This window comes from Ruditapes philippinarum, unplaced genomic scaffold (assembly GCF_026571515.1).
Source record: "Ruditapes philippinarum isolate M1 unplaced genomic scaffold, ASM2657151v2 ctg7521_1_1_1_1, whole genome shotgun sequence".
Lineage (NCBI taxonomy): Eukaryota > Metazoa > Mollusca > Bivalvia > Venerida > Veneridae > Ruditapes > Ruditapes philippinarum.
This window is the reverse complement of record NW_026852556.1, coordinates 7,017-79,105: the sequence shown is the minus strand read 5'-3', so window position 1 is coordinate 79,105 and position 72,089 is coordinate 7,017. Positions and strand designations below refer to the sequence as shown.

At 33.3% G+C, this 72,089-nt stretch overlaps 4 protein-coding genes across 7 annotated transcripts in view; 2 read left to right on the top strand and 2 right to left on the bottom strand.

Moving 5' to 3' along the window:
• Positions 1–18,591, top strand: part of LOC132716856 (zinc finger protein ZPR1-like) — a 20,883-nt gene extending 2,292 nt beyond the window's left edge. The window contains exons 2-14 of the mRNA XM_060700190.1: positions 2,285–2,446; positions 6,850–6,934; positions 8,033–8,103; positions 8,519–8,605; positions 9,089–9,128; positions 9,574–9,656; positions 13,240–13,293; positions 13,740–13,806; positions 14,423–14,583; positions 15,543–15,653; positions 16,119–16,208; positions 16,659–16,727; positions 18,267–18,591. Coding sequence (XP_060556173.1) covers positions 2,285–2,446; positions 6,850–6,934; positions 8,033–8,103; positions 8,519–8,605; positions 9,089–9,128; positions 9,574–9,656; positions 13,240–13,293; positions 13,740–13,806; positions 14,423–14,583; positions 15,543–15,653; positions 16,119–16,208; positions 16,659–16,727; positions 18,267–18,386 — 1,200 coding nt within the window. The 3' untranslated portion in view covers positions 18,387–18,591. The remainder of the gene's footprint in view (positions 1–2,284; positions 2,447–6,849; positions 6,935–8,032; positions 8,104–8,518; positions 8,606–9,088; positions 9,129–9,573; positions 9,657–13,239; positions 13,294–13,739; positions 13,807–14,422; positions 14,584–15,542; positions 15,654–16,118; positions 16,209–16,658; positions 16,728–18,266) is intronic.
• Positions 18,592–30,226: 11,635 nt separating this feature from the next.
• On the top strand, positions 30,227–36,795 carry LOC132716825 (uncharacterized). Of its 4 annotated transcripts, none has more exons than XM_060700168.1 (4): positions 30,227–30,613; positions 33,518–33,563; positions 34,449–34,478; positions 35,669–36,795. In XM_060700168.1, exons 2-4 carry the CDS (start codon positions 33,556–33,558, stop codon positions 36,597–36,599), a joined length of 969 nt encoding a protein of 322 aa, XP_060556151.1. In that variant the 5' UTR covers positions 30,227–30,613; positions 33,518–33,555; the 3' UTR covers positions 36,600–36,795. The 4 variants fall into 4 exon arrangements, with proteins under 4 accessions (XP_060556151.1, XP_060556166.1, XP_060556159.1 ...); XM_060700176.1 differs by lacking the exon at positions 30,227–30,613 and adding an exon at positions 33,166–33,392; XM_060700183.1 differs by lacking the exon at positions 34,449–34,478 and having other exon boundaries at positions 30,228–30,613.
• Positions 36,796–38,317: 1,522 nt separating this feature from the next.
• On the bottom strand, positions 38,318–50,248 carry LOC132716816 (tetraspanin-18-like). The gene is made up of 10 exons (XM_060700156.1): positions 49,979–50,248; positions 49,624–49,680; positions 44,700–44,930; positions 43,628–43,702; positions 43,090–43,194; positions 42,532–42,617; positions 41,753–41,861; positions 41,258–41,341; positions 40,632–40,693; positions 38,318–38,907 (listed from the first exon to the last, which is right to left on the bottom strand). Exons 2-10 carry the CDS (start codon positions 49,678–49,680, stop codon positions 38,838–38,840), a joined length of 879 nt encoding a protein of 292 aa, XP_060556139.1. The 5' UTR covers positions 49,979–50,248; the 3' UTR covers positions 38,318–38,837.
• Positions 50,249–52,237: 1,989 nt separating this feature from the next.
• LOC132716808 (tetraspanin-18-like) lies at positions 52,238–59,994 on the bottom strand. Its single transcript, XM_060700146.1, has 11 exons — positions 59,863–59,994; positions 59,144–59,200; positions 58,388–58,618; positions 56,772–56,846; positions 55,802–55,906; positions 55,336–55,430; positions 54,997–55,102; positions 54,228–54,311; positions 53,698–53,756; positions 53,337–53,375; positions 52,238–52,775 (listed from the first exon to the last, which is right to left on the bottom strand). Exons 2-11 carry the CDS (start codon positions 59,198–59,200, stop codon positions 52,748–52,750), a joined length of 879 nt encoding a protein of 292 aa, XP_060556129.1. The 5' UTR covers positions 59,863–59,994; the 3' UTR covers positions 52,238–52,747.
• Positions 59,995–72,089: the final 12,095 nt, after the last annotated feature.

The window sequence follows — 72,089 nt, the reverse complement described above, 5'->3', positions numbered from 1 at the left end:
CCCTGTGCGAATGTATTGTTTACATCCGGTCGTAGCATAGGGTAAGAGTGCAAACTTTGTTAGTGTGTCATTTGTTTATCGGCTGTGAAAGGAATTTAAATACATGAGAAGATTTAATCATGATTTTTCGGATGTGACAGTTTAATTATTTTGACAAAAGGTATTTATTTTTTAGTTTTGTTCATAAATACAGTTGACTCTCGGTAACTCGAAATCCAAGGGACTTGGCATTTTACTTCGAGAGAAACGGAATTCGAGTAAAGTGAATCTGCCGCCATTACGTTGACATTCGTACATGTATATACATGTGCCTACTGAATGTGCAAAGAAGTAGGTTTGTTATTGTTGACAGCGGCCATGCACATGTTTTAATAAGCACTCACGACAATTCATTACAATAAAAGCACAATAACACATTTACTTCAACAACAATTTATCTAATATTTGAAGTGAATTGATCATCGGACGAAAACGAAAGTATCAACTATCATAAACCGGTAGTTATTAATGTATGCAATATGACGGAAAATTAATTAAAGAAATGTCATTTACCTTGATATCTAGGCTGTTATTTGACTAAAGCCTGTCAGACTGGAACGAGTCAACATTCTAATAGAAATGTGTAAGACTAGTCTGCAGGTAAACTTAATTACACTTAAATTAATTAAATCTTAAATTAGTTATCTAACTGTTAAAACCAATTAAGCGCTGAAACCGATTAAATCCACTTTTTTAATAATACATGATGACCGGCAATTAAAATTACTATGAAACGTGTGAATCACGAGTGACAACGTCCCGCCTTGATGTCGCCGACCTTTGATCAGTCGGCTGTTTTCACACTTCGACTTATTGAAATGAAAATATGTTTGATTTTAATTGACGGGACCAAATTTTCTTTTCGACTAAACAGGAGTCTTGGTAAGTCAAAATTTGACCTAAGCGGAGTTAAAATACAAAGTTAAAGAAGGAAATTTGACGGGACTTTAGAAATTCTTCGACTAACGCGGAGTTTTGAGTAAAGCGATTTTGACTTATTGAGAGTCAACTGTAGTTGACCTACAGTATGTAAATACTTATATTACTTATGTAAATACACGCTGTCTTCATTGTTTTTCGTTCCGCCCGATTTTCTGGCGGAACATGCTATGGGTTTTTGAGCAATTTCGATATGACGTTGCTTTGCCCAGAAAAAGCGACATCATATTTATAGGACTACCCAATAAACTGATATAGTTATTAAAGATTCTAGACCAAAATGTAAACACAGATACAGGCACTTCGGGTGCAGTGGTTTTCCTTTCTAATTAACATATTTTGGGAAAATCTATCTCGTAAATTGCTATTTTAGGAAGTATAAAAACTGGTGAATGCTTTATTTTGTGTCCAAATTCACTGACTGCTCTTATTGACCTTTTCGAAAAACCTAGCTAAACACTGTTTTCCGGTACGTTACGGATTTAGCTCTGGGGAATTAAGCCAAATGAAGTACATAACACAATTACATGATATTTCTATTTTTCTATCATTATTTTACCGTTAAATGTGAAAAAAAATTGATGTATTTGAAAATTATCAATATTCCTTTAATATCTATTGCAAATTTTTCAAAAAATAAATTGTTTATAATGAAAATCAATAAAATTAAAACAGACGTAGTGGAATCTTCCATAATAAATAAGGTTATTTTCTGCGTAAACTTGTGTATTTACTTTATTTTTTGTATGGAATTATTCATACAATGATATTTAATTATTTTCTTATAAAGAAATAACTGTTTTATTTCAATTTAATTTAAAAAAAGGCCGAAAACATCGAGTTCGCTATTACACTCCATAAGGTGTTATTCCCCCAGAGCTATGTACAGAAAGTACTGAAAAACGGCGTTTAGCTAGGTTTTCGAATTTGTGAATAGGCCTTTGCTATCTGGGACTTAAAATAGGGGGACAGGCTTCTCATGCCTTCTTATCAGTCACTGTGTAAGTGTCCAAATGAAATCAAGCAATGGACTAGCACAGTGTTTATATGCTGTAATTACGGTATATGCCGGATCTAATCCGTTTATAAAATTTCCTGTGATTTATATGAAAATGATACAACATTGTTTAAAAGTAGATTAAAAGTTAAATTTACCAGTGTTTTCATATTAAAATTATTTGAAAATTGACATGGACTATTCCAAATTCAGACATGGGCAAACCCATTACACAAATTTAGCAGGTTAAGGCTCAAGTATGAAAAGGAACATCGTTTATGTAGTGTAATAGATAATGTATCATTGCAGGGTATGACACGCCTCTTTCTGACAAGAATTCCGTTCTTCCGAGAGGTGATTGTTTCCTCATTCGCATGTGATCATTGTGGGTTTAAGAATTCTGAGTTACAGCCTGCGGGACAAATACAAGAGAAAGGAGTGAAGTATACGCTGAAAGTGGTAAATGAAGCGGTAAGAGTTATTACATGGAATTTATGACATATAGATAATGATTACAAGTTTTCTCATTTACCCAAAAGAGTTGACTGTTTGAACATTTGAGTTTTAGTTTTAGCTCCAGTTACAATTTTGTTTTATAGTTCTTGTAGTACATTTTGTAACCATGTTGACTTTAACTTGGGGCTTCTGTGTCTGAGTGATTTTTTTACTTTTAACCACTTGCCTCTCACCACTGGTACGTTTGAGCTGCGCAAGTATCTTCAGATTCATTAATGTGAGTAAGCTATACAGCTAGCTTACGAATGGTTGGTGGTTCTACTCTGGCGGCTGTTCATGCCTGAAAAATTGCACAGTGGTCTACCTCCACCAGTAAAACTGGAAAGTCGTGGTATGACATATACTGTGTTGGTGCTACATATAACCCAGTTAAAAAATGAAATAAGAAATACTTAATCTTTTTGATGACAGGTATTTCTCAGACAGTTCTGTTTGAAGGAACATTGTGTAACGTTGTATACATAACTATTACCATCTATGCTTGCCTGTTAATTTCTTTATTAAGAAATTGTGTCTTTTAACCATAGATAACAAATAAAGTTAAGTTTCTCTTTAGTTTATAAAAATTTATTTTAGTTTGATTTTGTTTGAAGCTATAAGCTTATTGAAACACTCTCGAATCCATTCCTGGAACCAACTAGTACTAAGCAATGAATGTAAAGATTCTTGCTCAAGGAAACAACGGCTTGCCCCAGAAAGGGTTTGAACCCATGCGGTTTCTCTTTCACATTGAGTGTGATGGTCAATTGTCTCTCACAACTTATTAAGATCTCATGTGGGATAAGAAGTCTGTTACTTATAGACAAACAGGTTTAATAGTGATTCAGGAAAACCAGATTGGTGGACTGGCCACCAATTTGCAGGGCTTCTGTTTATTTAAGTTTCAGAGCCATTTACACCTTGATTTTGGCTTGTGACTTAAAATGCTTCCTTCTATACCTATATAATGTGACTTCCATTGTCAGAGATTTTGCGGTCTCAGATTTTCAAAATTTTGGAAGTAAACAGAAGCCCTGCTGCAGAGATATGGCCAGATATGTGTGAAAATTGCCCTTAGAAACAAAACAGACCTTGTTATACCCCCAAAAACGAAGTTTGGGGGGGTATATAGGAGTCACCCGGTGGTCGGGCGGTCGGTCGGTCCAGACGTCCGTTGCATTTTCCTTGTCCGGAGCATAACTTGAAGACTAATGGTTGGAATTCAATATAACTACATACAATGGTCAAGCACATTGAGAGGAAGTGCAGTGCACAAGAACCATAACTCTATCTTGACTAATTACAGAGTTATTGCCCTTTGTTACTTTTCCTTGTCCGGGGCATAACTTGAAAACTACTGGTTGGAATTCAAAACAACTTCATACAATTGTCAAACACAATAAGGGGAAGTGCAGTGCACAAGAACCATAACTCTTTCTAAAGTAATAACAGAGTTATTGCCCTTTGTTGCTTTTCCATTGCTTTTTTTTGTCCAGACCATAACTTGAAGACTAATAGTTTGAATTCAATATAACTACATACAATGGTCAAGCACATTGAGAGGAAGTGCAGTGCATAAGAACCATAACTCTATCTTGACTAATTATAGAGTTATTGCCCTTTGTTACTTTTCCTTGTCCGGGGCATAACTTGAAAACAACTGATTGGAATTCAAAACAACTTCATACGATTGTCAAACACAATAAGGGGAAGTGCAGTGCACAAGAACCATAACTCTATCTAAAGTAATTACAGAGTTATTGCACTTTGTTACTTTTCCATTGATTTTTTTGTCCGGACCATAACTTGAAGACTAATGGTTGGAATTCAATATAACTTCATACAATGGTCAAGCACATTGAGAGAAAGTGCAGTGCACAAGAACCATAACTCCATCTTGACTAATTACAGAGTTATTGCCCTTTGTTACTTTTCCTTGTCCAGAGCATAACTTGAAAACTACTGTTTGGAATTCAATACAACTTCATACAGTTGTCAAGGACATTAAAAGGAAGTGCAGTGCACAAGAGCCATAACTCCATTTTGACAAAATACAGAGTTACTGCCCTTTGATACTTTTCCTTGTCAGGAGCATAACTTAAAATGTACTGGTTGGAATTGAAAACAACTTCATACAATGGTCAAGCACATTAAGAGGAAGTGCATTGCACAAGAACTATAACTCTATCTTCAGTATTTATAGAGTCATTGCCCTTTGTTCCTTTTCTTTGTCTTTCTGGACTTATTACAGAGTAATTCAATTAAACTTCATCAATGGCCAACCACATGGAAAGGAAATGCAACATATAAGAACCACAACTATTTTTAATTGCCCACAACCATAACTCTATATTTCAATTCTTTTACAAGGTATTCTGTTACTAGTAACATCCTCATTTCCGAAGCAGTCTTGTGGGGGTATTAATCACATTTAGTGATAGTTCTAGTTTTGATTTGATATGAACAACTTCCATGTAATCTTGTCCTGATAGAGATTGGTCATGTCTGAAAATAGGTCACTTTGTCAAAAATAATCTATGGAGTTTAATTTTTCTGATATGGTTAAATAAGCTTTATTGAATGGACTTTCCAAGCTCTCGTACTTGTAACTGACCATTATCGACTTTGGGGATATCAAGATGAAAACATTGCACAGTCTTCGACTTAACCCACTCGACCGACGACCGAGTCGAGTAAATTTGCGGGTGGTCGAGTGAAAATTTCAAGCTGGTAGCCCGTCTGGTCGAGGGCTTTTTTCATATCCAAATTAAGAAAATGTTGGAAATATGCATAGCTCCAGATAGCAATGTTTTGGCTTTATGAAAATACAATGTATTTCTGCTGAATTGGATGGGAAACTAAAAGTACTATTGTCAACACTGCTGTAAGTTGAAAACGAAAGTAGCAGGAAGTGACATCGAGTAAAAAGGGAAGGTAACTCTTGGGAGTTTCTGAAATGAAATTATTGATAAGTTAAATTTGGTGTTATCATCGTAGGACTGAACCTAATATTCAATTTGTTTAGATAGACATATATTATAATGTTTTTGCTAAAAAATAAAGAAAAATGTCGTACTTGCCGCTTTAGTTATTGGAAAACATATTTCTCCCTTCCCATCTGCAGTTTTGTACTCAATATTTTCGTACCAAGGTTACAGTTACGGACAATTTCCTCAAAGACTAATTCTTTGTGTATAAAAGTTTTAATTTAATTCTAATTTCAATTATAAATATTCAAAACCAAAGAACGGCACTAAAATGTAGTCTCACTCTGTAGAAATAGAGTATGAATAAAGCCTCATGCTGACCATGTAGCTGATTGTAAAAGAATGTGACTCATTCAAACAACAACATGTCAGCAAAAAAAATGAGTCTTGTCATAAATTTGCTGAGTAACCTAAACAAACCCTTGTCTAGGGAAGCCTGCCTTAACAGAGCAAGTTTTGTATTGTTTCACACTGAATCAATATTTTATTATATAAGTCAGTCTGATTTATGTAAAGAAAGGAACTTTTTAGAAGGCAATGAAATTTGATAACAAAACAATGCAAATTCTTTTTATAAATTTTACCCCAGAATTTTCATTTTACTCTAGATTTTGATGGGTAAACCACCTTGGCCCTAAAAATTATTTGCAGCTTTATTGAACTTAAAACGCTTATGAAATATTATTGATTGTTAGACATGTATTTAATAGGCGTCATCTCATGCTTCACAATATGTCTTTTCTCTTGTATTTTGAAGGCACTAAGCCAAAAGGGAACACACCAAAAAAAGTAAAAGTAATACGAAAAAGAATATAAATATGTTGTCAATGCATGTATCAGCCGACATGGTTACAGTAAATGAGGAGAAGAGTAGTTTCAGTTTTTAAACAATTTTTTTCAGTGTCTGTAGACAATGCCACGGAAATATCAAAATATCTTCTTTTCATATATGTAGTTTAAACTCTTCTTATTTAAATAATGAAAGGAAGAAAAGTTGATAAGTTGATATTTTAATAATGTTAAATGGTATATAAAACATATAGAAAGTGTTGTTTTTGTACAAAATGTATGCAAAAAATACCATTTTGGTTCGGGCTAGTTAAAATGTGTTCGGGCTAGTGAAATTTGTAAGCTGCTAGCCCGACTGGGCTAGTGCTGATAAAAAATTAAGTTGAAGACTGATTGCAGATAGTCAGAAAAAGTTCAAAGCCTATACAGAATGCATGGATATGAATGTCAACCTGGGTGTATGTTGGGTTTTTTTTTTTTATTTTAGTTTCGATCATGGTAAATACTGTTCACTATTCAGTCAGTACATATTTTAACATTTTTCCTAAAAATAAATAATGATCAAGTTATAACATAATAAGTGGCTTTAATTTCTTATTTCAGGATTTGAATAGGCAAGTTGTACAGACAGAGTCTGCCACTATATCAATACCAGAACTTGAGTTTGAATCACCACCAAACAAAGGAGGTAATTGTCTGCTGTTTTAAGTCTTACTTTGTTGTTTTATTTTTCTGTTTTGATGAACTTGTTGAATTTGTTACAATTGAAACGTTTATATTTGTTTGTTTTTGTATTTTGTCCGATCTGATCGAATACTGTACGACCCTAGCGGAAAATAGTAACTCTATATTCGGATATGTATTGTAATTATTTTGAGTACACTGTACAAAAAATATGAACAAAATGGCATATCTTGTCATAAAGAAATAAAGTTAATGTTGAAAATCTAAGGATTTATTAGTATGGTCGGTTAAACATTTAACATCTTTATTAAGTAGCCGTTTAAATTGTTAGCATTTTTCTAACCGTGACACCCCTAGATTTTACACAAATTTTAACATTTTTTGGGGGGTTGGTATCTAAGCAGTCAATCCACCTGTGTGTAACTATTTTTCTTTGATAACTTACTAGTATTATCAATTTTGCCCCAAGAGACCAGATATTAATTTGACATGATTTCTGAATCAGCAATGGGAGAAATATGACTATTAACATTAATGATGGGATCAGTTGTAAAGGGGAAATGTCTTGTCTGAGGATCAAACCAGGGACCCATGGATTGCTAATCCCATACCCTCCCTATTGAGCTAAGGGGGTGGAAAGTTAACATTTGTGATACACAGAACACAAGATATTAATCATACAACAGAACAGAACAATTATTAATTTTACATTATGTACTGTAAACTTTACTTATAATGGTATTCAGGGGACTGCCAGATTTATGTTGTTATATCCGGAAATCATTATACCCGAGAGCCACCTGTTTGAAATCAAGGATCAAGGCAGAGGCAACAGCAGTGTTGTTGTTGTTTGTATTTGTTTTTAGCAGTATATTGCTAAAGGCAATATTGTAAAAAGTGGAATTTACTGTACAATGATTAAATGTCTTAAGTTTCATTGTGAGTAATATTTCCTAAAGTTATGTGTGAAGTAAATCTTGTCCTAATTTTAGACGATTTTTCATTAAAATTTATAAATAAATCTTAATGAAGAACCTCATTTCTGTAAACTTTTCACCATTAAGGTTAATAAAATGCATTTTATTTTTGATGCTTTTATTAGTATTAACTACAGTAGAAGGAATAATAGACAGAGCTGTTGAAGGGTTGAATCAAGATCAAGTTTTGAGAAAGGTAGGTGTTGTTTATTATCATTATGATATATTTGTGGTTACCACAGCTTTTCTATGAAATTAAGTTTTCTCAGATGTTGATTTTATGGTTTATAATAGGTACACTCAAACTTTTTGATGTTTCCATTTTTTTTGTATTTAATGTAAGATAAGATGATATGCAAAGTTATTGCCAGAAATCTGATTACTATAAGTGAAACATTTTTACACATATGGTTAACACAGAATTTATTTTAGTTCCATTGTGTAGGAAGCTATAAGCTTATAGACACACCTTTGAATTCGTTCCCGGAACCAACCAGTACTGAGCAATGAGTGTAAAGTTTCTTGCTTTTTACATTATCATATATGTGAAATAATTTTTGAAAACTGAATAGAGCCCATGATTTGAATACTGTATCATTGTTGTATTATAGATCCAGCATCCTGATGTTGCAGAGCAGATTGACAAGTTTGTGGAGAAGTTAAATGAATTAAAGACATTAAAATCACCTTTTCACCTGGTAAGCATAAACTAAATGGTTTTTTAATTGACTTAAAGGCACAAATGCCTCAGAAAAAAATACATTTTTACTTCTTTAGAAAGGGCAAACACAAATTTTATAATGTTTAAATAATGGTTTTAGGGAAATGTTAGATGCTTGTTGTTTGAAAAAAAGTAACAATAATTGTGAAATAATTTGTCGTAAAAATAGCAAATTGTATATAAATAATAAAGTAGTATTTTCACTTCCATACAAAATACTAATTCACACTATAAATATACTTATTGCCAAAAAGCAACAGATGGAAAAGATGGTTCCGGTAATTTGCCAATGAGTAACAAAGTAGCCGCAATATATAGAGAAGAAACTGTCCTATCACCCCTTAATACAACTGTTGAACTGGCTATCATCAGATGACACAAATGTTCACTGATAGCTCTTGTTAGTCCACTAGATATCTTATTTTTTCTTTAACTTTATTAAATATATATCTTTTTTCAGGTGCTTGATGATCCCAGTGGAAACAGCTTTATAGAAAATCAATATCCTTTGTTAAAGTACTTGAACCTATATTTGAAGCTAGTTCTTGTAAGGCCAACAAAATAAAGGAGATAACACTGAATAATGTAGCATCCATAACATACCATTTCTATAATGAAAAAGATTATGGCAATCCAGTAAACCTTTACCTTAGCAGTTCATTTATCTTCAGTATTTCAAGGATAATTCACTTTATTTCTTTATTAACATCAAGGACCATGTGAACGTCTTCTGTTGTCATTTTATTTAAATGATGTTTCATACATATATTTTTTGTCAAAATCTACTTCCCTACTTTTTACACTAGTATAATTACCAGTAATAACATGAAATTCAAATAAAATAAATTCAAATTACAATTTAGCAGCCTTTAAGGATAAATTAATTGCTTGCATAGTATTTAAATATACATATGATGTAATTTATGATTTTCCTTAACAAAATTACTTTTGCACCCAAATCAGATCCGGAGACTAAAGTTATACATTATAAACGTACAAAGGAACAAAATGAGGTGCTTGGTTTGCAGGTAATTTACTTTTGTTAATAACAGTAATTTAGATATAATGGCATGTATGTATACATGTGTATTACCAGTGTCACATATATGGAAATGTGTTACTAAGATTCTAAAACACTTTGTATGGGTTCCTCGCTAGGATGAGAGGGCTTTACACTTGATACCATAAAAATAATGAAATATTAAAAAAGTGATACCTGGTCCAGTCCATCTGTTGTATTGGTTTTCTGTCCTTTGTAGAATGGAATAAGGATACGTTAAGATTAAATCTACTAATCTATACACAGGATAAACTTGTTAATCATATAAAAAACAAGTGTTAATTTGTTTTAAAAGTTGTGCTGCTAAAAGTCAAGAGATTTAGAGAGGCGAGCTTTGGGGAAACTGACTGGATGGAGAATTATGTCAGTGAGTAATCTCCATGATTTATAGTCACCTTAGTGCAGTAATAGATTATAAGAATCTTACACTGGCTGCCGGTACAGACCGGAATATCTAGCTCGAGGGTAACTGTTTACGGCGGTAACGAGGCTCTGCCGAGTTTCCGCTAAACAGTTACCCGAGAGCTAGATATTCCCGTCTGTACCGACAGCAGGTGTTTGATTCTTTTTCTTGCATATTACATGTCAATTATTTTCGGAACAGAAATTATGAAAACTAATATTTTCATTACGCACTTTTTTCTTATACAGTCCGACCCCGGTTATTCGACAACCCTTTATTCGAATACCCGGCATTATCCGAAGTAGATCGGCGGTCCTGTTTTTATCTCTATATAAATCAATATAAATACTAGCGTATTATTCGAAATGCATTATCCGAATACCTCCTATTTTTCGAAGTAAAATTTCGGTCCCGATTATATAATTATGAAAGAATTTCACACCTATTATTCGAAGCCAGCCTAATTATTATTCGAAGCCAGACTAATTGGCGCAGATCCACTCCCTGACCGGTCGACTTGTGAAAAATATCAACAGTCATGCATGTATTTAGACAAGCATGATAATAACTCTTGTAAGTTCTTTAATCAACTTTAATTACCGAAAATGAAAAGCAATGCACCTTGTCCGATTTTGTGGCTGTTATTGCTTGAAGATGACAGCAATAATTTTCGTACATACCGTATATGTAAATTTGTCAAAACATCCAAAACATTTTTTTCATTAATTGTTACGCTACATGAGAGCCTTTTTCCTAATCTAAAATACCATAGTTTAGCTGTAAATACCGTAGTGACAACACGGACATTATCAAGGCTTTTCCTCGAAATGAAACGATACATAATGTAGAATAAAATGAAAGTATTTATGTGTTCAATGTCAATAAAATAATTTTTACGCATCTTTTCTTTAATATTTATTTTTCTCAATTGATTACAGGAAGTAAGTGTGTTGTAAACTGTAGTTTTGCTACGATTGGTCAAAGTGGAGTAGTTTTCGTCTTTCACAATATTCCGAATTCGATTATTCGAACCCATCGATTATTCGAAGTAAATGTTCAGTCCCAGACACTTCGAATAAACGGGGTTGGACTGTAGTAGCGTATGAACTTACAACTTCATTCATAACGGACAAATGACGTCATCCTAAGAACGCGATTCATTCATAAAAGGCGCGCGTCAATGACGTCATTTAAACCACGCGACTTGTCTTACATGGGGGGTGTAAGACGGAGTTTTCTAGCACCGGTGTAAACGGTAGATAATCCTGTCTGAGATGCAAGAATACCTATTACTGCACTAAAGTGACTCTATCGTAATCAAGGAGAAGCACTGATTATTTAAGTGTTTGCTATATAATTAGACATGGTAGAATACTAGTAATTATTGCAGTGTTTGTATTATTTTTTTTAGGATTTACAGTAAAATTCCAATAAAATGCCCCTCCCCTAATAAGGCCCTCTTTCTGGTTTTTATGCTTCCCGAATTTGTGTGACTAAAAATGGCCAAAAAGATCAAAGGAAAAGTCACATAAGTACCATTTTTTAGGTACGTCCATACATCCCAAATTTGTGTCCGTCCCATAACCTTGTTATTTAAAGTTGGATTTAATTAATAACTATTTCACAAAAATGATCACCATATTGAGATGACATGTCACGCATAACATTTGGGTCGCTACCTTGAAGGTCAAGGTCACAGCATGACCTTGCAGCAAAATCGTGTCCGGCCCATTACTTCGTTATTTGAAGTCGGATTTTACAACTATTACACAAAAATGATCACCATATTGAGATGACATGTCATGGGCAACATTTGGGAAATGTTGCTACCTTAAAGGTCAAGGTCACAGCATGACCTTGCAGCAAAATCGTGTCCGGCCCATAACTTTGTTATTTGAAGTCAAATTTTACAACTATTTCACAGAACTGATCACCATATTGAGAGGACGTGTTGCTGGCAACATTTGGATGGCTACCTTGAAGGTCAAGTTCACAGCATGACCTTGCAGCAAAATCGTGTCCGGTCCATAACTTAGTTATTTGAAGTCGGATTTTACAACTATTTCACAGAACTGATCACCATATTGGGACAATGTGCCACGCGCACCATTTTGGTCGCTACCTTGAAGGTCAAGTTCACAGCATGACCTTGCAGCAAAATCGTGTCCGGTCCATAACTTAGTTATTTGAAGTCGGATTTTACAACTATTTCACAGAACTGATCACCATATTGGGACAATGTGCCACGCGCACCATTTTGGTCGCTACCTTGAAGGTCAAGGTTACAGCATGACCTTGCAGCAAAATCGTGTCTGGCCCATAACTTCATTATTTGAAGTCGGCTTTTACAACTATTTCACAGAAATGATCACCATATTGAGACAATGTGTCAGGCGCAACCATTTTGGTCGCTACCTTGAAGGTCAAGTTCACAGCATGACCTTGCAGCAAAATTGTGTCTGGCCCATAACTTCATTATTTGAAGTCTGATTTTACAACTATTTCACAGAAATGATCACCAAATTGAGACAATGTGTCACGCTCACCATTTTTGTCGCTACCTTGAAGGTCAAGGACACAGCATGACCTTGCAGCAAAATCATGTCTTGCCCTTAACTTCGTTATTTGAAGTCAGATATAACAACTATTTCACAGAAATGATCACCATATTGAGACTGTGTTGCAGGCAACATTTGGGTCGCTACCTTGAAGGTCAAGGTCACAGCATGACCTTGCGGCAAAATTGTGTCCGGCCCTTAACTTCGTTATTTGAAGTCGGATTTTACAACTAGTTCACAGAAATGATCACCATATTGAGACAACTTGTCATGGCAAGTCGGTAGATAAATCTAATTGAGTAGAAGTGCAGCGCAAAGAACAGTAACTCTGCCTTGCCTAGGTTTCGAATTATCACACTTTGAACTTTGTCTGGGACATAACTCTGAAACTTCAAAAGATATACTTTTCTGTGTCCAAAACCTAGTCGGGGAGCATCACCCGGTCCAACCGGCTCTTGGTTTGATAAGGAAAAAACCTACTCGCCAGTGCTGAACTCAAGAATTAATCAGTAATTTTGAGGAGAATGCCATCTTAAAGCTGTGACTTCTTGAGCCCTTCATTATATTTATAATTATTGTATATATTTCAGGAAGAGGAAGAAACTGTGGAAAAGCCAGAAGAAAAGTTTAATGCCAAGGATGAGGTACATGTAGATTTAACATGTTTCATAAGTTAAATTTCCCACGTCCTGGAAATTATATAACTTTTACAAATTTAGTCACCAAATTGTCTCAATGAGTCTGTGATTGTTTAGGATTTATTTCTCCTATACTTAAAAATGAAAGAAAAATCAAGAAGAGGAAAAATTTAATGGAGAGAAAAAACAAGCAAACAAAAAACGTAAATGTCTAACTAAAATAGCAATTTATTTATTGATATCTATTCAGTACTGTTGCTTAATTTAGTCTAATTTGTGTAGTGAATATTTCTTTAGCAGATTGCTAAAATTCTGTTTAAATGGAGCTTATTAAAAGATTCTAGTTAAAATATTCAAATATGTGATCTATTTTTTCTCTGTAGTCTGACTATTTTGTTTATCTCGTATGACTATTTTGTTTATCTCATATGTATATATATTTGTTTCTATAGGTGTTACAGTTTATGAGTAATTGTCCAGGTTGTACGGCTCCTTGTCAATGTAACATGAAGCTTGTTGGTATCCTTTTCTGTAAACAGGTTCAATCCCCATCAGGGGCAAGCCGTTTTTTACTCAGCAAGAAACTTTACACTAATTGCTAAGAACTGGGACATACGATATCGTATGTCCCAGCTAAGAATTGGTTAGTTCCAGGAACGGATTTGAGAGTCTTACAATAAGCATATAGCTTCCAACACAATCAAACTTAAATAAATTCGTATAAACTATGCTAAACAATTACATGTATTATATTTCGTAAAATTGCCAATTAGGCAAAAGGGTTCTTTTGTGGCATCACTTGTGCCATACTGCCCTGAGTACAAATCCTGTGAGGGCTTTTGAATTCTGTCATGTTAAAAAATGATTTAGCAAGTTGTCTGAACATTTGTGGTTGTATTTGGCAGTCCACTTGTGCCTGAAGTGATGGATGAAAAGGGCCTTATACAAAAATTTTTCCAAATGTTTTGATTAGAGAATCTAGTATAAAAATTGAAGAAAGTAGTCCTGATGTAGCCAAAAGTTAAGTATGTTTAATGTTTGAGTCATCTTTAACAATTTGATATTTGTAAAGGTTATTTCTTGAAAATGATGAAAGTTTAATGTTGTTGATAATGACCCCTTAACCTAGATGTAGACATACCACATTTTAAAGAGGTGGTGTTGATGGCCATTACATGTGATGCATGTGGACTCCGTGACAGTGAGGTGAAGGGTGGGGCAGGTATTGAACCCCAGGGCCGTAGAATTACCCTCAAGCTGACTGACCCTAGTGACTTAACTAGAGATGTCCTTAAGGTAAACCTGGTTTAATTATTAGGACAGAACAGTTTTATTTACAATATGGAAATGAACTTAGGGTTCTTTCCATATATTCATACATGTAATATAATTTGATAAAGGTCAGTATCTTAACATACACATATAGTTACAGTTGTAAGGATAATGCAAATTTCAAAGTTGTTGTGAAAACATCAATAGGAGAAATATTTGTTTATTTACTAGAATAAATATAAACAGGTTGAAAGGAGCAAGTATTCTATGGATAGAGTGGAGAAAACATAATCACATGTCAGCCATCTTTTCTGTTCTTCCATTATTCTTATTATTCCTCATTGGGTTTTCATTTCTAGCATGATTTGTAAGATATTTGCCATATACATAATAGTTTCATTAACTTTCACCCTTGTGGGTCTTCTGAGTTTGATAAGATTAATGAAGCTCCACTGAGGTACAAAAGCCTAAAAACATGAAATTTTATTTTTTTACATAGATCAGCCAGGGCACTTAAACAGAATGATAGACAAAAAATATTTAAGAAATATACACATACTGAGAAATAAATTTCAAATTGTATTTTTGTACTATTTTAAGCCGGAATTGGGTGAAAAGTGTTGCAACACTTTAACAATTTGGGTATTTCATAAAATAAGAATACTTACCCTGATAAAAACGGAGTGAGCGAATGATTTGAAACTTTGCACACAAAATAGTTGTCTAGACCTATACCAAATGGAACATTCATCTCCAAATTTTATTTCAAGTCCCATCATGTCAAAAAAACTCAGTAAAGGCTCTTTTTAAAGTCCTCAATGTATTTGATTACATGTGTCTGTTTGCAAGTGGACCACACTTTATAATGTTAGCTTATTTTAGCATTTTCATATCAGAACCCCTCACATTAACAATAGGACTGAGAGCTACAATATTTCATGGTAGTCCTCTCCTTTACACAAACATGAATGATTGTTTTACAGAGTGATATGTGCCGAGTGGAGATACCAGAGTTAGATTTTAGTACAAGTATGACCTCAACTACCGGCAAGTTTACAACTGTAGAAGGCCTTGTTGATGATATTATAAATGAGGTAAAACTATTATAAAATATCTTTTAGAATGATGAAGTTATGTTTTACTGCATTATTTACAGTCAATGAATTTAAGATTTTGAATTTACTAGCCCGAATTCCAGTTTTAAATTTCTTCTACTATATATCTTCTACTAAATTTGCTTTGTATTTATAGTCTTGTTTCCATAACCTGTAGAGTATTTTTATTGATTTGATGTGAAGAAGGTCTTATTGACTTACTTTTCAATGTTTGAACTTAAGAAGGGATGTAACATACTCTTTTCTTAATGTTCGCATAACAAAATGAAATGGAGTATTTTTTATTATAAATAAAGTCTTTTAATAAGGGATATAACTGCCGTTCTATGTTATAATTTATCTATTAAATCAAAACACAATTACAGAGCTGTGCACTGCCTTTTGTCTCTTACCAAAAACAAATTAAAGTCAGTGTAACATTCACATTGCTTTTATTTTTTTCAGTTAAGGAAGACTAATCCATTCTTTATGGGAGATAGTACACAAGGGGATAAATTGTCCAAAATATCAGAATTTTGTGATAAACTGGAAAAGGTAATTGGATATAGAATAAATGTATTAAGTCTATAAATAGAATTTCTGCTTCACTGCATGTTTTATCTAATATATTGATAATTTAACAACACTGCTTGCATTGACAATCTGAGGAAGTTAAAATTTTTGGTGGCAATGATTTCAGACTTATGGAAACAATATAAAGCAAGGCCAGTCTGCACATCAGGACAGACCAGACTGTTTTAACACTGAAACCCCTTAAAGTAACATGGACTTTTCCAGTTCCTAGAATTCATCTTAGATATACTTTCAATATCAAGAATATGACTTTTTGTTTTGTTTAAGAGAATTTTCTACAAAAAAGATATAATTTCAATTTTTTTTGTTAGTTTGAACAGTGCTTTATTCGTAATGTTTCATTAACATGATAATTACAAACAATTGTGAAAAATCTGTTTAAAATTAATATATGATTAATATAAATTTCAGATAAAATCTGGTGAAAATTTGGATGTACATATAATACTAGATGATCCTACTGGGAACAGCTATCTACAGGTATAAACTTATCAATATTAATTCAGGGGTTCTGCTAGCCATAGAATCCTGAGTCATTTGGACCAGTACAGACTAAGTTTTGCCAGTTACAAGGCCAACTTCCCATGATTTAACAAAATTTGACCCTCGACCCTCTAATTACAATCCTGAGGGTCAAATCAGGCTTTCATGAAAGTTGAAGTGTCAAAGAGTCATTTCAAGGGTCAAATGGACACACTTTCATAATAAAAAACTTTAATACACAGATAAAAAAAATAATTTAAATTTGTATTTTGATGGAATAAGAACTTATGAGTTAAGGTAGACCATGGGTAATGGGCACTATAAGGAACTGTAAAATTGACAACATTGGACAGTTGTATGTCTTAAAGGTCACCTGTATGCAAAATTTAAATAAAATTACCATGTGGTTTATGAGTTATGGAGATATTTCTGAACTAAAACTTTGCATATATATTAAGAGGGCTTTTTTTTCAAAAATGAGGAAACTCTAAATAATCTATAATATCATCATTACCAAAAATGTTTTCCTATTGCTCATTTAAAAAAACAAATAATAACATTCAGGTAACAAATTCACAAGCAAAATGACTGTTTCTAAACAAAATGTTTTTCATATGTTTAAAAATGTTACCCTACCCCACCCACTTTAAACACTTATTTGACCATTTCCGAATATGAAAAGCCTTATTCAAAATATTCCTAAAATTTACCACAAAAAGGGGCTGTTATATATATATAACTGGCTTATGTAACTGAATATCTGGCTTCCTAATTGCTATTAAATTCGGCATTGTTTAGCAAATAAATACCTACAATAATTATATAATTAAAATCAAACACTTTTTTCTTCCGCAAGTGATCTGAAAGATACATAAATGATATTAAAAAGAAAAAAAAAAACAAAGCAAAATAAGTTGCCCCTTCTGGGGTTTGAATCCACAACCCTCAATTTCAATGTAGTTGACAAGTGATTCTAGCCTATTTGAGTACACTTTAAAGTTGAAGTAATGCATTACCCATGGCCTACCTTAAGAAAGATAAATAACAACATAATAGAGTTTATTAATTAAGAGTTAGTTAATTATGAATAGAATATTTTATGAAATTGATCTATATATTTCAACATTAAAAACAAGACAGACTGCCTTTATTACCATTAACCATTTAACAACCACTTTAGTCTGCTTTCCTGCAGCCTGACCAGGCTCTGTATTGGTAATTGCCAAATTTAAGAATAATGTACTTTGGTATTAAAATCCCTTGGAATCCAAAATGTCATCAGAATTTTCATAGCGGAATTTCTAAAATAAAGGCGTATTTCTTTAATATTTATGAACAAGCTGTCAGAAATAGATCAAGTGTTATTTTGAATTTTATGTAATACCAAAATGATACCCACTATATAGTTCTGGCTTCCATAACTTTATATGTCGCTTTTATTTTGACGTTGTGCGACAGGTCTAGCAGTACTATAAAACCTGTTCACTGAAGTCTCTTTAGGTACCCACTATAGTATGATGATGAATTTATTTACAGAATGTATACGCACCAGATGATGACCCGAACATGGACGTTGTTAATTATGACAGGACAGTGGAACAAAATGAAGATCTTGGACTGAACGACATGAAGACAGAAAATTATGAAGAGTCTTAGCATATAGCCATCGGAAAAAAACTTTAGCAATAGAAAAAACAATAAGATTATCGTTAAAATAAACGGATACCGTGCTTTGTTAAGTGAATTCAAACTTGTGATATTAATTATATCTTTCGTTATTTTGATGTCTGAAAATTAGACCAACTTTTTACATTGTTTTATTTATATGATCTCTGATTAATTAAAGAAAGTCTTGAAATGGAATGCAATGATTTTTTTGGTTTTTTTTTAATGTTTAAGCATTTCTTTTCACTATGAAGAAAGGACTTGTGAATGAGCTTGATGATATTGTGAATTTTTAAGGCAAAGTAATATGGTTGAGATACTTGTTTTCCAAATATACAGTTCATTTTTTGTCAGTTTCAATTAAGATATTAAAATTCAACAGAAAAAAAGCTGTATTTTATTTGATTTTTCATATTCTTTTTTATATACTTTGAACTCAACAACTTACAGGTTAGACCATTTTCAATAATTATATACACTTTTTAAGTGATATATTAAGAGGTAAACTGCTGAAATACATTGTGTCTGATCGCTACAAACATCTTAACAAATAAATATTGTTGAAACTATACAGTAAAACCCAGACAAACCTTGGCAATAGCCCTATCTAATACATATGTAGTTCTTATCTCAAATAAAGCACAGTGATGTCCTCAAGGAATACATTCAAGCTCATCTAATAGGTCTATTTTCAAAGCACAGTGATAGCCTTGAGGAATAGGTGAAGCTCACACAACCCAGGGCGATAGCCTTATCTAATAGGTCTAATCTCAAAGCACAGTGATAGCCTTGAGGAATAAGTGAAGCTCACACAACCCAGGGCGATAGCCTTATCTAATAGGTCTAATCTCAAAGCACAGTGATAGCCTTGAGGAATAAGTGAAGCTCACACAACCCAGGGCAATAGCCTTATCTAATAGGTCTAATCTCAAAGCACAGTGATAGCCTTGAGGAATAAGTGAAGCTCACACAACCCAGGGCGATAGCCTTATCTAATAGGTCTAATCTCAAAGCACAGTGATAGCCTTGAGAATAAGTGAAGCTCACACAACCCAGGGCCGATAGCCTTATCTAATAGGTCTAATCTCAAAAGCACAGTGATAGCCTTGAGGAATAAGTGAAGCTCACACAACCCAGGGCGATAGCCTTATCTAATAGGTCTAATCTCAAAGCACAGTGATAGCCTTGAGGAATAAGTGAAGCTCACACAACCCAGGGCGATAGCCTTATCTAATAGGTCTAATCTCAAAGCACCAGTGATAGTCTTGAGGAATAAGTGAAGCTCACACAACCCAGGGCAATTAGCCTTATGTAATAGGTCTAATCTCAAAGCACTAAGTTAGCCTTGAGGAATAAGTAAAGCTCACACAACCCAGGATGATAGCCTTATCTAATAGGTCTAATCTCAAAGCACAGTGATAGCCTTGAGGAATAAGTAAAGCTCACACAACCCAGGGTTGATAGCCTTATCTAATAGGTCTAATCTCGAAGCACAGTGATAGCCTTGAGGAATAAGTAAAGCTCACACAACCAGGACGATAGCCTTATATCTAATAGGTCTAATCTCAAAGCACAGGGATAGCCTTGAGGAATAAGTAAAGCTCACACAACCCAGGCGATAGCCTAATCTAATAGGTCTAATCTTAAAGCACAGTGATAGCCTTGAGGAATAAATAAAGCTCACACAACCCAGGGCGATAGCCTTATGTAATAGGTCTAGTCTCAAAGCACAGTGATAGCCTTGAGGAATAAGTAAAGCTCACACAACCCAGGGCGATAGCCTTATCTAATAGGTCTAATCTCAAAGCACAGTGATAGCCTTGAGGAATAAGTAAAGCTCACACAACCCAAGATGATAGACTTATCTAATAGGTCAATCTCAAAGGCTGTTGGTTGTGTGTGCTTCAATGCATTCCGTGAGACAATCCCTGCTAGTGAACTTGTGAACTGAACCCATTAAAATGCCTATCACGGCGGGTAGTGTGATGTTTACTTTTATCAGCATGCTTTCTGTCCGATAAAAGCCCTCTAAAGGGTATGTCACCGTGGGTTGTGTGAGTTTACTGTATTCCCTTGGCTCTACCACCGTGTTTTATATCATATAAGAATCACAAGAAAGGCCTATCACCGTGGGTTGTGTGAGCTTTACAGTCTTCCCTTGGCTATATCACCGTGATTTACACCAGATAAGAATCACTAAAAAGGCCTATCACCGTGGGTTGCGGGAGCTTTACTGTGTTCCCTTGGCTATGCTTCCGTGTTGAATAATTAGAAAGGTCTATCAAAGTGGGTTGTGTGAGCTGAACTGTATTCCTTTGGCAAAACCACCGTGTTTTATATCAGATAAGAATCACTAGAAAAGCATATCATCGTGGGTTGTGTGAGCTCCACTGTGTTCCCTTGGCTCTACCACCGTGTTTTATATCATATATCAATCACAAGAGAGGCCTATCACCGTGCGTTGTGTGAGCTTTAAAATGACCACTAAAATGGCCGCCAAATTTCATTATCAAAAAGGGATGATATATCAAATAGAACTTTTAAGGAATGGAAAAGCCTGAAATTTGTCACAAGCATGTTCAGGTAAAAACAAATTAGACACCAAAACAGAATTAAAAAAACAATCCAATATTGCCGAAAAATCCAAGATGGCGGACATTTTTACAGGCTGATATAGTAGTAATATAGAATTAATATTAAAGATAGTACTGAAAATTTTAAGGCATTTAAACATAATAGACCTATATTAAGGGTTTACGAACACTACACTCTTCCCTGCCCTATCTGCTAGATAGCTTTCATGTATTTTATCTGGCACTCTATGTATATAGCGTGGCTATACTCAGATTCCTATTAAAGGCACCTTTCTTGAGTGTTGGTGTTCGTTTTCCTGTTATCTGCCGTCGTCTTCGTTCTTCTGTTATCGGTCCTCGTTGCAATTCTCATGTTTTGAGTTCTTCTGTTGTTGGTCGTGATCATCGTCCTTCTGTAATCGGTCCTGGACTCAGTTCTTTTGTTGTAAGATGGTCTGATATCAGTTCCAATCTGTGTTATCGGACCTCTTCTCTATTTTTCTGATACAAATCCTTGTCTCCGTTGTCTTGTTGTCAGTTCTTCTGTTAGTGATCCCTGTCTCTGTTCATTTGTTGTCAGTTCTTCTGTTATCGGTTCCTGTCTCTGTGCGCTTGTTGTCAGTTCTTCTGTTATCGGTCCCTGTCCTGTTCTTCTGTTAGCGGTCCCCGTCTCTGTTTACTTATAGTCAGGTCTTCTGTTATCGGTCCCTGTATCTGTTCTTCTGTTATCAATCCTCGTCTTCGTTGTCTTGTTGTCATTTTTCTGTCACTGAACCGTGTCTCTGTTCGCTTATAGTCAGTTCTTCTGTTATCTCATCGGTCCCTGTCACTGTTATCAATCCTCGTCTCCGATGTCTTGGTGTCAGTTCTTCTGTTACTGATCCCTGTCTCTGTTCGCTTGTTGTAATGTTCTTCTGTTATCGGTCCCTGTCCTGTTCTTCTGTTAGCGGTCCTCGTCTCTGTTCGCTTATATAGTCAGTTTTTCTGTTATCGGTCCATGTCTTTGTTATTCTGTTATCCGTCCTTGTCTCTTGTCTCCTGTTATCGATTGACGTCTCTGTTCGTTTGTTGTCAGTTCTTAACTCCGTTCTTCCTTCTGTTATCGGTCGTCGTCTTCTGTCTTGTACTTTCGGTATTTGTTTCCTGTTCCGTTAAGATCTTCTCTTGTATCTATCGTTGACGCCATTATGTGTCGATGCCCTGGTTTTGTCAGTCTTGTAGTCATTCATTCATTCAGTGGAGTAGCGGGGGATCGAACTCACGACCCCTTGATTTGTAGGCAGACAGTGTTACCACTGCACCATAGCGCCCGCTCTGAATAATAGCCATTTTTGAAAGTTCTTTATACATTAAATACTATTTCAATGGCCAACAAAGGGTGTATTACAATTATATTTTAACACCTCTACTATGTAGCCAACCCACGTGACTTTTATATATGGTCAAAGAAAATATTACTCGATTTATTACAAGTAATATTTTATAGATAACTTTGCTGAAACTTTAAGATATCCTGGAAAATTATTGGAGGGTACCCGGAATTCTAATGTATATCAAATGATGTGATAATCTTCTTGTAGAATTTTCTCAAAACTGTGACTGAATTCCAAAATTTTCGAGAGCTGCCATGGTATAGCAAGCACACGTAGCAATCTCCCGGTTTCAGACATTTTATGACTCGATGAAAATATGGTGTTGTTATTGTTGTTGTTGTTGTTTTTGACTTTAACTTTAAAATTCAAATTAAATCGCCACTTATTTTTAAACAAGATGGTAAACATTTGTTGTTTTCTGCATTTTTGTTAAGAATGTGATAAAGTATACACTTCTAAGTTTAAGATGACATTTTAGTATTATTGGTTATCCATCGTATACCTTAATGCAGTTATAATTGAATCTAAAAAATAAATTATGCAGATATTATTTTCGGCAGAAAACAACAACTACAAAAAAAAAACAACACACAAAAAATTTACATGCAGTATACATGTGTAATGTTCACAATGTGCTGAAAAACGGCTCTTTATAAATTTCAACATTTCAGCAAGTGACACATTTTATAAAAGAATGGGACCGAAATGTTGTTGTAACCATTTAAAAAGTAGGATTTGTCAATTTGTAAGTTGGATATTTTTTACCTAGTTTGCTCAACACTCGATTAATACATTTTTATATATAAACCTGAGGTACAGAAAATAGAAAACAACTTTCATAGATTGAGATAGAGCCATAATGTCGTAGATACAAATGTATTTGGGTAACAAAATGAGTTTTTGATCCTGATAATGTTTTAAGTAGGATAAACATAATACAAGCTTATATTCTTTCATATTCTTAAAATTTTGTATTGCCTGAATTCATTTTTTTTAAAAACGTGCAATTATGTAATTATTATGTTTTTAGTTAGTTTCTGGAAAAAAGGCTTCACAAAGGTGCTATCCTTTATTTTATAAAATTTAAAAAGATTTTGTGGTGATTTTGCGCATACTTAATCCCGCTTTTGCATGTTGGAATAACAATATTTTATTTGTTTGTATACAACGCCTAATTGCTTATTTTGTATAGTACTATTTTATTGACCTGTCAACTATGAATACATTACAGCACTCATTGAAATATTAAATTCCACTTCGATTTCGTTAGTAAAGTTTACGCGAATCAATACGGAGTATATAGAGGATATTTGTTTGTTTGTATGTAAGATGAAATTTTATTTCATCGCGTGGGCTTTAAAAACAGTATATGTGAGAGGTCTATGGTTCAATTCCTGCTGTTGCCTTTTTTTAAGACCTACTGTTTTTTTTGTTTTTTTTCTTGGGGGGGGAGGGGGTGCAGTATATATTTTAAAACACTTTTTGTCTCGGTTTGTGTTGTGTTTATGGCATTGAAATGACATTTTTTGACATTTCAAAAAAAATAATTTAATATTAATTTTAAACCATAAATAAGTGCAAAATATATGAAAACAAAATGAACAACTTAAAAAAATCATAGCTACATATAATGTTGAAAATTACGAAACATCTGAAGTGACATTTTCCAGACTTTCTCCCGGCACTGAATTCGTTTTTGCGAGATAATAATTCCCAATTAGAAATATTATTTCGTTTTAACGAAATATAAAATTTAAATTACGAAATAATGATTCGTTTTTATGAAATATTACTTCGTAATCGCGTAATATTAGTTTGACATTCCGAAATATTTATTCTTTGGTAATATTTATAAAGAAGGACTTGAAACCAAGTTTATTGTTAAATATAAGTCAAGTAAACAAAACATAAAAAGTGATTTTTTTTTCAAGGTAAGTCTTATACATGTACCTTAACGCGCTAGTAAAACAGTACTGTATATAACTGTTATTTGAGCCATTAGACTTATAATCGCTATATTTGGTGGCCAATCTCATTAAAATCCGATCATATTGAATAATCATTTGATTTTGACAAGAATCAACGTGGGTTGTGTGAGGTTTCTCTGTTCCCTTGGCTATCCCACCGTGTTTTATATCAGATTAGAATCCCTAGAAAGGTCTATCACCGTGGATTTGGTGAGCTTTACTGTTTTTCCTTGGCTACACCACGTGTTTAATACTTGATAAAAATCAATAGAAAGGCCTATCACCGTCGGTTGTGTGAGCATAACTCTAATCCCTTGCTATAACACCGTGTTTTATATCAGATAAGAATCTCTAGAAAGTCCTTTCACCGTGGGTTGTGTGAGCTTTATAGTGTTCCCTTCGCTATACCACCGTGTATTATATCAGATGAGAATCACTATAAAGGCCTATCACCGTGGGTTGTGTGGGCATTACAGTGTTCCCTTGACTATACCACCGTGTTTAATAACAGATGAGAATCACTTGAAAGGCCTATCACCGTGGGTTGTTTGAGCTTTACTGTGTTCCCTTCGCTGTGCCACCGTGATTTATATAAAAGAAGAATCACTAGAAAGGCCTATTACCGTGGGTTGTTTGAGCTTTACTGTGTTCCCTTCGCTATGCCACCGTGTTTTATATAAAAGAAGAATCTTTAGAAAGGCCTATCACCGTGGGTTGTTTGAGCTTTATTGTGTTCCCTTCGCTATGCCACCGTGTTTTATATAAAAGAAGAATCACTAGAAAGGCCTATCACCGTGGGTTGTGTGAGCTTTACTGTGTTCCCTTCGCTATGCCACCGTGTTTTATATAAAAGAAGAATCACTAGACTGGCCTATCACCGTGGGTTGTGTTGGCTTTACTGTTTCCCTTGGCTATAGCACCGTGTTTTATATTTGATAATAATCAATAGAAAGGCCTATCACCGTGAGTTGTGTGAGCTTAATTGTGTTCCCTTGGCTATACCACCGTGTTTTATATCAGATGATAATTACTAGAAAGGTCTATCACCGTGGGTTGTGTTGGCTTTACTGTTTACCCTTGGCTATTCCACCGTGTTATATATCAGATAAGAAACACTAGAAAGGTCTATTACCGTGGGTTGTGTTGGCCTTGGCTATACAACCGTCCATGATAGTCGCTTGGATTGCATTGGGTTCACCACCCCACGGTGACAGGCATTTATAAGGGCTCTTTTTGCAAGTTCATCCAAGGTGAAAGCCTCGGGGAATGCAGTGAAGCTCACACAACTAACGGTTACAGGCCTTTTAGAGAGTCCGTATCGCAAGGTCGCCCGCAGTGAAATCCTCAGGGAATGCAATGAAGCTCACATAACCCACGTTTAGAGTCCTTTTGGAGGGTTGTGAATGCAAGTTCAGCCACGATGCTAGCCTCGGGGAATGCAGTGAATGTCACACAACACACGATGATTGGCTTTTTAGAGAATTCTTATCGCAAGTTCACCCGCGGTGATAGCCTCGGGGAATGTTATGAAGCTCACACAACCCACAGTGAAATGCCTTTCCTTGGGCATTACAGTGTTCCCTTCGCTATACCACCGTGTATTATATCAGATAAGAATCACTAGAAAGGCCTATCACCGTGGGTTGTGTGGGCATTACAGTGTTCCCTTCGCTATACCATCGTGTATTATATCAGATGAGAATCACTATAAAGGCCTATCACCGTGGGTTGTGTGGGCATTACAGTGTTCCCTTGACTATACCACCGTGTTTAATAACAGATGAGAATCACTAGAAAGGCCTATCACCGTGGGTTGTGTGAGCTTTACTGTGTTCCCTTGGCTATACCACCGTGTTTTATATCAGATAAGAATCACTAGAAAGGCCTATCACCGTGGGTTGTGTGAGCTTTACTGTGTTCCCTTGGCTATACCACCGTGTTTTATATCAGATAAGAATCACTAGAAAGGCCTATCACCGTGGGTTGTGTGAGCTTTACTGTGTTCCCTTGGCTATACCACCGTGTTTTATATCAGATAAGAATCACTAGAAAGGCCTATCACCGTGGGTTGTGTGAGCTTTACTGTGTTCCCTTGGCTATACCACCGTGTTTTATATCAGATAAGAATCACTAGAAAGGCCTATCACCGTGGGTTGTGTGAGCTTTACTGTTTCCCTTGGCTATAGCACCGTGTTTTATATTTGATAATAATCAATAGAAAGGCCTATCACCGTGAGTTGTGTGAGCTTAATTGTGTTCCCATGGCTATACCACCGTGTTTTATATCAGATGATAATTACTAGAAAGGTCTATCACCGTGGGTTGTGTTGGCTTTACTGTTTACCCTTGGCTATTGCCACCGTGTTATATATCAGATAAGAAACACTAGAAAAGGTCTATTACCGTGGGTTGTGTTGGCCTTGGCTATACAACCGTCCATGATAGTCGCTTGGATTTGCATTGGGTTCACCCACCCCACGGTGACAGGCATTTATTAAGGGCTCTTTTGCAAAGTTCATCCAAGGTGAAAGCCTCGGGAATGCAGTGAAGCTCACACAAATAAGTTACGGGCCCTTTTAGAGATGTACCCAAGGGTCCCCCAATGAAATCCTCGGGGAAATGAAATAAGCCACATAACCAGTTTAAGCCCTTTTGGAGGTTTAATAAGTTCCCAAATGTGTGGGGAATGAGTGAATTCACAAACACACGATTTTGGTTTTTAGAGATTTTATCGAAATTCCCCCGGTGATACCCTGGGGGAATTTTGAGCTCCCAACCCACATGAAATCCCTTTTAAAAGGTTTAAATCGAAAAGTTCACCACGCTGAACAGGGTGGTATTCAGTAATCACAAGGTATGGGGCCTTTTAACGTTTCTTATAAAATTTACCCGGTGATCCCTGGGGTGCGCAAAAGTCAATACCCCGTATAGGCCTTTAGACTTTCTTATCCAAGTTACCCACGTATCCCTCGGGGGAATGCAGAAAAGCTCAACACCACGGTAAAAGGCTTTAAGGATTTGATGAACTTAATTTTGGGTTTTTTTACTGTATTCCTTGTGGCTTCAAAATGCTTTTTTTAAAAGATAGGAAAAAATTAGAAAGCCTTACCTTGGTTTCGGGGGTTTTTCTGTATTTATTCAGACTGTAACCCTGCTTATTAAAAGTATCACCTGGGTTTCTTTTTTAGTGTTCTTGAGTATATCACTGTGTTTTATTTGAAAAAAAATTAAAGGGTATTTCGGTTTTTGTCTTTTTTTACTGTTTTTTTTGGGAAATGCCCAGTTTTATTTTAATAAGAAAAATAAAAAGGGAAAACGCGTGGGGTTGTTTGCTTTACTTTTTCCTTAGGACCCCCGGTTTTTTTGAAGATTAAAATTAGAGTTGTACCCGGGGATTGTCTGGTTTATTTAAATTATTTAGGGTTTACGTCTTTATTTGAGTTAACTTTTTATTTTGGTCTTCAACTTGGTTTTTGGGGCTTTATGTTTTCCCTGGGGTATCGCGGGGTTATTTTAGATAAGAAAAACTTGACCTTTTTCCCCGGGGGGAAATTGGGTTAATTTTTCCCTTGATTTTCATCGTGTTTTTTTTTTCGAGAAAAGAATTTAAAGGGGTATAAGGGGGTTTTTGTTTTTTTTTTCCCTATGTCAAAAACCCTGCTTTATTTAAATAAGAATATAACTGGCTGCATTTGGGGGTTTGTCTAGCTTCACTGTTTTTCTTGAACTATCCAATTTTATTTGTAAAAATTTTAGATAGGCTATCACTGGGTTATCGGGATTTAAATATTCTTTAATAATTTTTCATTTTTCTCCAATCGTTTTTTGTACTATCGCGCCCTTTATTTTGAAAATAAAACCCTCATAAAAGGAGATCGTATTATGACCGGAAAAAGGCCGAAAAATTCATGCCTTTCACAAAATCTTTTCTTATTTCGATGCAGGCAACCCCATGAAAGAGTAACTATATACATTTGTACTTTTTTACCGTTCAGACGTTAATGCAAATAGGCAGTTAGTGTGAGGCAAAATATCAGAATCGTTTGGTTTTTTTAAGTCCATATATATGTTAAAGGTCATCGTAATTTGAAGACTGAAATTTTGAAAAAAAATGTCATTGATGGCAATGGTTAAACTTGACAGCAGCTGCTAACTTCATTTAATGACGTTATAGGAAAACTCATCACTTTCATATTTTGTACGTAAATAGTCCTAAAGTAATCTTCCTGAACAGATACATGTATGTTATTACATTTACAGTAGTTTTATCTGAAAGCATTAGACTCCGATTTCAAATAAGCTACTATTATTTGTTTTAAACAATTTAAAGCTTCAGAATAACTTTGAACTACTTGCCACCATTGCTGTGGGTTCGAGCACATGCGGCAGTATCAGTGTTTGGACACCCACCCCTATCTGCCCCTGGACCCCTACTACAACCCTGAAAACAATTCAACAATCTAAGGCTTACTATAAGGTACCAAATACAAAACCACCGATGAAATTATATATAAAAAAAAATTTTTCCACTATCAAAATTATAGTTATAGAAAGGTGTAAAGCCTACTATATGGCCATTTGCCAAACAATGTGGAACACGGGAAATCGTCGTTCCGGCGACTGAGGCGCATTCCGGCGGGATTTCGCTGCATCATTCATTAACATTAATAAAAAGAACTAGAATTCCTCAGTTTATGTCATTCAAGTTCAACGAATATCACTATCATTCCGATTGTTTCTGTTTCACGGTATTTTTAGAATTGTCGTAGCCATTTTGCAGTCTGATACCTGGGTTGAAATACGCGATCTGATTGGACGAGCCAAATTAGACGTCCAATCAGATCGCGTATAGCACACAGGTATCAGAATGAAGCCAAAATGGCAACGACAAGTCAAAAATTACCGTGAAATAGAAAAACTCGATAGAATATTGATATTCATTGGACTTGAATTAAGTAAGTTGTGGAATTCAAGTTCTTTTTATTGATGTAAATGAATGATGCAGCGAAATCCCGCCGGAATGCGCCTCAGTCGCCGGAACGACGATTTCCCGTGTTCCACATTGTTTGGCAAATGGACATATAGCAGGCTTTACACCTTTCTATAACTATAATTCTGATAGTGGAAAAAAATTTTTTTATATAATTTCATCGGTGGTTTTGTATTTGGTACCTTATAGTAAGCCTTAGAGTGTTGAATTTTTTTTCAGGGTTGTAGTAGGGGTCCAGGGGCAGACAGGGGTGGGGTGTCCAAACACTGATACTGCCGCCTGTGGGTTCGAATCCTTCCGGAATGTACGCACTTTCTCAAGCGAGAAATATACCCAACTAACGTACGGACGGTTGGTGAGTCTACTCTGGTGCCCGTATTTGCCTGCAGTAATGTACAGAGGGGCACCTGAGATCTGGACATTCATAAAATTGCCACGTGCCAAAGGTTAATAGAATATACTTCATTAAACATTAGTTTCTATCATGTAGAACAATTGCATAGCTATTCGATTTTTATTTCCTCTCAAACACCGTAAATTTAAAAGTAGCCTTATCAAAGGATAGAAAAGCGGACGGTCCAAGCCCGAAATGTACAATAAAGCATGGCATTACAAATATTATTGGAAAGACGAGTCTTAGTACAGTAGCTTGACAGACCTGTATAAAACCCAACACGCATCTAGTATCATCAAGTTACATAGTGTATTTAAACTTCTGTTAACTTAATAAAACAAACATGACATCGGATTAGTTTTTCTCACGATTTTCGACCTTTTTTCAATCATCGTGTTTGTATACTCCCTAAACAAATCTTTAAACAAGCATTAAACATATCATGTCAAATATTTGCATGAGCAGGAACGCGGGAATATTTGATTTCCAATTGCAAATAATTCCGATCAATATGATATTAAAGCGCGCGTTAATATGGCAGAATGAATACAACTATAAAAGTATTATCTTTACATTCAGATCGATCGATCCCGACCTTTGATGCGAAGATTTCTAGGTGTAAATAGATAGAAAAGTTTATTGAAACAGTTTGAAACTTTCTTAATGGTATTTTCGTGTACAGTAACACCAGTGCAGAACAGTAAAGATGTGATTCTTTTGTGATATATCGTTAAACACGGTTATGTTATATGACCGATGTATAAAAATATTCATTTATATTGAGTGGCGGCCGAAGTCTTTACGTTGGGCGTTAAGATTTATTATTGACGGGACGGTCTGCGAAGCTTAGTGCAAGACATTATGAAGTTATGAAAGGAAATCAAAAGTGAAGTGGCAGGGTTTTTAATCTTAGAGTATTAGGTAAGATTATGTGTTTTGTATGAATACTGAAGTGCAATTTTGTGACGGATTATATTGACTAAATGTTAACCTTTTTAAATAACAGTCTGCCCTCACCGAATTTTAATGTGTCAAAATGCTTATAAGTGGAGTACATATATATGTGGTTAGATTTCTCATATTTCTCCCTCAGCAAATTTTTATTTTATTTTAAAAATCGAAGGAACTTGAGCTTAATAGTTTGTGATATCGATATCAGCATAAGGTTTGTGCTTAATGAAATTTAAATATTACTGTAGAACGTCTTTGGAATCATGTAAATTTTCACTAATTTTTTTTTTTTAAATTGCTGTAATAATTAAAGGTTTGTCAAGCGGACCAATTTTGAGTAAAGACTCTTAAAATACTACGGTACAAAAGACCTGTATATTATGTCTTAATATAATATAATATTATGTCTGTAAAATTAGTAAATACAATCATAAATATGTATAATGCATACTATAAAAAAGGTGTTACTTTTACATGAATTTATGTCATTTGCACGTTTTGAAAATTCTTTTTGTTATTTAAAAACTTTAACACTTTGAAAAGAGATTTACGTCCCTTGGAGCTTGCAGCTTTAAGGTTGGGGTGTGGTGAACAGAGAATTGTATAGGGACCAGCTTAAAGAGCTCGGGACCCTTTGAAGATGGAAACTTGCTCCGTTAAATTTTTATATCTTACAAATATATATAACAAAAGTTATCAAGTATAACAATTTCACATATTTTTGATTAAAGTTAGGAAGACCGCTTCACTGTTGCTATGTGTAGTGCACTTGTTCAGTTCGGTTTATTTGAAAGATTATTTTAAATCTACATTTAGTGGTTAAATGAATACTGAAGTTACAGTGAAGATTTATTATCTCTAGTGAAGCCCACTTAAATATGCGTTCACAAAATACTCGAGGATCTTGAATTTATATTAAATATTGATTCGGTTTCTTTAAAACTTTAAATTCTAAAAGGATACACTTTCATTATCAATAACAATAAATGCGCACTGAAAATTGTGCATTTACAAACAATGATTAAGTGTTTTTGTGTAAATATTTAAACATTGAAAATGACAAGATTACAATAACTCGACATGTGAAATAAAATATACGAAAGCATAGCAAAATAATAAACTTCAATATACGTGGGGGTTCATTTTTTGTTTGCAATAACAAGCAGCCGTAAAATGTATGTTCGAAGTTATAATAATCGTTATCAAACTCTCTTCATTTGTTTCTTTGTTCATATCAAACTAAGACCTTAAGGCTCGAACCCAGGTCCACAGAGCATGGAAGACAAGTCCTACACCTGCATTACTCTATTAAAATGTTTGGCAAAATCCTGAAATCTGCGTTTGATAGTTTATATTTTTATGTTATTAATCCGTCTTTATTTTCTCAGATTCGTGCATTGCATGATCAAATTTAATTAGCCATATTATTTTCAAAATTTATATCTGTAAAAACAAAAGCAATCTTTATGCATTATACTTTTTTTAAAATGGCATTTTACTGTACAATGACCATGTTTTGAAATAAACACCGATACCGTTTCCAAATTTAGTGGATCACTTGGTTTATATTATTACGCATTTCAACGTTTGCCCTTGATAATTTTGTATAGACAGTTCAACAATTTAAATCGGTTAAACAATATTTAAAATACAATTACCTTATTCAAAACTACTGTTAGCGCACGAGATTCATATCAGCGATAGGCCACGCAAGTATACTAAAGTATGAGAAATAATAATGCTTTGAAAATACTAACACTTTTTGTATGATAAAAGTATTCAAAAAAGGAAAACACATTTTATTTCGTGAAGACAGATACGAAAAAAGTGTTACTTATTAAGAAAAAGTATAGGTCCTTATGACATGTATACAATTTTATAGCCGGTAGACTATTATAAATTTCAACATAAATACCGAAAATTGTTCTTACAAGAGTCCCAACAAATATATTTCTTTTCTCCAAAAAACTGTTTAAATGAAAACGACATCTTGAGACAAATTGTAAAGCTGAAGAAACATCTCCTTTTCAATTCTCTGTCCCTCGTTATGCATTGACAAGGGCAAGAATGAGGTTTCTAAGTGGTAAGCATATCTCTTAACCCTACAAACAAGGTTCGATCCTTTCTTCCTATTGTTACACTTCCGGCTAGTTTCGGGGAGCGGACTTGTGGGTGGCTCAGGAATTTATCACAGTCGATCTAAAATAAGTGAGCTTAGAAAAAAGAGCATAATGAAATCTGATATGTTTTTTTTTTAAATTTCAAAATACCTCCCAGTGATTTAGGAGTCTATATGTTAGGTTGATTTCTAAAGCTTTAAGTAAGAACTATCAATCAATCAATAAATCAATCAATCAATCGCAATTGATCTTTATAGTTTTTTAGTTAGAACGCCCTAAATTTTGCACTTTGCCTTCACGGTCATCCAAAAAAAATCTGATTTTTCCTTCACAATTCATTCTAAAAATATATATAATCAAATAAACAAATATTAGCAATAGCCATTGCCTAATGACAAAAAATTAAAATCATACATATACTAAATTCGAGACCTTTTTATATTACAAGGCTGTGTCAATGTACTATTATATCAATATTTGTTTAAAAACGTTTTCCTAACCGTATGTTAGATACTTAGACCATTAAAATTATCCAATCTGAGCGAAACAGTTTTAATATTTTCATGGGAATAACTTTTTGAACGATATAGAAATTTTTTCAAAGCACTGTTATAATTAGCCAGTGAAAGGTAATACCCTGTTACAAAATGTAATTAAACATTTATAATTTTTTAAAGTTTGTATCAGTTAACAGTATAGATCTATACGTTAACGGTTTCAAAGTACTAAATTGGATTTCATTGTATACTTTCAGTAATTATATTTCCCAAAAGGATACTTTAACAGACGAAAATGTCGAGGTAAAGTAGATTTATTTTGTTAGATTTGTAGCCAATGTTGTAGGGTTTTATTTCATTTTAATGTTAGTTTCATTTATTTAAGGTATTTAATAAAGTTTGACGGCCTTTTTTCATTTGTTTGTTTGTTCTTTCTATTTTTTGTCATCTTTCCTTTCGAATCTTTCATTTCTTATTCGATTACTTTTTTGTAACAACTTACAACTCTTAAAATGGTAACCATTTTGTTGGCGTGTATCTTACTTCTTATCAATAATTATTTTCCACATTGATTTACAAAATGTATAGCAGCGACCTATGTATAGAGACCTGACTTTTTTAATTAGTTCCTTTTTAGATCATGTAGAGGTTTTCCTTTCCTTGTAGATCATGTCTTAACAAAACAATTTTCAAAATAATATAAACAAATTCAAGTGCTTTTTAATTTAGAAAACTTAATTAGCTGCACAAAACTTCATAATTAGCATATTTTATTGCATGAATATTATACTTACAATAGCTTGTACACCGAAACAGATGAAATAATATAAATACATTTCATTTAGAATCACTTATACATGTAGTTATTGTGTATTTTGTATATCTGGTGTATATTGTTAAAATTAAGGTTTTACATCCAGCATTGATATATCTCGTGAAAGCTCGGTACATTTCGTCACTTTCCATAACTTATTAAAATCATAAAGCGTCGTTATTAAATAAAGCAAGCATAATGCAATGCTAAGAAACAATCTCCACGTAGCATCTCCCCTTAATTCTTCGGGTGCTGATCAAGGGAAGTAACCGCTGTGGGGAATTTGGCAAAGAAAGTGATGAAAGTCAACCGATTTTTCACGAATTACTGCTGGATGGAATGCATTAAATAATTGATATAATTATTGTCACTAGGCCAGAAGATAAGGGGACAAACCCACAGAGGTAACTTTTATTTCGTGTGCTGTGTTTCGGACATTTTGGTACAGTGTGATTTATATGGTTGAAAGTTTACATTTTGCAACTTTTCCTATAGCAAACACTTCTTGAAAGGCTTTTATATCAGCTGATCATAAACTTGTTCTTTTACACAAAAACTTTGAATTATCTTTGCCCATAAAATATTTTAAGATTTTTTATGCTTTATTAATTCGTATAAATGCTGCCTAGTTCGTATTAGTTGTTGCTCAAATTTAATTGCAACGCTTTTAAAATGTATGTTGCTTGTCGTTTTATCAATATAGTACTAACTTTAAGGTTATTACTGCGTGTACATGGAAATGGCGGAAATTTAGGAACGAGCTGCTTGTACATGGCAGTTTTAGGTTGTTTTTGTATTTTTTACAAGGTGGCGGAATTGACATTTCCGCCATTTTGTTTTATCCATAAATATAACAGTCAAAAGCACTTCATGAAAGTTGTTTGCTCGGGGATTGTAATTACATTTGTATTAGTGGTTTAACTTTTAAACAGTGCTGTGTAAAGGTTAATGAACTTGTTGACCCTGTAAGATGTGACGATGACAAGAAAATCATTCAAGGTCCACGATTTTTTGTATTCAGATTTCTTTTTTATCCATTTTTTAAAAATATTTTGTATACTCAGATAAATTGCTAATTAGTTGTTTCAAAACTTCTAGCATGACAACGTCAGAGTGCTAATGGTTAGTCAAGAATTAATAATGTAGATAGAATATTGTTATGTTTAAGTTGGATAACGAAAGATTTTTCTTAGCTAATGTAGTTTTATTTAAAAATTAATAAATGTTTGTTCCTTTGTACAAGGTTTAGCATTCCAAGTTATATGTTTGGCAACCCTATCACCTCTTTCCATGAAAGATAAAAGATACTTGGAAATTCGACAGGGTGATGCTGTTTCATTTTATTCAAAATTATGGACACGCCAAGGTGACATTAGACATATATTTCCCGAGATATTACATAAATTATGAATGATTTTTGTTGGTGAATTAAACATGCAATAACAAATCAAAGTTAGAAACTTTTACTTATATAATAAACATATTTTCAATGTACACTTTTTTTCTGAAATCTAGAATTAGATTAGATATTTGTAAACCAGAATAGCTTATTTATTCTTAATTTTCAAATATAATATTTCAAATCTGTTTCTAGGAAATTAGAGCGAGAGATGCGGCTAGGGACTATAACATCACGTCGGTCTTTGATGGAACGAGAAAAGGCAATGGAGGCAGCACGTAATCCGGGCGTTAGTAAATTTGGAGATTGCCTAGTCAATATCAATTTGAAAGACGACAAGACGTTGAACTCTAACTTAAGAAAGATAAATTCCGAAATAAGGCGAATGCAGTTACAATTTAACCATAAAATGAAATACTTTGTTAAGAGAAGTAACGTTCTGAATCATGATCCAATCATTCTTGTTGAGCGCCCGCCATCACCGGAAGTTAAAAAGCGCGCGCATTTGATGGAAGAGTACACCGGTGAAGACGATGTTCCGGGTGACGAAAACAAACCGGGTTACATGAAACAAATACGCTCTAAAGCTAGGACCCCGTCAACGTTAACCACTATTGACGCATTCACTGTCAAGCAAAGAAAGAAGAAAAATGTATGGGAAGACGCTGTTGAAGAAAAGTCGCGACCGGAATTCGAAAGTACTGTGCGACCTTTCGCAAAATTAACGAGTCGCGAGAGGTCGGACTTACAGAAAGGTTATGAATTCCATAAACCAAAATTAGAAAATTCTGGCAATTCAGAGCCAGGATCGAGAGAAGCATCGCCACATAGGAAGAAAATATCGACTGTTAGTGACGATAGTGACTTTGAAGATGAAATTACACCCTTTATTACTCAAATGGCTGAAGTACGGAACAAAGGACGGGATAGGAAAGAAAAAACAGTAGCGGAAATAAGCTTAAGAGCAAAGACTCCATTATTTGAAAAGAGAGCAGCAGGTAGTCAAAGTAATAAAACTTTAACTGTTGAACGTATGGTGAGGTTCAAGTCTCCTGTCATGTCCGCCCCTAAGGCAAGAAATGCTAATCGAAAGCTCAAAACTAAAGCAACAGAAATAGTGTATTGAAATAAACGCTCAGTGAAGTGCCAGCAACCTATCGTTTCGTTGGTCAGGTTAAATTTACAGAATTGAGTGTCTGATAAAAACTTTATGTCGGTGGAAGTGCCAACATATCCTGATCACTGCCATGACTTTCTTCTTTGCTCACGTATTCCTTCATCTCCGTATACCGGAAGTTGTGACGCAATGAATAAGTGCCGCTTGATGTCAGTTCAAGCGAAAAAAAATCGGAACGTGTGTAATTTCCTTTTGTTCATAAAAGAGTCGGATCTAGAAGCAAATTTTAATAGTTATATCATTGTCTGAATTGTTTAATATCTACTTCAAGTTGGCGCATGTATTTGGTCTTCTTTTTTCTGATTATTTCAATTAACATCCGACTGTTTAATTGCTAAACTTTCTGAATACGTTAGTTTCCCTTTGGTATCTGTTATAACTCTTTATGACTTATATATATTGTCATGCAACAGCTTCTACGTTCGTTGTTGTAAATGTTTTGATATAATATATATACATAGCTATTGTTAAAATAACTCATTATTAATTAGAATTGATTATTAAACCATTGTTACATCATAATGATTATGCTCATCTGTCACATTTTACCCTGATGATAACGTTTCAGAGACATCCCTTGTTGAATATTGATTATATTACAAACTTGTCCTAACCAAATAGAAACAAGAGCGGTGTGAAATCTCGTCTGTTAATTCTATGTTCAAAAGGGACATAATTCCAAAATAAAATGCTTCATTGTCTAACCACTTCACATTGTCGTGATAAGCAAGTATTCTAAGTTTTATGTTGATAACTTTTAAAATGTTTGAATAATGGGCTACATTTAAGTTTTGCATGGCGACAACGACGGATTACCAACGAAGTAGCGATTATAATAGCCCGAACAGACGAGCTAAAAACGGACAACACATGTATTTTACGGATATAGTGATGAATACAGTTTATAATGCGAAGACACAGGTGTAAAAAACAGATCCTTAATTAATTCAATCATACGAGTACATGTTGTGTGTAATGTGTACAATTCCGCCATTTACATTTTACTGTATATCCGAATGATTTTTTTTCCACTCTAGTAGCTGGGTACTGAACATATTTCCAATATCTTAGTCCGCAAAATGTGCAAATATATTGAAATAATATAACTTTGTTTCGACGGTTTTGTATTTCAGTCAAAACGTTAACATCTTACGCCTCATTTAAAGGAACTCAAACATAGGTTTTGAAAAAAAAATTATATCGACACTGAAAACAAAAAGATATGTAAAAGATAATAAAATAATATACTCGGAATTAAATTGATTTCAAGTCGTAATTTTGTATGATTCTTAGCCCGATTAGAGTCAGGCAATGATCTTTTATTTTGCACAAGTTATTATCTAAAATGACACTTCATGGTTACATGCGCAGAGCGAGAGAGGGAATTCTCAAAAGCTTATTATAAATGTTGAATGCTTACAATAAAGATATTGTCACATATTCAATTAAACTCAATAACGATTCCGGAAGGCTTATCGTTTCGGATTGGGATCATCAATAAATATAGTCCCAGCTAGACAAGTAATTAATATTGATGATACGTTGGCGATTGGTAATTTCCGTTATGGTCGAAGCACAGCTCCGTTGCCGTAGACAAAAAATGAACTAACAGTTATGAACGCGAAGCAATATTGTGTTTCTCTCATAAAACATAAAATGATAACAAAAACATTATTGAAATAAATGTTTTATATAAAAAAGAGATGAATAATAACAAAAGTAAAAACAATTCCTAGAATAACATTGCTCATAGAACTCTAACAAGAATTATCCTCACTCATACTAATGAATGTCTTTTTGCTCGTCATAAAAACTTCAAATGAAAAGAAATCATATAAGAGATAAAACTTAAAATGTGGTCTGTAGAAAATGATAACTTATGCAGATATTTGGCATTTGATGGCCATTATAATCATGATTGATTCAAGGGACGTAACACATGTAAAGAACTCTAAATTTGCAATTTAAGTTACCTCCCCGGATTACGTATTTTTGTTGTAAAATCGGAAAATAGATGAGGGTAACATAATTGCGCAGTTCATTTATTGGACATACATGTAAGAGATATTGTAATCTCAATGATTTTAGGAAACCATTCTCCTCTTCTTTTTAAGTAAATTTAGACACGATATTTGCTATCGTGAGAGAAGGAGAGTGGTTTTCGTAATTTAACATCAAAGTCAGGTGTCAGTATCTAGGTGTCCTTCCAACAGTGGCTTGATCCTTAGGTTTTGGCTTTAAACGCCGGTCATGTCCGCTGAAAAGTGAAAACAATTTGGGTAAATCTCACCAATATGAATTCCTGTTGAGGTTTTTAGCGTAATAAAAATTTAATTCCAAGTTAATTTATCAATATCGTTATTTCAATATGAAAAAGGAACCATATTCGGTTATAGACGTTTACTATAACAAGACCTGTCCCTTGACAGTGCGCTCCATTTTCTTATTGCTGGTTAGTATTGTATGAAAACGCTTTTTGCATGCTTATATATCCATGTAAGGGAACAAGTATTTCAGGGTTAATTGGTGACACCAACGCTGACAAGAGGGTCATGACAATAGCTCCAAATTTTTCTTCGAAAAGTGGATCTCAAAATGAAGACATTTTTATCTTTGAAAATTATTACAATTTTATTCTTTTTACAAAAGCATTTAAGTGTATTGCAATTAACACAAAAATACAACAACAGAGCAAAGCAAGTGCGCAACCATGCTGTCTTTATAAGACAACGAGAATATGAAATATTAGGCATTAGTGTTAAAAATTTACCAAAACGCTTTTTAAAAATCAATCATCAGCCGGAACGTCCATGAGCAGTGTATCAGAGATAAAGAAGTTAACAGTAACTTCGAAAATAACAGCCATTCTTTGTACAAAGCCGCAAATATTTTATTAAACCTTAACATATTCTAATAAAGAGTGATTAGCCTTTGCCGCCAGTATATAGAGCCAGACCAGCGTGCACACCAGTGCTGTCTTGCAAGGTCCTATACCCTTCCTTGGATTCAGGCGTTGATATTTTTTCTTATTCATACTTGTTCGTAAGCACGTCATAGTTTTGTGTCGATTTATCGAACAGAAACACAGAAAGAAATCGACAGACTGGAACACAGACTACAGGTTCTATACTGTTGGCAACTCAATGTTTTAACTTTGATATAGAAACCCCTTAAACCTTGAATGGATTGTTTCAAATTCAAAGCAAGGGCAAATCCATTTTACAAATTCAGCAGGTTATTGAGGTTAAGGATTAAATAAATATGGTTTACATAAATGAGTTGAACAGATTAGTTTATTTTTTACTCACATTGCTACATAAGGTGGTGGTTTGGAAGTTCCATTGCTGAAGCTTGAAAAGTAAATAAGACAAAGAAATAATTAAGTAAGCGAATTGTTAAATGTCTGTAAAAACAAATCCGTTATAGGTCACAGGCTATTGATGATTTTAAGACATCATAAAATATTACACGGCAGTGCATTTATCACTTTTTTATGTGTTTTAATATAGTAATTCCCTGAAAGCCTGACTTCATTCGTGTTGATTATTTCATTTTGTTCGATAACTTTATTATTTTTTTATTTAACGAGTTAAGTAGAATCCTATTTGGAATGCATTGTACTTTTTATTCAAAGAGAAAAGTAAATTTAGTAATGAAGCTTTTTCATTGGCGCTCATACTGCAGCACCTTCATAGAGTATCCCTTTACGGAATATATATTATGCATTGAGGGTCATATATACAATACAATATATTTAAACTAAAAACATATGCTGCAGTGCATTTTTAGTGTAAGAATGAGCAGGCTCTACAATTTATCCCATTAAAAATTATGAAATGTTAAAGAAAATTATGAAAGAAAATCTTGATTGTACTTTTGTATTGGTAATCTTCCCCACGCAGATTAGTAAATGTTATATGGTAAAAGCACGGGGGTTTGTGATATACAAATCAAAAATATGTTAAAAAAAAGGTAACATACTCTCCAACTTTAGATGATCTAGCCTTGTCGATGAGAACACAAGCCGCAGTGATTCCCATAATCTGAAAGAGGAAAAAAAATATTTTTCACTAATGAGAAAAAAAGACCTAGGACACTTATGCCCTGTCACATGTCAGTGGCATATTAACATACATGTACTTCATATGTATATTTTATAAAGGTCAAGTTTTATATCAATAAGTAATAAACATATATTATACATAAACAGTATTATTATAACTAATAAGAAGAAGCCGTCCGGTTAGCTTAATAGGTATAGCGTTGGGCTGTGATTCGGGCGGCTTGACCAGGAACAATACGGTGGCTAAACTGTGCTCTGATAAATTTAATGTGGCGCCCTATCGTGATCCGGAGCGTAAACTACCAACACCAACACCATAACTAATAAGTTTTACTAACCTTAATCTAAGGAAGCTCTAATTATTGACCAGGAAATGTTTGTAAACTATTTGTTTTGTTTACATTGCTCTAGAGGTATCTTCCCTACAGACTTCTATTTGGTTTTCACTAAAACCCTGCTATATCTGTGACATTACCTGATTGTCTTACATTCATTTAATTTTCTGGTCTTTCAATATAAAATAAAAACTAACATTATACTTTACCTCGCCCAAAATGCAGACACCACAAGCCACAATGCTAATTAGACTGTAAATATTTATGTACGATACGACCCGGTCATAGCAACCCTGAAAATAACAACGAAATTGATACAACATAACACGGATGAGTGGCTCGCAGTTTTTCTTGCAAATTTGTGACTGGCTTATACGGATATTAAGGATATTAAATAATAGAGTAGAAATTATTTATTCAGAATCTTTTGACGCTTTTGGACAGAGTATATAATTTTAATGAGTAAAAAGAAAGTTTTTGATGTCGTCTGTCGAATAACAGACAATTTAAAAGGTGTTTTCGCAGCAAAATGGCAAACTCGGTATCATTTCCCTTGAATGAATTCATTCAATGCATACCTTTGATGAAAGGGAAATGAGCTTCAAAATTAATGTCCCGCTTAAATATAGCTATGCTACAATGATATAAAACTCCTTACGATATAGTTTACTGTAAAATTAAGTAAAATAAAATGATTGTTTTACCTCTGTATAAAAGTTTGACGGAGTATTAGTACAAGCAGCTGAATTGACATAATCGGACACCGTGTCTGAATCGACGCCTTGACAACACGTGGCAGGTACTTTATCCGTGCTGAAATATTACAATCATGTTAAATTATTTCATTAGTAAAGAAGGTTCATCATTAGTATTTATTCTAAAGAGACATGAAATCTCTGTGATATTTAGTAGAAAAACGTCCTTATTACAACTACCATAGCTAGCTTTAACCTATTAAAAGGTTGTATGTACTAAGAGTAAGTAATAAATCCAATGTAATTGTATGTAACATAGTAATTTTAATATGCCCAAGTAATGCATTTTTCGCATATAGCTTTATGTACATAGCGTTTGCTTGACATCAAAATCATGGCTGGTGAACTTATTCAATTTCCAGTTAAGAACCATATTACTTTGCAGAAACGAATAAATTATTCTTTCTTTAGATAATGGTTTTAGAGAAATTAATATAGAAAGAAAAAAATAGAACTGAACGTCTAAATATTTGTCATAAAGGGTAGCAAAATGTACACAAAGTACATGTATAGTATTTTGACTTCTTTACAATTACGATTCACGATTTCTACATATACTAATTGCCGAAAAGCCATAGAAGTAATAGATGGTTATGGTAATTGCGTATCTTATGAATACACCAAAAATAAACAAGTTATGAAAAATTAAAGTGAAAGTATTTCTGAGGCATAATTGGGTTTTAAATGTGTAATTCAATATTGATATTATAAGATATAAGATATATTACCCAGAGGTCCACGTTGTAGGAAGTTCGGTGAAATCACTGTTAGTACCGCCATCTTTAAACTGGTCATTAACGCCGCAACATCGTGCCTGAAAATAAGAGAACGGTTGATTTCAACGGAAGCATTTTCATTGTACATTTTCTAGGATAAATAACGTAAACATTTAAAAAGCCGACAAAAGAACATCCCTTTGATAGAATAATTCCAATGATTCTATTACACTACTTATATATACACACACAATTGCTATTGATTATTAACTATTTTGTCACTGAATAGAGTACACCCAGTGATTTGAATAACCAATATACATGAATATAAAAAATGCTTAAATTGTAATATGAAACATCGGCTTTGACAAGCATTCCCTATCATTAATAAATAGTTAAGCAATGAACAATGAATAATTTCTTATCTTGTTGAAAATGTATTGGGTATCATTCTAACTTAAACCAAAATATGATGTAATTGGCAAAAGAAATACATGTATTCCATTCAAAATTGATATTTTGACAGACGGGTGAAATTGGATGTATGAATGTATAGTCAAAACTGAATACCTCAATAAAGAGTTTGTTCCATCCTTTGGAAGTTTTGTCTGTTTGATCTGGACCGGCATAATCTTTCAGTAGATCCAACATTTGACCCTTAAGCCATTGGTCAGTCTGGAAAAAGAAGAAAAAGGCGGGCATGACTTTACTAAACTTTTGAGTGCTGATAGCTAAAGAAAAAAATCATTTTGTTGCCTTTTTTCACTTTTCTAAGTAAAATACAACAAGCATAAAATTGCTGCATGAAGGAAATAGCAAATAGATAAAACTCAAAAGTTGTATCGAACAAATGTTCACTGTAAAATCCTGTTTGTTTGTCTTTGCCTGTTTTTAGTTAGTGCCTCTTTAGTAACACCTTTAGGTGAAAGCTACTTCCTCTTAATTAATTATTAATAACTTCTCTTAATTAATTAACTTAAATAAAGTTTATAAAAAGTAAACCCGAAATAAATCGAGAATTTCTAATATAACAATACTTCTTCAGATCACTTGACTGTTATTTTAAATAGCGTTATGTAACATTCAAGGAGAAACGGCCCGTACTTACCCTTCCTCTCATACTCATCCATAGACCAATCAATACACCTTCTACCAGCAGAAAAAATACAACTAACACGATAAACTGAAAGTAAAATAACAATTTAATAATTGAATTTAATATACATTGTAATAATTTATGCCAGTCTACGCCTAATAGATTGCACCAAACATAATATGTAAAATTTACTAATGTCTTGAAAAATATTCCAGTAACATCAAATTATACAAAGGGACTCCACCGAGGTTTGTTAACTGACATGACGGAACTGGAAATATTTTTTCCAAGATTTATGTACCATTTGACCAGTAACTTTTATGGAGAGTATCAGATCCTTCGCTCGAATCCATTTTTTTCGAATAATCATTTTTATTACGCAAAATGGACTAAGTTTAGTCATATTTTATTATTGTTTTCTCATTCTTTACAAAAACAGAAACGATGTCACATGCAAACATAACGCATGTATTTACAGTGTTCATAAAAAGGCAATGGGTCGGACAACAAAATGAACAAAAAAAAATTAAATCGTTTTAAAGCTTTTAAATCAAATCGCACAAAAAAAAATTTTTTTATTTAATCCTTAGTATATTTCTCTATCCTTTTTTGCATACATTTCGTTTTAAGTGACTTAAAAGTTTAAAGTCAAATGTATCAAAGCACATAATTAAACTAAAACAATCACTGGTGGAATGTATGCGAGAACGGTGGGGACATTTCAACTTCATAAATTTACGATTTCAACTTCGTGAATTCACAAATTCAATTTCGTGTTTTCATGATTTCAAATTCACGAATGACATTGAAATCGTGAATTCGTGAAGTTGAAATTGTGAATTCACGAAGTTGAATTCTGAAAGTTGCAATTGTGAATTCATGAAGTTTGTTGAAATCGTGAATTCATGAAGTTGAAATATCCCCACCGGTCTTTCGTAGGAATGTCATTACAATTATGTACTTTGTCACATATCTAATGATAGAAGTAACATGTATAATATGGTGATCACAAGATTGCATCAAATTTAACAAACAGCGCTTTATGATCATTAAAATGTTTGACAATATTGTATGAAACACTTACAACCCAAAGACAAGATTTCGAAGTCTTCCAAGCTCCACACATACCAAGTACAGCCACACATAGTATAAGACCTCCAAATACCATCATTAAATACGCGAAAAAATCGCTCATGAACCCGATTGGTATATTACTGTACTGTATTTCATTGAACAAATTAATGACGTCATTTTCCAGGAACCCACTGTCCAGCTTGAACATCAGTCCGGCAGCAAAACACGCGCCACCCGCCAACTATAATAATTTAAAATGATAATCATTGGTGTTCAGAGTTTTCGTACTTTCTATACGCTTAATCAGGTTTGAAGAAAAAGCTTTAAATAATACTGAGAAAAAAGAAACTTATCTATCTTAATAACATCAACATAAACAACATAGAAAACATAATAAATTTCCATATGTACAAAATTGCAGAGAAAGAACCCAAAATATTTGGTATTTATAAGCCAGGCAAGGGGCCGTGATAGGGGGACTCAGAAACAATTGTACGTACTCTTTTCGTGTAATGAAAGAATGATTCTAATAAATATTGATTCAAATAAAGTGATCTTTTATAATGATACAATACAATGGCAATCTCGTTTAATGTAACATGGATACGTTTGTGACGTTCCTTACTGATGCCTCGTTTTCAATGTAACATAGTAACATTTGTAACATTTTCTTCATAAAATTACATGGTTACTTTTGTGACGTTTCTATACTGTAGCCTCGTTTTCATTGTTACATGGTTACGTTTGTGACGTTTCTATACTGTAGCCTCGTTTTCATTGTTACATGGTTACGTTTGTGACGTTTCTATACTTTAGCCTCGTTGTTATTGTATCATGGTTACGTTTGTGACGTTTCTCTACTGTAGCCTCGTTTTCATTGTTACATGGTCACGTTTGTGACGCTTCTATACTGTAGCCTCGTTTTCATTGTTACATGGTTACGTTTGTGACGTTTCTATACTGTATCCTCGTTTTCATTGTTACATGGTAACGTTTGTGACGTTTCTATACTGTAGCCTCGTTTTCATTGTTGCATGGTTACGTTTGTGACGTTTCTATACTGTAGCCTCGTTACTTTCTTACATGGTTACGTTTGTGACGTTTCTATACTGTAGCCTCGTTTTCATTGTTACATGGTTACGTTTGTGACGTTTTCTTACTGTAGCCTCGTTTTCATTGTTACGTTTGTGACGTTTCTATACTGTAGCCTCATTTTCATTGTTACATGGTAACGTTTGTGACGTTTCCTTACTTTAGCCTCATTTTCATTGTTACATGGTAACGTTTGTGACGTTTCCTTACTGTAGTAACGTTGTAACGTTTATGATGTTTTCTTCTTGTAAACCACGTTTTCACTATTACATGGATACGTTTGTGAGGTTTCTTTACTGTAGCCTCGTAATCATCGTAAAATAGTTACGTTTGTGGCGTTTCTTTACTGTAGCCTCGTTTTTCATTGTTGCATGGTGACGTTTGTGACGTTTCTTTACTGTGGCCTCGTTTTCATTGCTACGTGGTTATGTTAATGACGTTTCTATACTGTACCCTCGTTTTCATTGTTACATGGTTACGTTTGTGACGTTTCTTTACTGTAGCCTCGTTTTCATTGTTGCATGGTTACGTTTGTGACGTTTCTTTACTGAAGTCTCGTTTTCATTTTTACATGGTTACGTTTGTGACGTTTCTTTACTGTAGCCTCGTTTTCATTGTTGCATAGTTACGTTTGTGACGTTTCTTTACTGTAGCCTCGTTTTCATTGTTGCATGGTTACGTTTTGTGACGTTTCTTTACTGTAGCCTCGTTTTCATTTTTACATGGTTACGTTTGTGACGTTTCTTTACTTTAGCCTCGTTGTTATTGTTACATGGTTACGTTTGTGACGTTTCTCTACTGTAGCCTCGTTTTCATTGTTACATGGTTACGTTTGTGACGTTTCGTTATTGTAGTCTCGTTCTCGTCGTAACATGGTAACGTTTATGACGTTTTCTTCCTGTAGCCTCATTTTCACAATTACATGCATACGTTTGTGTAGCCTCATTTTCATCGCAATATAGTTAACTTACGTTTGTGACGTTTCATTTAAGTGGCCTCGTTTTTATTGCTTTATGGTTACGTTTTGGAGGTTTCCTATTTATATCCTCGTTTTGATCGAAACAAGGATACTTTGGTGAATTGTTACTCTATTTCCTGATTTACATGTTTTACCCTCGTTTTCCCTATAACACTGATACGTTTGTTAACTTGATATATCGTAGTCTCATTTTAACTCCATCATGGTTTCATTTTTGACGTTTCTAAATCATTTCGAGGCAGAGTTGTTCGTTCCTTACATATCAAACATCTGCAATGGGCTTAATGACAAAAATCTTGTCGAAACGTTATAATTTTTTAACACTTTGACTTTCAGAATAAGACCATAGATAAAATGCACAAATAGAAGCACGTTATAAAGATACGTATGATAAATTTATCATCATTGTTATTGGAACTATTGTCAAGCCTGGGTATGAAGATGATATCATTACGCAGATGTAAAAAAAAACTTGAAAGTGATTTCAACGTGAAACATTCTGTTTGCACCTCTGTTAGTTTGGAGGCAGTGGCCTTATTCTGGCGACATCAATCGCAAAATTATTCATTTCCAAAATGTTAACATATGTCAGTGCGGTTACTTTGAATGAGAGTTGGGACTACTTTCAGAGCCAACTATACTAAAGCGAATTGAATAGATTATATTTTTCTTATAAGTTTCGTTTTCATCGTTACATAGATATGTTACGCGTCTTGTTAAACTTTAATAGATTCTAGTACGTTTGTTACGTTTTGTCATTGTAGCCTCGTTTGCATTGTAACATGCGTTTGTGAAGTTTTCTTGTTGTTTTCTTGTTATTATCGTAACATAGTTACGTTTGTAACATCTTCCTCCTGTAGGTTCATTTTCAATGTTATATATATACGGTTTTTTTTACGATTTCTTATTGTAGCCTCGTTTTTATTATAATTGAAACATAAGCACGTTTTTACGTTTTAATATTGTAGCTTCGTTTTAAAACTGACACGGTTACGTTTGTGACGTTTTCTTATTGTTACCACGATTTCACTGTTACATGGATACGTTTGTGACGTTTCCTTACTGAAGCCTCGTTTTCATCATAACATGGTAACGTTTATGACGTTTCCTTACTTTAGCCTCGTTTTCATCTTAACATGGTAACGTTTGTGACGTTTCCTTACTGTAGCCTCGTTTTCATCGTTACATGGTAACGTTTGTGACGTTTCCTTACTGTAGCCTCGTTTTCATCGTTACATGGTTACGTTTGTGACATTTCCTTTCTTTAGCCTCGTTTTCATTGTTACATGGTAACGTTTGTGACGTTTCCTTACTGTAGTCTCGTTTTCATCTTAACATGGTAACGTTTGTGACGTTTCCTTACTGTAGCCTCGTTTTCATCGTAACATGGTAACGTTTGTGACGTTTCCTTACTTTAGCCTCGTTTTCATCGTTACGTGGTAACGTCTGTGACGTTTCCTTTCTTTAGCCTCGTTTTCGTCGTAATATGGTAAGGTTTTTTGACGTTTACTTCCTGTTGCCACGTTTTCAATGTTACATAATATTATATTCGTTTTATACGATTTCTTATTGTAGCCTCGGTTTTATTATTATTGAAACATGCTCGAGTTTACGTTTTGATATTGTAGCCTCGTTTTAAAACTGACATGGTTACGTTTGTGACGTTTTTACTTTATCCTCATTTTCACTGTTACATGGATACGTTTGTGACGTTTTCTAACTGTCGCCTCGTTTTCATCTCTAAGTTTGCGTAGCCTCGCTTTCGTCGAAACAGGGTTTGTTTTAGTCACAACACGAATGTGTTTTTGAATGGTAATATTATTTTCGCATTTACATGCATTAAATTGTTGACTCATTATCACTCTTTGGTGATTTATCTAACGACAAATTGGATGTGTAATTTAATCGATATTAGGATTATTCTTAATATGTCGCACACACACAAAGAATTAAAGAATATACATGTGACAAATGACTGTTTTCATTGAAAAATCTCAGGTTACAAGTTCAAATTGCTATGAAACTATAAAAACTGCTTCAATACTAATCAAACTTGGCACAAATGTTGACAGGACCATTGCCTTTGTAACAACATGCTCAGTCTTAAATTTCATGTTACCATGGCAACGAGGGGACATCTCAAAATTGCCAAAAATCACTATTTTGCGTTGATTTTTTTCTATCAAAATTGATTTCAAAGTGCTGCAACTTCTCAATGGATTGAGATAGAGTCAAAGGGTTTTCAGCATTGGTTACACGTAACATTATGATCAACTTGGGGTCATTTTTAGCCTCTCAAAAGTCCAAAATTTTCTTGGCACATCCCCCTTCCGGCAACCCCCTGATGTATCTTTTGGATGTGGGCGGCGCCAAAAAAGTGGTTACTTTTTTAAGCAACATTTCTCAAACAAAAACAAGTGTTGGGGCCTAAATAAGGCATTTTTCACCATTTGAGACAACAAATAAGGGGGGGTGAAAAAGGCGTTACAATGCGTATATATCCGGTAATGGGTTAAAATATATGTATTGGCTGAATTAAGAAGCAAGACATCAGTGATAATATGGAAAAAAATGTTTACGGTGAAATTACCGAAAATAAAAATATGCATTTTTATTTCATCAGTATTTCTTTTTCAATATTTCATTCATAAGTAAATAATAAAACAAATTCTTTTTGGCTTTATTTTTAGTTTCTCTATTTTTTCATGGGCAGCCTTTACCCTATTACCTCTTTATGTAAATGGGTAAAATAATGCCTCTATTTTTAACTTATCTTTGGGGGGGGGTGAGGTTGCTGTTGTTGTTTTCTTGTGGAGGATATTTATCTGCATCAGATATCAGTATGAAAGAATAAAATACTTACAAAGATGAAAACGTTTACTAATACAAGGAAATATTTGGAACATTTCTGTCCTTCCATCTGAAAATAAAAATTTAATAATCATTATATATAATTACTATCAGGAACGCCGCTTCAACTTCCTTCTAAGAATCACTTAAAAATGTTTCTTTTCTTTCTTAATTATAAACATTTTTTCAGCTTTTAAAGATTTATTATATATTCTAACTATACTTATATCTACATGGCATTGTATTTATCTATTATCTATAGCATTGTAGCTAGTACTTGAAATGTATGTATTTCTCGTCTGTTTATTTTCTTACGATTTCTCATACATACATAAAATAAACTTAATAATAAAATGATAAACATCTACCTTTTGAAAAGTCCAATGTACGATGTCACTAATTTTTTTTAAATCCTCCGGTTTTTTGTTGTTGTTTTTTTTTTTTTAATCGTTCGCAAAATCACCGTTTATAAACAAACTATGTTTAAATCCCGTATGATATATTTTAAAACATCTTTTTAATAGTCATAAAAAATATCGCTAAACATGACTTGCGATTGAGCGTCCGTGGATTCATTTATTTATTTTTTAAATATTTTAATATCTTTCAAAGACTGTCCTGATCTCTTTCAGAAGGACTTCACGGGTATTCAGTTTCTTTTTACAGCTATTGACGTATCGCAAAGATGAAAAGGACATTTTAAATGTAATTGAAAACTGTGAATTTGTGATATACATTTATTGATGAAATATTGATTTTAATAAAATCATTTGTTGAGACGTATAGATGTGCGATGTAAAGAAATGTAAAGAAACATAAACATCAATTATGAAATTGAACTCTTATTCTATTTGTATTTGACGTAGACGACGATGTTTACAAGAGTACTTTTATTCGAATGATGTCAAAACATTTGAATTTGATTTATTTTTCATTTCATGATAAAATAAAATTGTACAGTGTAAACATGACAATTGCGATAGGAATGTATTGTATTTTGACAATAATTTATAAGTGCATTTAGCGATGTATTAATCATTCAAGATTGGCATACGTATATGCGCTCTTCATTTGAATAACTCGTGCTTTATAACGCACAATTCTTTTCTAATAGATACGTACATAAATCAGATGCACAAAATACTACAATTCTAAAGTGTAAAACAATACAAGAAATAAACACAATATACTAAGCTTGTAAATTTATTTTTCAAATTTATTTAACAAACAGAAGTAGATAAAACATATAGATAATTAAAATTCGAGTTTAAAATGTGAGATGTATTTAAAATTCTTTGGGATCATTGTCGAACAAGTTGAATATCGACACTAAAAGTATTTGAATCAATGATCTTAAAGGGCAAAAAATATACAACAAGACTGGGGTGAAGTACGCGACATCTTTTTACAAGTCTATCTAAACTTTGATAGAGTAAATAAATAATGAAAGGTTATAAACTTTAGCGTGCCGTAATTTTAAAATTTCAAATATAATTTGAATTATACTTCTTTACAATTAACGGTGTATGTAACAATTAAACAATTCACGCAATATATAAAAATTATTTTACATTCATCTTATTCACAGAGAGACCTTTTTCAAAGTAATTATCCACAGAGTAGATGGAAGTTGATTATAATGTTAACAATTAAAAAATGTTAAAACGTACAGTGTAACAACAAAAAAACTTAACAATTAATTGGATAACGTCATAACGAGTAATAGAGGGTATTGAATGAGTGTATAGGTTACAGATTTGAACTTATTGAACTGTTTGAATTAGGGAGACGCTCAAAATCCCCTTGATCATAATCCCCTTGGTTGATAAACGACATAGTGATCGAAATCCCCTCAACAGAAATGACAGGGTTATCATAATCCCCTTGGCAAAAATAAAGGGGTGGTCATAATCCCCTCAGTGGGTAGTCAAAATCCCCTCAAATAATGTGAAATGGTTGGGAAATTTCTTTTCTTATTTTTCTTTTTAGTTCAATGAATTTAAGAACCAACTGCTTCAAGAATTGCTGAAAAAAAAGAGAAAAGCATACAAACAATTAAAAAGTGTATGTTTGTCACAGCCAGTTAATAATGACACCCTTTATTGATGTTATTATTGCTGAGAAAATTGTAAAATACAAACAAATAAATGATAGTTGATTATAATTAATCATTGCAATTATAGTATATATTCTGTGAATGTGCTAACATATGTAAAATGTGCTGTCAGAAAATAAATAAGAGTGAAATATTATGTCTGGTTTTATATTTTATATTAACATGAAAATGACAACATTGGAGTATTTAAAAATAACCTGTATTATATTGCTAAAGTATACTCCATACTCTTTCCTCTACTCAATGTAACTGCTGTTTGCAACATTTCTTTATGTAACACAATAGTTTAGCTGGAGTGACAAAAGATCAAAGGAAAAAGAATATTGAGTAAAGGGGGTTGTTTTTCACAAGTTGAGGGGATTTTGACCACCCCATCATTTTTGCCAAGGGGATTTTGACTATCCATCAAGGGGATTATGAACACCCGGTCATTTCTGTTGAGGGGATTTCGATCACTATGTCATTTTTCAACCAAGGGGATTATGATCAAGGGGATTTTGATATACATTCTTTGAATTTAATTATATAATATTTATTTCATTCAACGAGTTCAATAAATTTAGTTTTGAAGCTTTATAATTTTTTCCTGCTTATCACATACTAAAAATGAGTACAATTTACAGTTTTAAAAATACGAGTGTGTATAACGCATATGACGTCATGTCATAATATTAGTCTGGTTCCATGCCAAGTACTATTCTGCGATTACCAATAACATAGAAACAGGGGCAGGTAACCAGCCTAGTCATAACATATGCATATGGGTCAAATGAAATAGTTATATAATCAGTACACAAATTGTTGAATTATGAAATATCATATTTTACGAATAACGCTTTTAAAATTAACAATAATGACTAATTTGTCATTCGACAACTTTGTTTGCCTTTTGATGTACATTATCATAGTTGATCTAGTATGAATGTTTTCAAGTGGATGTATCCATCAAATACAAACAAAAGACGAGAAAAATCCGTGGTGGAATGTTTGATGTTTATGCATATATTTCAATCTCGCGACTTTAAAACTTTGTTTTCATGATCCGGTCCCTGTGAACAAAAAGAGAATATGTATACAGATATTTTCACTTTTTCAGATTCAAAGTTACAAAACTGTTTCATAAATTCGTTCACTTAAAACAATATTTTCGGGAAGTCGACATGACTGTGTTACTTTCTTTTTCCCCATCGATATTTGGTCCCGCCATGACATGACAAACATGCGAAGAATGGTTGGTTAAAAAACGACATCTAAAATGTATTATTTATTTATTTATTTATTTGGCCATAAATTTGCTGTGTTTTGGCATTTCTTCTGCTACCGAAGCTAAAGGTTGGGTGCTCGACAAAGCCACTGTCTCTTGTGTTTTTCAAAATTTCTCCTTTCACATCGCCACACGAAAAAATGAACATGGCATTAATCAGTCACCATACTAATCATGGTCCACTTTCTTATCATAATAATGTAAACACAAATTTTAAAATAAGCTTAAAATAATGAATTAATCATTAATTAATTAACAAGCCGATAAAAATTTCATATTGTTACATTTATAAAAAAAAAACATGTACATCTATATGCAAACAGGGGACAAAGCTAAAATATCTTACATGGCAACGTATGGTGTCGGCGGTCGATCAACTCTGGCCCTGAAACAATATGACTTATTTTATTACTGTGTCTACTCGACACATTACAAAGTGTTTTTTTTTTCGTTTTCATTTTAATTCCCGTATAATAGTTGTACTAAACAAATTATTTATTCAACATGAATTACATTGTAATTACAGAAAAGAAAACAGCAAAATGTTTTAGTTTTAATATGGAACGTTTCAAGGGGCACATACAATACAGTAGTAAGAACGTTGTTGCATGCACACATTTTCATATTTAGAAATTGTTAATTAACTTTGAATCGCAATGATGTTCTAATATTAATTCAATAGTAATAAATGACACCCAAAAACTCACATCGGGGAAACTTTGGTGCCTCTGTCAAGCAACAAACATGCACCTAGAATAGCTAACAACTGAAATTAAAAACAAATAAAAGAAAGTGTTGCTAATAGAACGTTTGTTTCCTAAACTAAATCCCGTAGAAAAGAGTTTTTCTTAGACCGGCAAACATTAAATTCTCCTTGCGGAGAAAAGAAACAATACATTAGCCCATTGATCATCGAATATCTAATGCTTCTTAGACTGAATTTACAAATAGGAAACTCACTTGCGAAAAAAAAATGAAAATAAGCTGGATCGTCAATTTTTCAATGCTTTGTCGTCACAAGCATTTAAAATTAGTTTTATATCATGAACTTTACATCGGTTGGTTTCAGGAACAGATTTATAGCTTCTTACTTAATCGAACTACATTCTGTATAAACTATGTACGGTGCACGTTTCATCTTTTCATAAAATCTGCTAGTCAAATATATCGTTGTCCACCGTATTTTAGTTCGAGTACCCAAATCCCTTTCAAATAATTTATAAATCTATACAAATACCTCAAGGATCAATAGGGCTCCGGCAGCACAAAAGAAGATGATACTGTTGAGTTTTGTAAGATCAACGAGTTGTGTGTAACAACCCTGTAACGAATGAAAATGACAATAAGAAACTGATGTCTTATTTATAAAATCTTCATCAATTTCGATGAAAATAAAGTTCTGCAATTACAAAAGTACCATTTAAGTTCTCGAGTGTAGTTAAACGCATTCGGTTACAAACATGTTCAGATTTTCTTTAACATCAATCGCATCTTCTCGGCCCTTTCTGTCAAGTTTCTTAGGACCTCAAACATTCGGAACTGCCTCGGCTATTATCTATAATAACCTTATCCGAAGACTGACGGAAAGGGGGGCCGAGTTGTTGCGATTGGACCTCAAACACAAATCGCAACTTTTCGGTCCTTTCCGTCAGTCGAATAATGGGTCTAACTGAACTTGTAAACAAATAGTAATTTATTTCTCGGAGTTGTTGACTAAGTTTATTCCAATATATCGAGTAAAAGTCCAACTAAATTAAGTAAATTCATAAATATTAAAGTAAACAGTAATTAATTTTTATATGTCGGCTTTGATGAGCATTTTTTAGATTGATTATGATTGTCAGACATATTTTCAGTAATAATTGTGCCGGAATAGTCTGTATTTTCCTTTGTATGTGAAAAATATGCATGCGTTATGCGTTATGCATTATCAAAAGCTACACTGTCTGTATTTGTTTAGAACTAAAACCACGGGGTAGAACTAAAAGCATTTTCACACAATTTACCTTTGTGTAGTAATCTTTCGGGGTGGTCGTGCATGCCGTATTTATGGTGCTAGAAATATCGTCATCATCTACCCCCTGACAGCACGTTGCCGGAACTTTCTCACTACTGCAAAAATTTACAGAACATATGAGAAAAGGTACGTTGACGATGACATATTTGATTCCAAAAGTTCAAAGTTTAGTAGTCCAATTATTTAAACAAAATGAACAACGTACTGCTTCATTCGGAAAGTAGTTTATCTTCATCATTTTAAGTGTTTAATGACGAAGCCTTCCGGTCATGTAAGACTATCTGGAAGTTTTTGTTTTATAAACAGCTGATAAATAAAAAAGACTTACTTTGCATTTGTGTTGAACCAGACCGACTGTGTATCCTCGAAATCCCCCGTGGTATCACCGTTTGCAAACTGGTCTATCACTCCGCAGCATCGTGCCTAGATAAAAAAGAATTGGAAACCTCAAAGTATCAAAGCATTTCTTTAAAAGAAAATTGGTTTATTTTGAACTAATTTGTAATAAACAATTGCTGTACCGTAGGCGAATAGTTTTAACTTGAACATTCGACAAATTCATGCAAAAACTCGAGGACTCCATTGCCTTTAGATGGCAACAGACTATTGATATACGGTACTTATTCTATATATATGTACATGTATATGTATATATCTCATTTGTTAGCACTGTTAGGGAGACCGGGGTAAAGCGTTAAGAACACCGTTTTTGTAAGCATGTAATAAATTTGATTGTAACGTAATAACTTCGTATACATGTGTTTTTATACCAAAATAAACAACACAATACATACCTGCATAAACATTTCATTCCAACCTTTTGATGTTTCATCAGTGTCCTGGGGACCTTTGTAATCTCCGAGAAGGTCCAGCATCTCTCCTCTCAACCATTCGTCAGACTAAAACAACAAGTTTGTAAATAAAAATACATCATTTGTTTACCGAAATTTATTCATTTACTTACCTTCTTACCAAAGTTCAAAGAGCTGAATGTGACATTATGCTCATTTTTTCGCTGTCGGATTGAGTTGGAATTAATAATATATTTCAAAAGATTGACTACTAAAATGATGATTGACCAATCATTGAAAATAAAAGATGTGTAGGATACATGTACAATATAAAAAGGACCTCCACCGTTCTTTTTAAGAATTGAGCGTTACCGATACATTTTGAATGATATTTATAGAAATTTCTGTTGGTCACATGAATAATGGACTATTTTTTCATAGCAAAACACAAGGATGACAACATGTCATATTATTTTGATCTGGTTTACCTGTTCACTGACTATTTACACTTGGATAGTCATAATGTCTCTTTAAAGCTTCAACCGAAATCAAAACGACATATTTTACTTCTAAGAGAACGCCTTTTTTAATAAAAGAAAACAACATTTAAATTGCAAACCCCTGTGTTTGTGAAGTTTCGTCCTTTTGGCGATTGGGGTTCGAAATCCATAATATAAAATGGCAAGGTATATGCCAAATTAGTGAGACAAATCTAACACACGACATTATGTTATGAAATGGATTCATAAGTTGATAAGTTTGAAACCAAGAGCGCGAGTTAACTTTTCATTTTAACCTCAATATTAATTAATCATATGAAGAACACTTTACATGGGCACTGGAACTACTTTAACTTTACTGATAAAATCGAAGACATCACTACAAAAAAAGAAAAGCTGAATAAGTTTGCCATAAACATTTATTTTTAGCCATAAAGATTAAAGAAAAATAAAGAAAGAAAAAAGAGGCTTACTCTTCCCCTCACGTAGACCCAGAATCCAACACACACAGCTTCTGCCAATATCAACAATACAGCCATTGCAACAAACTGTAATATATAAAACTTAATTCACATATAACAACTACTAGTATAGACCTTTTTACGACGCGGTCCGTTGCTATGAAAAATTGACCGGAATAAGAATTTTCTCGCGCATGCGCAAACTGCGTAGGGCAAGAAATCCTTCGCCTTACATAGAAATATAGTAAAAGTTCATAGACAATTCCGAGTTAGTTTAAAGTAAACGGTAGAAAATTATATAAAATAGCTTTCAACAGTTATAGAAAAGATGACTTTATAGCTTTGTGGCGAAAAATGCCATAAAAAGGCATGCAAAAGATACTTGTTTAAGAATTTACGATCACGGAACTGACACTGAGATCATTTTTTTAAAGACGATGTTGAAATATATCTATAAGCAAATGAAACGTCAACTTATTTGCTGTTGAAATAGTTCATTTAAAAACAAAAGAAATTATATAACATGAAATGGAGATTATCATTCAGAAAAATATCAGAACAGGCAGAGACATAGATGTTATCTATGTCTCTGGAACAGGTGATAATGCATTTTTAGTGTTCAATATACCTGATTTTATGCTTTATCCGATTTTCCTGTGATGCAAACAGAAAAATTTAAGTCACATAAATAGATTTTAAATAATTGATTATTTTTTTACCAAAATCTTTAGATGTTAAGATGGGTAGTTTGGAAAATATATCACACACATTTTATCCGCTTCTTCGTAATAAATGATGTTATTTTTAATAATGCACGTGACACAATTTTTCTCTTCTCAAAATCCATAAACATTGATCGGTATATTTAAAAGTTACATAAATTACCATTTTAATAAGCGTAATTACTGATTAACTATATCATGATATTTAAACGTTCCGGTTCAATGAACAAACGTTATGGTGCCAATCTATTTGACACTTGCCGCCTGACCAATCCAGTTATTTAAAGGAAGTGTACAATACGAATTGTGTAATACAGGGGTAATAAAATTTTATCTTTAACACCCTGCTGTTTCAATTTAAATTACCGATGTAAAAGTCGTCTAATGATACCTTAAACAAAGATATGTGTGTGCCCGTTTTGACCATTGAATTATTACTCCCGCACATTTTCGCAGATCTCTTAAAAATAAATTCACGTTTTCTGTACTTACCGCCTTAAATCATCCCAAAATTAATATTTTTTGGGTGACATAACATGAAACAACATCTATTAAAGCCTTAAAGTATGATAAACTGTAGACATCGTTATTGCTTTCTGCCCTACGCAGAATGCGCATGCGCGAAATGCAACATTCGTTGCTATGGAAAATCGTATTGTAAAAAGGTCTATATAATCATTTTGTTGTTGTTGTTTTGTTGTTTTTTCATCATCATCATCATCATTATTATACAAGTAATGGGTCAAATTGCTGAATGAAAAGGAAAGGAAATAGATGGATGTTACTTTTAATATGTTTATGAAAGCAAATCTTTCCTGTGATGTTTTCGGTATAAAATAATGAATACCAAAGAGCTGAAATAATTTGAAAACAAATTAAATTAATTGAAAGACATGTAAATTATACCGCTTTAAGGCCACATTTGTCCCGTTTCACAGCAGCAAAAAGGCCGAATACAGTTTGGAACATGACAATTCCACCATGTACAATGAGAGCGTACACAAGTGCGGACAGAAGAAATCCGAATTTGACGTTATTGTACTCAACTCTGTTGAAGAGTGTCACTACTTCATGACCAAAATAGCCGCTGGACATTCTTAATAGCATTCCATTAATGAACACTGTTGCCCCAATGAGCTGGAAAGAAAAAAAGATAAGCATTCACATATTATTATTGTTATTTGCTTTCTAAGTATCAACTTGGTTAGAACGAGTGTACTTATTGTCCACCTTAAACAACATTAAATTCATACCCTTTGCAACATCTCATATTTGAATACAACATAAGAAAGCGTTGTAGCCTTTAGTTTATTCAATACCCCTGTAATAATGACTGTCATGAACAAAATACCTATAGTTTGCGTCAATGTACCCTTAACATTATCTTTAATTCTATCTTCGTGGGGTTGTTTCTTTTACTTGAACAAATATTCTGACAGTTTATGTTGTTAGCATATAAATAGCAAACAGCCAATAATACACAACGATATATGTGTCTTTATCACGGTTGCTCTATCTTATTAAAACAATTATCCATAAATTTACAGCAGCCGTGTATTACATGATATTATAAAAGTCTTGATTATCCAATGAAAATCGAGGTTACAAACGTAAAGCATTTTCAAAAATATACAATGTACTTATTATTAAAACGATACTTACAAACATAATACAGCATAGAAACCCAACGACACTCTTGCTACATTTATACCTCGCCATCTGAAAAACACGAGTTTAAATTGAAAATTAAAAGTAATCTAAACCTTCTTTTCATTAAAAATCAAATATTGAGCAGTTGATAACTTTAGAGTTTTATAATTTTAGTAATTATTGTCACACGCCTATGTACAACTCCGTTGAATATTGTTCCAGAAAAAGATGTTTAATTAAATAAAAAAACAAGTTCCAAGAGTAGATTCAGCATGTACAACTGACCTGGCTACATAATTATGTACGAATAATATTAAATAAAAATAAGATATAGTCGTTTTCAAGCGCTCCGTGATAATATTAGGCAAGATATAGTCGTTTTCAAGCGCTCCGTGATAATATTAGGCAAGATATAGTCGTTTCAAGCGCTCATGATAATATAAGACAAGATTAAGTCGTTTTAGGCGTTCCATGATAATAGACAAGAAATAGTCATTTCAAGCGCTCCATGGTGATATTAGACAACATATAGCCGTTCCGAGCGCTCTTTGATAATAATAGACAAGATATAGTCTTTTGAAGAGCTCTTTGATAATATTAGACAAGATATAGTCGTTTCAAGCGCTCCAAACTTATTATCACGATTTCAGTTAGGAACCAATATCATTAATTATATTATTACTTTCAATAACAAGAAAGTTTAACAAAGTTTATAATTTTCTAAAAATTACCTTCTTGTTTTTTATTTACTTTCTTGTTTCTATCCACTTCCATTGACCATACACGGTTTCCTGTTCGTTTCGACAGATTTAATAAATTGTAGTACTGCCAATTCCATGCTATAAACACATGTAGTAGCAATAATCATATAGCGTAATGCTAAATATTATAGCTTTTGTTTGCCATAACAAAAGTCAATTATGAAAAATCAGAGCAGAACGCATTAGATTTCACTTGTATTATTTTTATGTTTCATTTTTTTTCAGATATTTCACAACTGAGTATTTATTGAGATAATAATATAAGAATACATTTTAATGTTCTTACTGTTAAAAACCGTACTGGTTTGGTTATATAGATCTTTAATGTACTGTAGCACCAATTCTGCTTGAACTTCGTCGCCGTAAAAACGCAGAAGATCTAATATTTATATAATAGAAATAGAATGTACTTCCATTCATTAAAGGGACTCCAATAAGGTTTTTTGACATGGCGGGACTGGAAACAATATACAAAGATTAATATATTCCATTTGATGTAGGTAAAGACCAATAGCTAGAATTTAAAGTTTCTGATCATTCGCTCACTCCGCTCAGTTGGTTATACCACTGACTGTCACTCCTGAAGTTCCGGGTTCGATCCTGGGTAACACCCTTGGGATTTTTCAGAAACACTTTCAGTGTTTCAATCTAACTAGAGGTTTACTGGTACGAAACCCAGGTTATACTCGCATGTATCAGTGGTATACACTGGGCATGTAAAATAACCAAGGAATCTATTCAATAAGAGCACCCGCGCAGTCTGATCAGGAGCCATGCTGTTCGCTATCAGTTTCTCTACTTGTAATAGGGTTGGTAAGCGAACAGCATGGATCCTGATCAGACTGCGCGGAGGCGCAGGCTGGTCTGGATCCATGCTGGTCTCAAACGCACTATGTTGGTTTTGTTGTGACGCGGCTCAATTATCATTTTCAATAACCAATGATACCTTTCTTGAACTTCAGTATTTCACGGGTTAAAAACTGACAACATCTTGTATACAGTTTACTGGTATTTAAGATGAAATCACCAAGTACTGAATCGATGGAAGGGCTTATGTATTTTTTCAATCAATTCTTGCTACACAAAGTAAAGAGCCCAGATGTTATATAATTTTGTAGACTCTTACAATCAACAAACAATCACATAAGCTAAAAACAAATGTTATGTCCACACATGTTGTTTTGAATTTCATCCGCTAAGAAAGTATGTATACCGCTAAATGATCTAAATGATTGTTTCGTAGAATGAGTAATTGGATTTCCTCGTGAGCCATTTTATAAAGGGCAGATACGCAACTTACTTCCAGAAAGTTAACTTCCTAGATGTTTACTGGTACGAAACCCAGGTAATACTCGCATGTGTCAGTGCTATACACTGGGCATGTAAAAGAACCAAGGAATCTATTCAATAAGAGCTGGGAACTGGTTCCCGGATTCCCTTGTATCTCTAGCTGTCTCTAGAGTCTGCTTAGGTAAGGTCACTACTGGAAATAAGTGCTTGCACTTTCGTAGGTTATCCTTGACCGTCCGCTCTAAAGAAAATCAATCAATCAATCAATCAAAGTAAGTGGCCTTTACAGGATACTCGTCAATACCTTAAATATAGGTGGGGCACATACTCCAAGGCTATCTCCATGCTCCAATAAAACTGTGGAGTCCCTACATTACATTTGGCAGTGCCAATGTGAATCGAAACCGATCCAATTATTTTTATGTTTTGGATTGGACAAGGTTTCTCAGATACTCTGAACAGTTCTGATAACACATCATACGCATATATGAATGCAAAATAGGAAATAAAACACTTTGTTTTCTTCAGATGTTTATTAATAAAACTACAAATAACTAACAAATAAACATTACAACAATTTGTAGAAAAGAATCACAGACAATAAATGTAATTTGACACATGGGTGATATTTGCTTTGATTTGATGTGGGTTATTTCATACTTATTATTTCTATTTTGATAATACAAAATGTTTTAATTATTACGTTTACATTAGAGAGTGATTTTATAACATAATTTTCGGGGATATTAGGGAATGCTGTAAAAGTTATATTTTACACTTTCACATATTCCCCGAGTTCATTTTTCTACTCACAAAAAATATACATCATCATTAGTAGCTAAAGTTTGAGAAACGTAGAATGTAGTTAATTAACTAATACACTTTTATTGTCATCTTAAAGTTAAAGGTTCTCTAATAGTGAGAAATTAACCCTTTTAATGCCCTTCTTTAATCGTTCAGTTTTTTTATATTGATAACTTCACCAGGTAATATAAATTACATTTTGAGACGAGGCTAGAGCTTAAGTTTTGGTATGGTGAATTTTATGAGTATACGTATATTATCAAGAAATCAACGAACGAAAAACCTCATTTTTTGTCCGGAAACTGGTTCTCAACCAGTACAGACTTTATAACGATTTTACATAAGATTTTAAACATAATTACTGGATTACTAGATATATCTTAAACTTACAGGAATGGGAAATATTATAGTATAGTCATTTTCAATTTTTAATTAATAACAACTTCTCCTCTTAGATTCTCAGCTCCTTAACACTGGCTACGTTATCTTGGAAATAATTTCAAAACGTATACAAAATAACAAGGACGTCAATAATTGAATATTTCAATATTTCACATGAAAGACAAGCATGTCTTAACATTTTCTTTGAAAAAAATATGTACATGTAGATATATATTTAGATAAAAGAATCATTCAACAACAACAACAACAATAATAATAACAAAAGGTTCTGTACAGTACCTTATTTGATTTATAGATATCAGTTTGAAAAACAAAAACAGTCCATTGAATGTTAAAATATGTGTCAATACACTGACATTTGAATGCAGCAGTACTTTTTTGATAATCAAACTTTATTTTGTTTTGAACTTGTTGCATGCTACTTTCGCGTCAGAGTAAACAAAGTGATTGAAGCATGAAGTCAAAGTGTTTTTTTTTCTATCTAAAACAAAGTCATGATAATGTGTAAATGTGTACGAAGTAGGTAGAACAAGTATTTACAAAATGTCTGTGCTATTTGTACTGTTGAAATAAATAATAAATTATTCTTTTTTGGTTTAAAGTTAGTTTTACATTCAAACGGTTGAATTGGCATTTAAGGTTGTAACTCGGCCGTCAGCAGAGTTGGTCACTTGTTTGCATGGTTTGGTGAATTGTCTTTTAATATTTAAACATTGATTTCCACAGAAAATTTAGAGTTACAGGAGAAAATTTTACTTTAATAACGTTTTTTTTTTTTCCCCTTTTGTTTTTTCCCGACAGCGCCCGAAAAAAAAACAATCACAAATAATGTAATTTTTGGTATGGTTACCCCTCAAAATTTTTGGAAACATTCGTTACAAAACTTTTGGCCCATGGTGGTTTACGAAATTTTAAAATTTTTTGCTTTTTTTAGGTAGACCCTTTTAAAAAATATAGACAACATGTTTTTTTGGCATTAGAAATTTCCACCAAATAAACAATAAAATTTCCAAATTGAATAAAAGGCGGGGGCGGGGGGGAAATAAGAGATTTTGGCCCCTTTCAAATTTTTCTTTTAGTTTTCATTTAAACCAAAGGCTGAAATTTTTTAACGGGGTTTTTTTTGTTAAACCCCAAAAGTTCCAAATAAACCCCCCCCCACTTTCTTTAAATTATTAAAGGAATTTTTGGGCCCTAAACTTTAAAAATTGAAAATTTTGTGTTGAAATAAAAGAAAAAGACTACAGGCACTGATTTTTAAAACCCACCTAAGGAAAAGGTTTTAGTAATCACATATCTAATCTCCAGTAATTCATGGCAAAATGAAAAAAATTGTCATTAAAACTATGAACACTTACATGCCGATGTAAGGTGGTGGTTGTGCATGTTTTTCACCAGCATTGCTGTAAATATACATATAGGTCAGTTAATGTTTGTATCTTATGACAATCTATTAAGCATTTACCTTCCAGAATATATTCAGGTTTTGTACTCATTTTTCAATGTTCTTTCGCATTTTTTTATTTTTTTTTATTTTCTTACTTTTATTTAATTATCATTTATTATTTATTTATCTTTTCATTTATTTATTTTCATTTTTATTGTAATTTGATTTGTTATTTGTTTTACTAGTATACATTGATTAATTAGATTAAAGCCAATCAGTCCTATACTTTCCAAACGAAAACTTGCCTCGCCCAATTAGTCATGTATATAGTGGGAGCAATGGGTCCCGGGACGTCGGGTTTGTATTGCAGCAACGTTTTTTCATTGATTTATGATTAACGTTTCATTATACTATGTCGTTTTTAAAGAAAAAGAGTAGAGTTTGAAATGATTTTGATCGCTGTGTGACAGGTGCAATTCACGGTAACAAGTATATTCTTTTAAGTACTAATGCTATCAAATGATGATATAAATATTGATAATAGGGATAAATGCAAATAATGAAATAATTCACCAGAAACTCACGCATGTCTGATCCTGTTCTTAGTCTGATCTAACAACATACACGACATAACAATCGCAGCAACCTAACATAGGGAAAAATATAGAAATATTTAATATCAAACTTATACTTTCAATCATGTTAACAAGAGCTGAAACATAATTAAATCGATTCCACAAAAGAGATAAATGTTTTCAGTGTTTATCAAAACAAATGGTCGGATGAGAAATTTAGCCGGCTAAAATACAAATGCTTTAAACTTATTTATTTAAGCTCGATTGCGGAACAAGTTCTTGCAACTTATATTAACCAATTTCGAGTTCGCTTCCTGGAACCAGCCGGTACTGGTGTCATATGAAGAAACTTGGTCGTGACCAATGATCCACGGGTTGAGAGGCAGACACATTAACCACTAGGCAGCTGCTCCCCTTGATAAACAACATAAAGACATACAAGAGCCAAGTTCGAACCGGATGATTCTCCCCGAATAGGTCTTTGACACAGGAAGTAACCTCTTATAGTTTTGTAAAAGTTCAAAGTGCAATAATTCCGGAATAAGGCAAGGCAGAGTAACTGTTCTTTACACTGGACTTCTAATAAATGAGATCAGTACATGTATCTACCTACAAAGTTTCTTGTTGATACCTGTTATTGTTTCTGAGTTATGTCCCAGACAAAGGTTAAAGTGTAAAAATAATTAAAGAGCAAAAACTCCAAAATTTGGCAATGCAGAGTTACGGTTCTTATGCATTAAGCATCTACTCATTGAGATCTATCTACCTACAAAGTTTCATGTTGATATCTATTATCATTATTGAGTTGTGTCTCGGACAAGATTTTTCTAAAAGGGGTGATGATTCAAAACTGGGGCTGAGCAAAGTTATGCTTCTTTTAAAATACACTACTACCCAATAAGATCTGTCTACCTACAAAGTTTCGTGTTGATATCTCTTATAATTTAAAGAGTTATGTTCCGGACAAAGTTCAAAGTGTAAAAATGAACAAAGGGCAATAACTCCAAAATAAGGTAAGACAGAGTAACGATTCTTGTGGACTGCACAGCTACCCATTGAGATCTATCTACCTACAAAGTTTCATGTTGATATCTCTTATAGTTTTAGACAAGATTTTTGTAAAAGAGGAGATAATTAAAAAACGGGAAAATAGAGTTATGGTTCTTTGACACTGAACTCCGCCTCGATGTCCTCTACCACTGGTGTGAAGTTTAAAACAAATTTTCATCAAGTTATGTTCCGGACAAAACAGCGGACGAACAGAAGGACAGAAGGACGGACGGACAGACGGACATGGCGGCGACTTAATGCTCTCCCTTCGGGGAGCATAAAAAATGACTTTCAGCCAAAACTGAAAAATTTAAAACGGTAGCGTTTTTTAAAAGGCCCAATCAATAAAAATTGCCATTTTTTTCATTTATATTTAAAAACAACCCTTTTAAAATTTAAATTCCTTTTTTTAAAACGTTTACATGTAATTTGGTAACGTACACGTTTTTAGTACCCAACGTGAAATTGGGTTTTTTGAATTGCTCGGGGGTTTTTCCGACAGGGGAAAGTTTGGTATTTCTTTTACTTTTAAATTTTGGGACTTTTTATCTTCAAATATACTTTTGGGGTTCCAATGTCAAAAAATTTTGGGGCCCGTCTACGACTTCAAAAATTATTAATTAATTTAATTTTTCCTTTTTTTGGAAATTTGGTGACAGGGGGTGGAAACCAAAATTCTCCCATTTCGTGTAATTACGTTTTTAAATATTAGGTTAGCTTATTTTTTGTAAAAATTTATAATGATAAATTACCCCAAAGGAACGGGGAATGGCAAACACGAAAACAGACGATAAGCAGATCCTTTTTTAACCTGATCATTTATCACTTCAAAACACCCCTTAAAAAAGAAACAACAAAAAAAAAGGGAAATTAATTCAACTGTTTAATAATTGGGGTGTATTTCAAGTTTTTTTTGGTGAAACTAAGGGCAAAAATTAAATTTTTGGGCCATTTTCCTTTTTTTAAAGCAAAAATTTGAAAATTAAGTACATTTTGTAATTAACGACCTTTTTTAAATTAAATTAAAAAAGAAACAGTGTTTTTGGAAATGATTTTGTTTGGTGAAATAAAAGAAAGTAAAAAATTTTTTTGTACGCCATATTTGATTTTCAAATGTATACTAAATTTTTTTAAATGCAAAAAATTTTAAAATTTATATTTACGTTTTTCAAAAAAACAATATGGAATAAACTTATTTCCCTTTTCATTTGAACCAGGCGCCATTATCTAAACGAACAACTAGTTTTGATTCCATTAATCTTCATGCACAAATGGCAACGATTACATTTTAACAAGTAAAATAAAAATCTTTTTTTTTTTTTTAATTTCGAAAGCGATCTAAGGTTTGCAATTTAGCAATCGAATTTTGTAATGTGGAGTATCTGGAAAGTTTTGTTGTTGTTGTTTTTTCTACTGAAATTGCCTTTGTTACTTTCATATGATATTACAACCAGTACATTTGAAAGTAGTTCTTACATCGGTGTAGTAATCTTTTGGCGTTGTTGTGCAGGTAGATGCAACTTTAGCTGTTATGTCGCTGCTTGTTTCAACTCCTTGACAACAAGTCCTTGGCCTACAATAATTTTTTTTCAAAAATAAAAAAACTTTAATAAACTTTTAAAAAAGCCTAATGACCACTTAAAAATAACCCTTCCCTTTTGGGGTTCGAACCCAAACTAAAAACATTAAACGGCAAGTTAGAAAATAAAAACGAAACGCAAAGCAGGTTGGGTGAACACCAGAAAGCTGAAATGTCCCCCCCAATTAATGGTCATTATAAGATTTCGGAAAAATCCACGTAGATATACGTAGAAAATTGCGCAAACCCCCAGATTAAAATCTTCTGTGCATTTTGTAAATAAATTCGAAAAATTGAAAATTGGGATTCATTGGTCTGAATATTATATATCTATATGTAGGCAGGTATAAGAGCAAACTATTATTATTCGTCGAATAAATTATCATACTAATATGACTTAGAACTTTATCAACAATTTTGGTTTGTCTAGGGCAATGTTTTATAATAATATTTGTAATGATATGAGCTGCGTCGCAAAAAAAAAACAACATAATGGGTTTTGCGAAACCAGCATGGATCCAGACTAGCCTGCGCATTACCGCGCATTCTGATCCCAGGATCCATGCTGTTCGCTATCAGTTTCTACTACTTGTATATAGGGTTTGTAAGCGAACATCATGGATTCTCTTGTCAGACTGCGCGAAATGCGGAATCAATGCTGGTCGCAAACCCCCATTATGTTGGGGTCTTGTCATGACGCGGCTCATATATTCTTAATTTTTATCAATATTTTGAAATACTTATGGAAAATGTGCCCACTTTAAAGCATCAGAAAAAATTCAATCTATACTTACAGCAGGCACTGGTTTGGCAACCGCACCCCGTAACTGTTATATACCATCGATGTCGGTTTTTGTTTTGCATGTCCGAGTAACTGTTGAACCACAAACAACGTGCCTAGCAATGTCATAAGTGATTTTAAAATTTTAAAGTGCGTTCGCATATTTTGTAATAGTGAAAGCGACATATCAGGTGGTTAATGGCAATTTTGAATAGATAGATATTCAATGTATTTTCTTGAAAAAACCCTTATTAAACAAAATATTTTATATATGATGAATTAAAAATTTTTGGGCTTTACAGGGTACAAAGCTATTCACCTTTTTGAAAAAAAAAAAAAACCAAAAAAACTTTGAAAAATATAAACTACAAATTTTTCTTTATTTTTTGTTTTAAAATAAGGTCGGGGATAACTTTTTTACAAAAAAACAAAAAAAATACTTGTGGGGTTTAAAAACCCGGATTGTATTACCAATTTAAAAGTCCACGTGGGCACCCGTGCAGAAAAGGGTTTTAACTCCTTAAAAAAAAAAAAGAATTTACCCTTTTAAAATGGCAAAAAAGTAAATTTTGGGAACGGCTCAAAAAACCCCGAGCCAAAATTTTTTTGGGATCCCTTTTTGGGGCTTTCCCCGGGAAAGGCACTGTAAAGCAAAACCTTTAAAACCTTAAATAAAGGGGCCTTTTTAAACCCCCTTAAAAACAAACATGGGTTTCGCGGGTTTAAACGCTTTATAAATAGAATGAGTGCAGAAATTTCCCCTTTTAAACCCATTCTTTGGGACTGTAAATCAAAATTTAAAAATTAAGTGATTTTAGTGAACAATTTATACAAACAGTTTCTTACAATTCGACCAAAATGGTTAAAATTCATGGGCAATAAACAAAATCAAAAAAATAACAGACCAAATGGCGAATTTTAAATTTTAAAGCCCGGGTGTGAATAAGTCAAACTTACTTGTCGGGGTTAAAAAATAAAAAATAAAAAAAAAAAAAGGAAAAAAATGAAAAAACAAATATGGAAGACAATGGGTTTGAATTTTATCCCAACCCAACTTCATCCTTTTCCCCTTTCCCGGGGCGGGGCTGTAAAGCATTTTTAAAACAGTACTAGATGATTTAAACCTTTTGCAAGAACTGATCAATTTCTGAACATCGGGGGGGGGGGGGGGGGGGGGGGGGGGGGGGGGGAATGCAAAGGGAAAAAGGTAAGGGGGTAGAAAAAATTTTCATGATAAAACCAAAACGAAAAAGGGCCTTTCCACCGTAAATTGGGAATCAAACACGGGTCCCCCGATTAACATCAATTTTAATACCTATTAAAGCAAACCCGGCTGTTCCAATCTTTAAAAATCCGTTTCATTTCAAATACAAAATGGTTATAAAAGTGTTTATTTCTTACCCTGCCTTTGACATTAAATAAAAGTGCCCAGAGTTCCCTGAAAACAGCACGGTAAGGACGGGGGATCAGAAACAAATTTGGAAAACAAAAAAAGTAAAATGAAAAAACAAAAGCTTCTCTTATCGACATTTTAAACGAGAAAAAAAGATTTGGCAGTTAAAATTTTTTTTGGGGTTTTATACGTGGGGGGTTTCCCTTTAAAATTTATTTTTAAATTAAACAGATTAACAGAAGGGTCACAGGGGAAGGGGAAAAGGGGGTCAAAAAACCCAATTTTTTCCGGGAGTGTTTTTACGCAAAAAAAAGGGTAATTTTTAAGATGTAAAGCATTTCCTAGGGGAATTTTTATTGTAAAATCTGAAAAAAGGCCGGTTTTAAGAGATTTCCCCTTTTTTTAAAGCTTTGGATTTTTTGGTTTAAAAAATTTTTCCCCTTAATTTTTCCCGGGCCAAAATTTTTACTTTAAATAAAAACGGGAAAATTTTCAAATTTGGGGAAATTTTTTGGCCAAGAAAAGGGAAAAAAATTTTTGAAAAATCCCCGGAAAATTTTTGGCTCCTCGGAAAAATGTTTTTTTACAGTAGTTAAAATTTTAATCAATAAATTTTAAAACACGAATATACAAAAGGGGCCTGTTATCCCCCTTTTTTTTTTTAAACCCGTGGCTAAACACAAAGAAGTAAAGAAAGCCCATAACGGGCCATAAATATTTTTTTTTAAAATTATTTTTTTTTCCCCCCCAAAAGGGCGTTTTTTGAGTAAAAAAATGTACGAAATAAAATGAAAAAAATTTTCTGGCCCCACCGATTAATTTTAATATAAAAATTGATTATCCATTTTTTTGTTTACGAAAACCAGAAACTATAAGCGAAAAAAAAAACTTATTTTTACCACTAAAAACCCAGCTTTTGTTTTTTCCTTCCAAGCGCCCCGATCCCAAAAATTGGCGACCCCCCAGGGTAAGGGGGCCCCCAGTTGCTATCATCATGTAGCAGACGACTTGGACAACCATTTCCGACCCTGACGGACCCATTTTTGGGATTTTTGTACAATAACGTAAATGATCGTCAGTGTGTAATAGACCCGAACTCGAAAGTTTAAGCAGTAGGCCTGCAACCGCTAGAAAATTACCACCAGCAACCTGGAAATATGTTTACATATGTATGCTCAGTAACTAACAAAATTAAAGCTGGCACGCTGCCTCCAGAATCATGCTTATTTTCTGATTTTTTTAAAATACGTATTTAAAAGTAAACATATTGTGAAGTGAACAAGACAAAAACAGTAATTTCAAAAATATTCGCAAACGGCATTACAATTCCATGTTTATTCAAAAAAAAAAAATGTCAAAACGATACATAAAAACCTTTTACTGCTTTAGTAAACGCAGTTGAATTTATAGTGGATTCGATAGTGCAAAACCGGGTCAATTAATCGTAAATAACATTTTAAAAAAATTAATCAAATATTAATCTTTTTAGCTTTTCTTAAAATAACAGACTAGGGATGATATCTGTTGAAAAGTACAACTCACGGACATTATCACAAATTCATGAAATAAAAGTGGTATCCAATTTCCAACACAAGAAGAATTGAAATAATGAAACTGAATTTATAACAAAAATAAACAACTTACGAAGATGGCGATGTTCAAGAATAAACAAGCAAGTATTTTGCACCATTTTGGGAAACACTTGAAAACGAAAATAAGCGATTTAGAATTAGAGGAATAATAATAAAAAACAGTCGGAAAGTTATAAAAGAAACGGGTTGGCATAATGTTTTGATTTATTTTATAATTGTATGAAATTTTACCTTATAACCAAAGAAAAAAATTTGTTTATATTATGAAATCAGTAAATGTTTTGAATAAATTTGTTAATATCATTAATTTTTTATTTATTTAATAATAAGAATTGTAATTAAACTTGATGTTTTCACTTTAAGTCGTTTTTTTCTATTCCCAAGTTTTATTTTTGGGGCCCCAAATATAAAACACTCGTTAAAAACCCCTTTTTTAAAAAAATGAATTCCCATTCCCTTTTTTTTTTTTTTTCCAAAAGATTAGTTTCAATTCATTTTAGACCCAAAAAAAGAAAATAGTTACTTTTTTAAAAATTGGGGTCGGAACAAATTTAAATGAGGGCCCTTTTTTTAAATTTGGGATTTGGGGGGGGAATTTTTTGGGGACCTATATGGCCCTAAAAATATTTTCGATAAGTCATGGTTGCCGTTGAAAGAAAAAAAATACAGCGTTATTGGGGAAAAAAAACTCACCCAATTTTTTTTTTTGAAAATACCAAAAAAAAATAAGTCATTTTTTCAAAAAATACGAACCCGTTGAACTTTTTAACCAAAGTGTCCCCCTCAGTAATAAGGTTTAAAAAAGAGTATATATTTTACCCAAATTAGTGGGCATTTTTTGGGGGTATAAAAAGCAAAAAAATGGTTTTTAAAAAATTTTTTGGGAATCTTGATCAAAACCAAAACCCCTTTCTAATTTTTTCAAATTTGTTTCTGGGGAGCAGAAATCCTTTCCCGTGACGTTTTTTTTTGCATTAAAAAAAGTTGAGCGTTTTAAAATTTTTGTAAAGGTTGGGCAAATTTATTTAATTTTGATGTTTGAAAACAAAAAAAAACAAAATACACAGTCCTGGGGAGTTTTTAGATTTAAAGTCGCGATTTAACAGTGAAATGTTTTGTTTAAAAGTGAGAAATAACTACCCATCATTTAAAGGGGGCGAAAAAACCAATCTACACGCAGTGGGCTCCCCTTATCAAAACAGAGATATAAAATTTCCCAAAGGGGGTAAATTTGGGGGGAAAATTTTCCCCAAAATTTAAACCCAAAAAGAACCCTTGCCTTTAAAAAATACTGATTTTTATACAGTATATTTTTAAAAAATTAATGTTGAAAAATCCCTTTCT

Coding starts and splice junctions, on each gene's coding strand:
- LOC132716825 (XM_060700168.1), top strand. Junction 34,479..35,668: donor AAGGGGACAAACCCACAGAG/GTAACTTTTATT, acceptor ATCTGTTTCTAG/GAAATTAGAGCGAGAGATGC.
- LOC132716816 (XM_060700156.1), bottom strand. CDS start 49,680: ATGGAAGGACAGAAATGTTCCAAATATTTCCTTGTATTAGTAAACGTT. Junction 41,862..42,531: donor CCTACAACGTGGACCTCTGG/GTAATATATCTT, acceptor GTAATATTTCAG/CACGGATAAAGTACCTGCCA. Junction 40,694..41,257: donor GTGTCTGCATTTTGGGCGAG/GTAAAGTATAAT, acceptor TTCCTCTTTCAG/ATTATGGGAATCACTGCGGC.
- LOC132716808 (XM_060700146.1), bottom strand. CDS start 59,200: ATGGCGAGGTATAAATGTAGCAAGAGTGTCGTTGGGTTTCTATGCTGT. Junction 56,847..58,387: donor ACAAATGTGGCCTTAAAGCG/GTATAATTTACA, acceptor TATATATTACAG/TTTGTTGCAATGGCTGTATT. Junction 55,431..55,801: donor GGAATGAAATGTTTATGCAG/GTATGTATTGTG, acceptor TTTTTTATCTAG/GCACGATGCTGCGGAGTGAT.